The 62,359-nt window shown below is 41.0% G+C and overlaps 1 long non-coding RNA gene and 2 gene segments (V, D, J or C); 2 read left to right on the forward strand and 1 right to left on the reverse strand.

Annotated features, from left to right (window-relative positions):
• The first annotated feature begins 18,872 nt into the window (after positions 1-18,872).
• Positions 18,873-19,923, forward strand: LOC117088458. The segment is given in 3 exon segments: positions 18,873-19,018; positions 19,143-19,422; positions 19,890-19,923. Coding segments are annotated over 3 exon segments (345 nt in total).
• An 11,209-nt stretch (positions 19,924-31,132) lies between these two features.
• On the reverse strand, positions 31,133-47,019 carry LOC117088463. Of its 2 annotated transcripts, XR_004439238.1 has the most exons (3): positions 39,128-39,138; positions 36,140-36,142; positions 31,133-31,263 (listed from the first exon to the last, which is right to left on the reverse strand). It is a non-coding gene; the product is annotated as an uncharacterized LOC117088463 (long non-coding RNA). The 2 variants fall into 2 exon arrangements; XR_004439240.1 differs by lacking the exons at positions 36,140-36,142; positions 39,128-39,138 and adding an exon at positions 47,007-47,019.
• A 1,355-nt stretch (positions 47,020-48,374) lies between these two features.
• Positions 48,375-49,080, forward strand: LOC117088470. The segment is given in 2 exon segments: positions 48,375-48,516; positions 48,686-49,080. Coding segments are annotated over 2 exon segments (444 nt in total).
• Positions 49,081-62,359: the final 13,279 nt, after the last annotated feature.

Raw genomic sequence — 62,359 nt, forward strand, 5'->3', positions numbered from 1 at the left:
AACACACATTTTAAGAACAAATAGTAGACCTAAGAGCAGCCATGCCACTGACATTGACTATAGATGGGCACAGGCTTATTCTCATTATGACCTTAGGGTTTTCAAGCACTGTGAGAGACAGGAAAACTTTGATGTGCGAGCCCTTTCCAACATTCCAATTGTGTCACATCTGCTATATCCTAATGGCCTGAGCAAGACACATAGGCAACACCTGCATCCATTTAGAATGAGGCCAACCAAGCATGAGTGCAGGGAAGGGATTTATTGCGGCTAATTGTGCAAGTAGTTTATTCATAATTTTTATCATTATTTGCTGATAAATACCCTGAGAAAAATAAATCTCTTTAAAAGGCTTAAGGTTTTTAGGTTGTAGCTTAATTCATTGTAGTGTTCTGCTTTATACCCAAGTATAAATAACTGAGAATTCCTTCAAATTATTATTTCCACAATGGTTTATTTTCCCCATATCTTTTTAGGTAATTTTGGTCCTATAATGTGGTAGCCAAGTTTACTGTGCAGAGCTGACCATTTGCAAAATGTGGCTGACACGCCACTGCACCTTGAATGTGGACCTTGACTGCTGGTGATCTATGAGAATCTGCTTCTGCAAAATAATGTATTTTTCACCCCTTTGCTCTTTATCCTATCTGAATCCACACACTTCTCTATTGTTCCATGACTAATTCATATCTTGTCTCTATTAACTCACCCTCGCCAGAAGTGACTAAGAGCACCTAACACATAAATAATAAATACATCCAGTTCTGAAAATTCAAATTAGTTAAAAAGCATGGGGATATTATAGAAAAAAATGTTTGACTATCTTAAGTATAAAGAAAATGAAGTCTTTGTATTTTGCAACGAAACGGCATGAAAGCTGTGTCTGCAGGTTCCAGCACCAGGGTGGGCCCCTGCCTTTCCTGTGACTGAGCACATTGCCTTTCTCACACCTGCAGGCATCCAGGGAAGTGACTGGATGGGCTGAGCTGAGCTGCATTGTTGGGTCACCCTGGGAGATCTTGGTTATATAAGATGCATTTCAGAGGATAACAATAACTGCTAACAGCAATAAATGACAGCAGTTCAGCTTCTTCACTAACAATGGTCTATGTACAATTTCTCCCAAACAACCCACAATGAATAGACTTGAACCCCAGAGTTGATCTGGGAACAAATCTAACAGAGGCTGGGGAATAGGACCCATCTCCCTGACCCACGTAAAGTGATGCCAAATGTTGTCCAACCTTCACATCAAACCAGCTTCCAGATAGGTTAAAGAAGTCACATCAGACCATCCAGTCACAACTGAACCACAGGGTAACTGCAGACACATGAGCGGACTCAGCAGAGATCAGTAGAGCCAGCCCAGAATGGAAGAACCACAGAGCTGACCCTCAGAATTATAAGGAACTGTACAGTTAACCCTCTATCCATGGGGCCTGCACCCATGGATTCAACTAATCCTGGATCAAAAATATTTAGAAAAAATGTCCACAAAATTCCAAAAAGGAAAACTTGACTTTGCCATATGCTAATGAGTCCACAGTGGATTCATATGCTGATGAATCCACTTGGATGAATCCACACAAATTAAATCATGTGTAGACATCGTACTAAGTATTATAAGTAGGCTAGAGGTGGTGTGAAGGGTATGGGGGATATGTGTAGGTTATACACAAATATTGTACATTTTACATAAAGGTTTTGAGTCTCCAAAAATTAGAATATCTGCAGGGTGTCCTGGAAACTATTTCCCATGGATACTGAGGGAGGACTGTAGTGCTCATTTTATGGTATTTTCTTTGGAGCTGGTTTGTTTTCCAAGAAGAGCTAACTAATACAACCTGTTTTTGTGAACAGGAGGCAATAGAGTTAAGTGACAATGTAGTCCTATTTATTCAAAATTTTGTGATTGCAAAGCCTATTTGCTTGTTTTTTTAAAAAAGATAAGAAAACTCATACCTGATTATCATGGACTTTGGATATCTTCCTTATCTCCCCGGCAAATGCAAAATGCAGCTGGGAAAACAATTTCTTCCCTCTATTTCCTCTCATTCTTTCTGACTATGAAGAGCAGCACACTGCTATTCATACTTCTCACTACTCAGAATAATCCATGTTTTACATTCAATGGGTTGTTTTCAGTGTGTATAGATCACGAGTGTTGATTATGTCTTGGAGTTTCTTGCCCATTAACTTTTCATTCATTCATTCATTCATTCATTCAATAAAGTGTTAATTGAGCAACTATGCTGGACCAGGAATATATCTAGGCTGCACCCCTGAGAAAGTCACTGTCTGACTCTCCTTTACCTATATCTTTTCTGGTGAAAAAAAGGCCATGTTTAATTAAAAATAAATCAACAAAAAGATTCTAGAAAAAGTTAAGGGTCATAAAGGAAAAAAATGACAAGGGAAGAGGAAGTGGTTAATGAGGAAATGGAGTCAGTTAGTTGGGGAGGCAGAGGCTACTTTTTCTGAGGAGGTGACTGACCTGGAGGATAAGAACAACTGTCCTGAACAGAAGTTTCTGAAGGGCATAGAAGTTCATGACAATCAAGGCTCTTAGAAGGAACACAGTATGAACATGTGAATGACAAAGAAAAGTACCATGAGGAGAGTGACTTAACCAAGGGAAAAAAGAGAAAGTCTGTGAGGAGGCAGGTCAGAGCCATTTTCTCTCAGTGTCTTAAAGATCACCACATATGACTGGTGTGAAATTGAGGAAGCTTTCATTTTCTGTTTGGGGAGCAAATGCTTTCTAAGCACAGCAGGACATTCTGGGAATTTTTTTAAGCAAAGTACCTCCGTGGTCCTATTTCTTTTTTAACAGAGTAATGACTCTAGTTGGGCTATGAGAAGCAGAAGAGATACTTATCTGGACAAAGTGAATCCTTGCATAAATTAGTCTTGCAGCAGTAAAGAGTACTGGAGACATAAGCAGATGATAACATATTTTTAAATCAATGTCAATTACACTCCTTGCTGTGAGAAGAGTAACATTAGGAGCGACCCAGAAGCTTTAGCCTTAATCTATTAGATAGATTCGGATTTACTGATGTTAAACGTATTAGCAGTCAAGAAAATCGAGATAAAATGAAAGGAGTTTGTTATTTTTGCTTAGTTCTAGATTGAGATGCCAGTGAACATGCAGATTAAGTGGCATGTTTGCAAGTGAGTGGAGTGTGAGCTCAGAGGAAAGAAAATACACATAGGTATTCAGCAGTGCTTACAGGGTAATTAATGGTATTAAACCCTCATGTATGCATATGCATCTGCACATATTTATGCATGTGTATGCACGTATATGAACATATGCATATGAGTGTTTTTCAAAAAAAAAAGGGGTAAAATCAATAATCTCAGCTTCCACCTTATGAAACTACATAAAGACAAGCAATTTAAATCTGAAGTAGAATATGAGGAAAATTAATAAATATTAGGGCAGAAATCCATAAAACTGCAAACAGAAAAAGCGACACTAAACACCAAGCAAACCAAAGACTGGTTCTTTGGAAAGAACAATGTTGTTTAGTTCCCATGTATTTGAAAATTTGGGGGTTACAGTTTCAATATTGATTTCTAGTTTGATCCCTCCATGGTCAGAGCACACATTTACTATGATTTTAATTACTGCAAATGTGTTGAGACATTAAGTGGGCAGAATATGTCCTATCTTGGTATGTGTTCTGTGGGCACGTGGAAGAAAAATATGTGCATTTCTATTGTTATGGATTAGAGTATTCTATAAATGTCAGTTAGATGCCTTGGGTTGGTGATATTGTTGAGTTCTTCTATATCCTTGCCAATTTTTTATGAATTGTCCTATTAAAAATTAAGAGGGAGTTTTGAAGTCTCCAAGTGTAATTGTTTTGTTAGTTTCTGCCACATGCACTACATTGCTCTCTTGTTTGGTGTCTATGCACTTAGAACTGCTCTGTCTTCTTTCCAAAATGACTTTCTTCATTATGTAATGTACTTTTCTGTCCCTGGTAACATCTTTGGCTCTGTAGTCTACTTTATCTGCTATTAGTATTTGCTACTGGTTCTTTCTATTAATATTTGCATAGTATACCATTTTCCTTCCTTTTATATTCAATCTACTTGTACTGTTAGAGCTGATGTGAGTGTCTTATAGACAACATAGAGTTGGGACATTTCTTTTTGATTCATCCATTGTTCTTTTTTAAAATTTCATACTTTACATATTTATTATATTGATAATTATTAAATATTAAGTCTGTACTCTACGTTTTTGCTGTATCTTTTTTTTTTGTTTCTCTTTTTGCTGCCTTCCTTTGGGTTACTTGAACATTTTTACAATTTCATTTTAATTTTACCAAATTTTGTGGTATCTCTTTTTTGTAGTGATTTTTAATTGGTTGTCATGGTATTTCCTTTATATACATAGCTTCCCACAGTATGTTGGCATCAATACATTACCATTTAAAATAAATACAGAATTTTACCTTTTTTATGTCATTTTTCCTCTCCATTATAAATAGATTGTTTTTTAAAGTAATTTCTCTGAACATACTAGGAACAAAACAGTATTATAACTTTGATACACAACTATCACACATGATTTAGCAATGCATTATATCCATCTACCTTCTCATTTTTGTAGCCTTTTGTCCCTACATTATTTAATATCCCCTCTTTATCCTTAGTTTTACCTTTCTGGGGCTTATTTTGGCTATGTTTAAAGTGGATCTACTAGCAGTAAATACTCTTAGTTTTTCTACAACTAAGGACTTCTCAACTTTTTCATTTCTAATAATACTTTTACTGGACGTAGAATTTTAGGGTAGCAGATCTTTTCTTTAAATAGTAGAAAATGTCATAATTGACACCAGATAAGAAGGTGGAAATATTTCCAAGAACAGAGGACAACCATGCTCTCAGTGAGGTGAAAGATGTCTCTTCTCCTTGCATTAGTTTCCAATATTTCTGTTTAAATTGTCACAGTCTTATTGATTTCACATGACATATATGTATTACCCTGTAGTTCTGGAGGTCAGAAGTCTCACAGAGCTAATGTTAAAGTCTCACAGAGCTAATGCAGTAGGGCTGAAATCTTTCACGCATGTCTGTGTGAAGAGACCAAACTGGCTTTGTGTGAGCAATAAAGCTTTTTAATCACCTGGGTGCAGGTGGACTGAGTCCAAAAAAGGAGTCAGCAAAGGGAGATAAGGGTGGGGCAGTTTTGTAGGATTTGGGTACGTAGTGGAAAATTACAGTTAAAGGGCATTATTCTTTTGTGGGCAGGGTTGGGGGTCACAAGGTGTTCAGTGGGGGAGCTTCTGAGATTAATTGTCCAGGAGAAGGAACGTCACAAGGTTAATTGATCAGTTAGGGTGGGGCAGGAACAAACCACAATGGTGAAATATCATCAGTTAAGACAGGACCTGGCTATTTTCACTTCTTTTGTGGTGATTCAGTTGCTTCAGGCCATCTGGATGTACACGTGCAGGTCACAGGGGATATGATGACTTAGCTTGAGCTCAGAGGCCCAACATTTCTGTCTTCTTATATTAATAAGAAAAACAAAACAAAACAGTGGTGAAATGTTGGGGCGGTGAAAATTTTTGGGAGTGGTATGGAAAGATAATAGGTATTGTTTCTCAGGGCTGCTTCAAGTGGGATTAGGGATGGTATGGGAACCTAGAGTGGGAAATATTAAACTGAAGAAAGATTTTGGGGATAGAGTGATATTGTGGGGTTGTTGGAAGGACCATTTGTCATGTAGAATGATTGGTGATGGCCTGGATGTGGTTTTGTATGAATTGAAAAATTAAACAGAAGATACAAGGTCCAAATAAAAGAAGGAGAAAAACAGGTATTAAAGGACTAAGAATTGGGAGGACCCAGGACATCCAATTAGAGAGTGCCCAAGGAGGTTAAGGATAATTATTTGCTTGGTTGGTGAGTTTTGGGGTTCTATCCTTGAGTTTTTTTATGTTGTCATATGCCAGGACAGAATGATTTAGGAAAAAACAACATTCTTCCTTTAAAAATATACAGAGTCCTCCTTTTTCATCAGTGAGTAAGTCGAGGCTTTGGCAGTTTTGGAGGGCAACCACAGCTAAAGAGTCAACCTGGGTCTGAAGGACTGATAAAGTTTGTGATATGTCTGTGATGCTAGCAGAGAAGTTATTAGAGAGGCTACAAAAGGTCGTGATAGAGGTTGAAATGCCTGCTATTCCAGTTCTGAGAGCAATAGTGGAGGCAAAAGTCCTAAACCGATAGGCAAGGGAATTAGTAGAATAACCCTTTTTTGTCATGTTGGTGTCATGAGGGGAACAGGAAGCTGTTTGTTCCCATTTGCAAATTGAATTTTGGGAGTAAGGAAAAGTAGTGTGCATGTGCCAGTCCAATTAGCATGTAGACACATATAGGTAGAGGATCCACAAAGGAAGAAGAGACCTTGTGCAAGGCAAAACTGGAACTGCAAAGTGAAAAGATGAGAAGGAGTACTAAAAGATGTGTCTTGTACCCAGACTCCTAGTGATCCAGCTAGTGTGGCAGCCATCAGAGGTTGTAGTGGGGACTGATGGAGTAACTGCATAGAGGGGAAGGTTCGATTTGCATGGTGTATGAGAAAGTGTCGAGTGTCTATGAGCAATCTTTCACTGTTATTTATGGGGCTGGGTATAAGCAAACAAGAAGAGGTCCTGGGAGGAGTGTCTGAAGAGCAAGAGGAAGGAAGCTAAGGATGGAGTGAAATACAGGGTAAATGTCTTCCTAAGCAATAATTACTGCTAATGTTTTTAAGTTTGTCAGTATTGATAGAGGGTTTATCTGTAACAGGGAGCTGGAAAGCCCCAATTGTTTGAGTGATGTGTGTAGCTGGGCTTTGAAGATGAAGAGTGAAGGAACATCGAGAAGGTGAAAAGTTACCGGGGGAATTCCAGTGGGTATTTGCCGAGAGATGCATAAAGGAGCAGCTACAGGAATAGCAGCTTGTGTTGTGAGGGGTCCAAACATTGGGGGAATAGAGATGATATAAGGAGAAAAGTTTTTTAAGGAAGCTTTTTAAGAAGGGTGGCAGCTTGCTGATGTGGAATGTCTGGGGAGGTCTTGCTATACCTGTCTAGAAAGTAAATAAGTTCTTCAGGAGGGTAAAGGTGAGGGCTGTAAAAGGAAGTTCAGAGGTATTGGGAGACAGGAGATGTTATCCAGTGGGTATGAAAGGCAGGGACAGCTGTATAGGCACAAAAAGAAAGGAAAATGCAAAGCCTGCAATTGCTCGCTAAGGAGGGATTAGAAATGGCTAGGAGAGAATGAGTGAGACTGATAGTGTGGTGGCGATAGCTGGAGAGACGGAGAGGATAGCATAAGAATGGGAAGGAGAATAAGAGTGACTATAAAAGTAAAGAATAGGACTTCATCAGGGTGGAAGCATTAGGTGTGTCCTGCCAGCAAAGATCATCTATCCACTCCAAGAGGGAGTCAAGAGTGGCAGTTTGGCGATAGGACCAGGAGATATCAGCTGTGATGGTTTGGAGAAACAATGTAAATCGATATTGTAAACAAGAGCAGGGCACTTATGAGTAGTTGAGAATGGTGACTAGAAGTATGACTAGACAGAAGATAGTAGGGATGACAAGTTTTTGGGGTGCAGTTCAAGTAGTGGGGTTGACTGTGTAAAGCCCTGTTGCAAAAAGTAGAGTAAGGATGAATAGACCTAATAGAATGAAGGGACATGCTAGGCTCATAAGGGTTATTACTGTTTTTCAGAAATGCGAGTGAGTTTAAGGGAAGTAGGGGAGAGTACTTGTGACTTCCAGGAGAAAAAGGAAAGATCAGGCTTGCTGTCCGATGGACACAGCTTTATTCAGGAATGGTAAACCCAATGGGGAGGGTCTTCAGACAGACAGCAATTGGGGTGCTATAGATGACTAGGTAGGTTCAGTCCATCAAGGCTGTAGAATTTGAGGGGTCAGACTCTTAATAAAACTGATTGTCCATCTAGGGTGTCTTCATATGGCTGGGAATCTGGGGGAGGCAAGAGAAGATTAGCAGCCTGGCAAATTTCCTGTCTAGCTTGCTGGAGGACTGCAAGATAGTTGCCCAGAGGGCTGGTGTCTGGGATGAGGTTGGAGCCAAGCAAGAAAGTGAGTCCATATATAAGTTCAAATGGACTGTACCCTGTAGCATATTCAGAGCAGGCTCTACTTCTGAGAAGGGCAAGTGATAGAAGCATTGTCCAGTCCTTTTTAAGTTGGAAGCTGAGCTTGGTGAGGTGTGTTTTTAAAAGACCATTAGTTCTTTCTACACTTTCCAAAGACTGAGGATGGTAGGGGGTATGAAGTTTCCACTGAATATCAAGAGCCTGAGAGAATGCTTGGGTGATTTGACTAATAAAAGCAGAACCACTATCAGATTGAATAGAAGTAGGGAGACCAAATCAGGGAATTATGTCTGCTAGAATGGAAGAAATGACTGCAGTAGCCTTTTCAGAGATAGTGGGAAAGGCCTTGACCCATTTGGTGAAGCTGTCGATCCAAACTAGGAGATATTTAAATTTACAGACATGGGGCATATGAGTGAAGTCAATCTGCCAATCTTGTGTTGGAGTAAATCCACGAGCCTGATGCATAAGAAAAAGAGGAGGCCTGAGAAAGCCTTGGGGGCTGGTGGCATGGTAGACACAGCATTGAGAGGTGATGGTCTTAAGGATGGATTTCCATGAAGAGAAGGAGATGAGGGGCTGTAGGAGGCAAGCCAGAGCCTTGTATCCCACGTGGAAGTGGTCATGCAGGGAAGAAAGCATGGACTGAGCTTGTGAGGCAGGAAGAATGAATTTTCCATGATTTAAGAGCCACTTGCCCTGAGTTGGAAAAGACTGGTATAGCAAGTTTTCAGAAGAGTAGGTGGGAGTGATAAATGACGAAGCAAAATACTAGCCCTCTGGAGTGGGAGCTGGAATATTAGTGGGTGAGGAGGCATTGGCTATTTCTTTTGCTGTCCTTTTGGCATAGGCATGTCGTTTTGCAATAAGATGTGTAGGTTTCTGGTGTCCTTTACAATGAATGACTCCAGGCTTGGCCAGTAGGAGAGCAGCCTTAAGAAAGGCCTTTATTAGGGAGGCATTGATAATGGAAGGGGTTTGTATGGTAAGGGAGCCTGTCTCAGCCCCGATGGCAGCATGGTTATGGAGGATGTGGAAAGCATATTTGGAGTCAGTATAAATGTTAATGTGCATTCCCTTAGCGAGAGAGAACACACGAGTTAAAGCAATCAGTTTGACTTGTTGGGAAATGATGGAAGGAGGAAGCGCAGCAGCTTCGATAATAGAGGTGTGGAACACGACAGCATATCCAGCTTTGGCTGGTGAAAATTGATTGGGTGGTCTGAATTTTGAATTGGAAGAATAGAAATGTGAGGAAAGGGGGAAGATGCTATGTGTATCAGGGAAATACAGTCTTGTGGTTCAGGACTTGTGTTGGGTACTAAGTGAGAAGCTGGGTTGAAATAGTGCCCATGACCAATAGCTACTGTTGAGGTTTCAATAAAGAATGAATAGGACTGGAGGAGTCGAGGAGCAGACAGTAAGTGTGAAAGGTGTGAGGAGGATATTAACACTTGAAGGATGTGAGAACTGTAGAGGATAATTGGAGCATAGCTTGTGATTTTGAGGGCTTCCAGAAGTATTACAGCAGCAGCTGCCACTGCAAACAAATATGAGGGCCACACCAGAATTGTGAGGTCAGGTTGTTTTGATAGAAAGGTAACAGGCCATGGGCCTGGCTCCTGTGTGAGGACTCCAGCAGCACAGCCTTGTATTTCAGCTGTGTGTAAGGGAAAAGGAAGGGACGAGTTGGGGAGTGCTAGTGTGGGAGCTGTCTCCAGGGCCTTTTTGAGAAAGCAAAAAGAAGAATGGGGAAATGACTTAGGGTCTATGGTATCAGTTAAGTTACCATTTGTGAGCTTGTAAAGTGGTTTGGTGAAGATAGCAAAGCCTGGTATCCAGAGTCGGAAATATCCAACAATGCCTAAGAAGGAAAGGAGTTGTTGTTTGGTGGTGGGGATTGGGGTCTGGGAGATTAACCGAGCATGTTCTGCAGGAAGGGTGTGTGTATGTTGATGGAGTATTATATCGAGATAGGTAACTCTAGGGGGAGAAATTTGTGCCTTGGAGGGGGATACTTGGTATCCCTTTGAATAGAGATGTTAAAGAAGCAGGATAGGGTCCTGTTGGGAAGATTGGTAAAACGAGCTGCAAAGAAGAAGATCATCAAAATATTGAATAAGGTGGGAGGCAGATAGGTGAAAAGAAAGCAGATCATGAGAAAGGGCCTGGCCAAGGTAGTGTGGGCTGTCCCTGAGGCATTGGGGCAGAACAGTCCAGGTGAGTTGTTGGGATTGGTGGGTGTCAGGATCAGTCCAAGTAAAGGCAAAAAGAGGCTAGGAGGAGGGATGCAACGGGATAGTAAAGAAGGTGTCTTTGAGACTGATAACAGAATAGTGAGTTGTGGAAGGGGGTATTGAAGATAGGAGGGTGTACATGTTTGGCACTATGGGGTGGATGGGAAAGACGATTTGATTAATAAGGCAAAGATCCTGAACCAACCTGTAAGATTTGTCCGCTTCCTGGATGGGTAGGATAGGGGAGTTGTAAGGAGAATTTGTAGACTTTAAGAGGCCATGTTGTAACAGGTGGGTGATAACAGGTTCTAGTCTCTCAAAGCCTGTTGTGGGATGGGATACTGGTGTTGAGCAGGGTAACAGTGATTTTAACGGAATGTTAAGGGGTGCATGATCGGTCACCAAAGAAGGAGTAGAGGTATCCCATATTTGTGGATTAAGGCAGGGCGACACAAGGGGAGGATGTGAAGGAGGCTTTGAACTGAGGAAAAGGGTGGCAATGAAATGTGGCTGTAGCCCAGGAATAGTTAGGGAAGTGGATAGTTTTGTTAAAATGTCTCAACCTAATAAGGAAACTAGGCAGGTGAGGATAACTAAAAAGGAGTGCATAAAAGAATGTTGCCCAAGTTCTCATCAGAGTTGGGGAGTTTTAAGAGGTGTAGAAGCCTGGCCATCAATACCACAACAGTTATGGGGGCAAGGGAAACAAGTCCTTGAAAAGAAGGTAATGTGGAGTGGGTAGCCTCCATATTGATTAAGAAGGGGATGGACTTACGCTCTACTGTAAGAGTTAACCAAAGTGTCTGTGATGGTTCAAGAGGCTTCTGAGGTGATTGGGCAGTGTCAGTCTTCAGTCACTAAGCTGAGAAGATGTGGGAAGGAGTCAGTCAGAGAACCTTGGGCCAGAGCTCCAGGAGCTCTGGGAGTGGCTGCCAGGCGAGTTGTACAATCCAAATTCCAGTGGGGTCCTGCATAAATGGGACATGGCTTAGGAGAATCCTGGGCTGTGGGCATTCCTCAGCCCAGTGGCCAGATTTCCAGCACTTGAAGTGAAATCCTGGGGGAGGAGGTCCTGGAGGAACATGGGCTGCTGTGGTTTGGGCATTTTGAAGTTCTTGTATGCTGGAGACGTGACTGGGGTTTCTTTCACAGTGGGGGCAAGTAATTGCAACTCAGAAATACGTTGCCGCTTGGCTGCTGCTTCTCTATCATTGTACACCTGGAAGGCAAGGTTAATTAAGTCCTGTTGTGGCATTTAAGGGCCAGAATCTAATTTTTAGAGCTGCTTCTAATGTCAGGAGTGGGTTGGATAATAAAATGCATACTGAGAATAAGACGACCTTCTGGAGCCTCTGGGTCTAGGCCAGTAAAGCGTCTGACGGTTGTTGCTAAATGGGCCATGAACTGGGCTGGGTTTTTATATTTGATGAAGAAGAGCGTAAACGCTAACTGATTTGGGAGAGGTCGGATAAGGGAAAGGGAGCATTAACCTTGACTACGCCTTCAGCTCCAGCCACCTCTCTAAGAGGAAACTGTTGGGCAGGTGGGGGAGAGCTAGTCACAGAACAAAACTGTAAGCCAGACCAAGTGTGAGGAGGGGAGGTAATAGGAGGGTCATAGGTTGGGGTAGCAGAGATTGAGGAAGAATTGGGACCTGGCTCAGCCTGGTGAGGAGCAGCCTGGGGAGGAGGGGAGAGGTCAGATGGGTCCGTAGAAAAGGAGGATTCAAAGGACTCAGAGGTTGGGTTGGAGGCTGACGGAACAGACAGGAGAGAAAGAAGAAAGATTTGGCATGAGTCACATTGGGAGCAGAGACTAGGGAGGGGCCGATGTGTAAAGAATAAAGTAAAGAATGCCTGGACGTGCAGTACCTCAGACCGTTTGCCCATTTTCCAACAAAAATCATCCAGGTCTTATAAGATGGAGAAATCAAAAGTGCCATTTTCTGGCCATTTGGAACCATTGTCGAGTTTGTATTGGGGCCTAGCAGGATTACAGAAGAAAACAAGGCATTTAGATTTTAGGTCAGGCAGGAGTTGAAAAGGTTTTAAGTTCTTGAGAACACAGGCTAAGGGAGAAGGGGGAATGGAGGTGGAAGATTGCCCATAGTGAAGGAGATAAGTTTAAAGAGAAAGGGAGAGACATGGAGAAGGGGGTGGTAAGCAGCCTTGGGCTGTAATGTGGGTGAGCAGCCAAAGCAGGCATCCCCACAACTGACTTGCCACCAAGGGAATGTGGGTGAATGACCAAGGCAGGCATCCCTACAGTGACCAGACACCAATGGAATGTGGGTGAATGATCAGGGCAAGCATCCTCATGATTATCAGAAACCAAGGGAAAACTGCCTTCCTGAGTCTGTGAATGGTGCCAGGGTTTTGGGCTCACCAACAAAATGTGTCTCCTTTGTGTCTACTACAGAGGAAAAAGAAGGGAAATTGGAAGGACAGGGAGATTGAAGGATAATGAGAGAGACTGAAGAAGAGAGTGAAAAGACCGATTACTTGATTCAAAATTGGTGAGATGTTGCTTGGGCTGGTTCCTACCCGAGGATGTAGATGGATCTCGTGACGAGTGAGGGCAAGGACAGTGGGCCGGTCTCCCTAAAGAGTCCCCCTGTCCTAGGTTTCAGCACCAAATGGTATGCATGTCCATGTGAAGAGACCACCAGACAGACTTTGTGTGAGTAATAAAGCTTTTTAATCACCTGGGTGCAGGTGGGCTGAGTCCAAAAAAGGAGTCAGCAAAGGGAGATAAGGGTAGGGCAGTTTTATAGGATTTGGTAGGTCGTGGAAAATCACAGTTAAAGGAGGTTGTTGTTTTGTGGGCACAGGTGGGGCACAAGAGGTCACAAGGTGCTCGGTGGGGAGCTTCTGAGATTCACTGTCCAGGAGAAGGGATGTCACAAGGTTAATTGATCAGTTAGGGTGGGGCAGGAAGGATCACAACTGTGGAATATCATCAGTTAAGGCAGGAACTGCCTATTTTCACTTCTTTTGTGGTTCTTCGGTTGCTTCCAGGCATCTGGATGTATATGTGCAGGTCACAGGGGATATGATGGCTTAGCTTGGGCTCAGAGGCCTGACATAATCCTTCTGGAGGCTCCAGAGGAGTGAACTGGATCCTCTGCTTCTTATCTTCCAGGCACTCCCACATTTCTGGTTCCATGGCCCCTTCTTTCCTTAAATCACATCCCTCCCCAGTGTCCCACTCCTCTCTGACTGCAAGCCTCCTCTTCTATTTAAAGCCCTTGTGACAATATTGATTTAATCTTCATAACCAGGTTGCTTATTCTCAAACTCCCAGAAAACCAGGGTTCTTGGTCTCATGTCGGTTTGGATAAAATGACACTGACATATGTGGAGTGGTTTTAAGGAGAGAAAAGTTTAATATACAAGAATGAAGGAAGATGAAAACAGCTCCCCTGCACAGAGAAAGAGGGACAGGGGATTGCAACAAAGAGAAATTTCCATGTGGGGCAGAAAAGTAGCTGCTTATATGAGGAAGCTGGAGAAGGTGTTGTCTGATTTGCATAGGGCTAAAGGGACAGGTTTGACCAGGCATGTCATTCACGTAGCCTGTGGAAAACACTGGCCTTCCCATGGTAGTCTTTTTAATATGCAAATGCAGGTTGTCATAATGTTCTACAAACATGGGGATATATGGAGACTGCCATGTTGCGAGAAACACGTGGGAACAAGGAAGAAGTGGGAATCGCCATGTTTGGGTGAATCCAGTTTCTAATGGCTGGCATTTGCATAGGAAACCTTCTCGGCCTGGCTCCAAGAGCCAGGGCTTTCCAGCTAGACAAGAAGCATTTCTAGAGCTGCTTTAAAAGAACAAAACCTTCCCAAGGACCCCTTTTCCTCTCTATCTGCCTAAAATAATTTCTTCATAACTCCTGTATTATTTAGGTTCCAGAGACAGGACACAGACATCTTTTGGGTGGAGACATTATTCATTCCACCAACAATAAACATCTTCCCCAGAATTGTCCTTCTCTAAAGTAAAATTTTAAAAATCGTGAAGTATTTTTATGAATCAAGAGAACTGGACAAAATCTTAGACTCAGGTTCCTCTAATTTGGGAGTTTTATCTGCTGGGGTTTGCTCACTCCACTGTCTCTAATGTAGATTTATTGATATGTAGATAGTTTTTGAGGATTTTTAAATTTTGTGACCCAGTGTAAACAAAACACTATCTGAGACAGGTCTCAATCAATTTACAGGGTTATTTTTCCAAAAATATGGCTTATGGCCTGTGACACAGCCTTAGGAGGTCCTGCAAACATGTGCCCAAAGTGATTGGATTACACATTGGTTTTATGCACTTCAGGGAGCACAGAAATTACTACAAAGACATAAATCAATACATATCAGATATACATTAGTTTGTCCTGGAAGGGTGGGAATTCTTGAAGAAGGGGATTCCAGGTCATAGGTGGAGTCAAAGCTTTCCTTACTGGCTACTGGTTGAAAGAGTTAAGCTCTGCCTAAAGAGTAGAATTCACCATAAAAAAATGCTTGAGTTTAGAAAACGGGGGTTCTTGTCATGCAGATGAATCCTATGGGTAGCAAATAAAGTAGACAGTGAATGTTGCTTATCAGACCTTTAAAAACATGTCAGACTCTTTGGAAAAGACTTAGTAAGGGGAGGAGATTCTCTACAGAATGCAAATTTCCCCCACAACAGACAGCTTAGCAGGGCCACTTCCGAATAGGTCAAAGAAATATTTTTAGGGTAAAATATTTAGAATTTCTTGAGGGCCTATTATCTGTCACGTTGGACTATGATATCTTATTGCTACAAAGTATCTGTTTTGTCAGTCGAAAGATCTCTGTTGTAGTGATAATGCTGGTCAGTTGTGTCTGAACTCCAAAGGGAGGAGAGTATAATGAGGCACATCTAAACCCATGTGCCAGTCATGGCCTAACCTAGTTTTTCAAATTTCTTTGAAGTTGTCTCTGCCAAAAGAGGAGTCCATTCAGCTGATTGGTGGCCTACAACTTAATTTTTGGTTTTAGCACGTAGAAAAACAAAATCACTGCACAAATTCAATCTAAAATAGATTGGTAAAGACAAATTAAGAGCTTCCTGAATATTTCTAGATATCAAAGAAAAAGAAATTATTAGAATTCAGATGAGAAATACCCCTCATACAAAAGATTAATGATTTTTTTTACTATCTTGGTTGGGTCCACCAGCAATGAGGATTCCTGTTTAGGCAGCAAATTTACACTGGAGGGAGGGAGGAGGAAAGTGAGGAAGGGAACAGAAAATGAATGGTAAAAGACACATCAACAACCCACCTGACTCAGGATAACTGAAGATCAACCACTTGTGGAAACATGGACTAAATTCCTCTGGGCTGTTCCACCTGAGAGATGAGGAAGCTGGGGTATGTATACACCTCATCCGTCCTCACTGATTATGAGCTGTCTCTCTTGTTCTCTTTCAAGCTGCGCTATAACAGATTCCTTGTCACTGTGTAATTCATAAGGAGGCACATATTTATTTTCTCGCACGTCTGGAGAATGGGAAATTTAAGATCAAGGCATGGGCAGGTTAAGGTCTGCTTTCTTTGCTTTCAAGATGATACCTGGAGTTTTGGGTCCTTCAAAGGAAGGAAGGTCGTGTCTTAACATCACAGAGGAGCAGCAGAGAGAGAGACAGATCCTAGCCCTATAATCCCTGTTTATAGTAGTATTCATGTATTCCACTAGAGGGCTCCACCCTGATGACCTAAACACATCCCAATAGGCCCCATATGGCAATACCATTACACTGAGAATTAGCTTTACAACAGATGGATTCTGGAGGACACAGTGAAACCACAGAACTTTCCTAATAAGGGAGGAGACCACCCCTCATATCGTCTTATGCCCAATTTCTGCCTCCAAAGAAAGAAGAAGTAAACACTAAAAGGCAGAAATGAAATCCACAGGCAGACAGCCCAGCACGGCACCCTGGCCCTGGTAGTTAAAGATCGATCCCTGACCTAACTGGTTCTGTTATCTCTAGATTACAGACATTGTATGGAAATGCACTGTGAAAATCCCCATCTTGTTTTGTTGCAATCTAATTACCGGTGCATGCAGCCCCCAGTCACATATCCCCTGCTTGCTCAACCAATCACGACCCTCTCACATGCACCCCGCTTAGAGTTGTCAGCCCTTAAAGGGACAAGAATTGCTCACTTGGGGACCTTGGGTCTTGAGACAGAAGTCTTGCTGATGCCCCCGGCCGAATAAACCCCTTCCTTCTTTAACTCAATGTCTGAGGAGTTTTCTCTGCGGCTTGTCCTGCTACATTAAGAGACACCCATTCCAGCCCATTTGTTCTGCAAAGCATGCAGGCAGCATTCTCTGCCCAAGACCATAAAGAACGTAAGACATGTATATTGCCATGGAAGTGAGCAGAGGTACAGCAAAGGGAAAGCCCTAGACTACAGATGGGGACTCCTACATTCATCCTGGTACAGTTAACCCTTGAATAACTTGGGTTTGAAATTTGCAGATCCACTTATATTTTCTTCTGTGTGTGTCACCTATGAGCAAGCACTTAATACATAGAAAATATATTTTCTCATTTTCATAGTTTTCTTAATAACATTTTTTCTTTAGCATACTTTATTGGAATAATAGACTATATGATATAAATAACTTTAAAAAATTGTTTATCAACTGTTTATTTTATCACTATGGCTAGCAATCAAAAGTAAGCTATTAGTACTCAACTTAGAAATGCAAAAGTTCTACACAGGTTTTCAACTACACCTGTGCTCAGTACTCCAACTTCCACATTGTTCAGGGGTCAACTGCCCTTTCAGTCTGTAGCTGTATCTCTCTTGAACAGCATCTTGGCAGGTGGGTTGCAAGTAAAGCAATCCGGTACATAGCATCTCAAACTGTGCTGCATTGGTATGATGATTATGTAAAGCCAAAGGCATTTAGAAAGCAGCAAATGCACTAAACGGCTTTTCCTAAACATCCCTTATCTGCCTAAAAGAAGAATCTCCAGAAGGAAGCGAATTGTCACGAAAATTCTTCCTGAGAATCTTTATATCAGGGAAGATTAATATCAAAGAAGAATCTAAAATAGAAGAGACTGGAAGTTGATGCTTTATCCAGACAAGCTTTTATCTGTTCTTTTGAGGACACACTTCTGTTCTCATCTATTCTCTCCAGGTTGCCTACACTTCACAATTCCCTCTTCCCTAGAAAGAAATATAAACAACTAGATCTCATTGAGTTACCTGGGTAATCACCCTGCTATGATATCCTACTACACTTCAAATGAATTTTGTTTTCCTTTTCTCTTATTAATCTTCCTTTTGTCAGTTTATTTTCAGCAAACATTAAAGGACAAATGGAACTTTCTTGCTTTCTCCCAATATAAGCAAGTTCCCTTAAAATTCAGGCTGCTTACAAAGCAGCAGGAAGGTTTGTGCACAGGCTACAGCACTGTGGTTTGGCTCCCCTAGTCAGGCATCAGTAAAATTTTGTACAGCCTAGGCTGTAGCCCACTGATGCCACTGCTACTGAGCCAGGCTGGGACATTTTGGGCACATTAGAGATGTGAGATATATCAAGTGCAAATCCCTGTCCAATTACCTCTGGATCCAACTGATTTCTCCATGTACATAGGCAATTGCTTGATACAAGATTGGATGTCTCCTTCCTGAAGATGTTATCAAGGAGACTGTTGTCTGGGTCAGGATCATGTCCCCACTCACTGATAAAAAGTAAAAAAGAAAAGTGGTATTAATGGTGCATGGGAGGGACCTGCTTCATTCAGCGGTTACCTTCACTAAGAGAGATGAATTTTGGGAAATAATACTCAATGGCAGAAAAGAAGGTAGACTATGAAGGTGCCCAAAACAAGAATAAGGTGCAGCTCATTTAGTCTATGAGTATTACAGAGACCTGCACCTCTTGATAATGGTGGATCTGTGAGTGCTGCGTGCGTTGAGAAAACATGGTATCATCTCTGCTTCTGTAGTAAATTGTCTGATCTCATACTGGTAAGAACAATGGCATAACATCATTACCTAATACTTACAAATACATGTAGCATCATGTCAAAAAATTTTATTTTTAATTTTTTTACATAGGAACAATATTAAACTCAGAGAAATGTTGCATGTATATGACAAATACCCCCTTCCCTAACCAGAATCATATGAGTCTTTTGAAGACTTGAGAATTGTACCATCTAACATTTTACCATGGGTTTCCTACAAACTACTATATTCTCCTAAATAATCCCCACACACCAATGAAATACACTGCTCCATAGACTCCTGAGGAATATTTCAAATTGTCAAAAATAAACCATAAAATATTTCTCATAACAAAATAGTCCCTAGTAGAAACACATTCTCTGTGGACAAATTTGTGCTACCTGGTCTTACCTGGGACACCTGGGGACACTGAGCTGGTGTTCAGTTACTGACATGAGCCAGCCCTGCAGCTGTGCCCAGACTGCCCCATCCCTGCTCATTTGCATGTTCCCAGTGCACATCCTCCTGCCCTGAAGACTTCTTAATAGGCTGGTCACACTTTGTGCAGGAGTCAGTCCCAGTCAGGACACAGCATGGACATGAGGGTCCCCGCTCAGCTCCTGGGGCTCCTGCTGCTCTGGCTCCCAGGTAAGGAAGGAGACACTAGCAGTTGACTTAGCTCAGTGTGCTCACTACTGCTTTGCTATTCAGGGAAATTCTGTGACAACATGAATAATTGTGTGGACATTTGTTTTTATGTTTCCAATCTCAGGTGCCAGATGTGACATCCAGATGTCTCAGTCTCCATCCTCTCTGTCTGCATCTGTAGGAGACAGAGTCACCATCACTTGCCAGGCAAGTCAGAACATTTATAGTAATTTAGCCTGGTATCAGCAGAAACCAGGGAAAGCCCCTAAGCTCCTGATCTATGCTGCATCCACTTTGGAAAGTGGGGTCCCATCAAGGTTCAGTGGCAGTGGATCTGGCACAGAATTCACTCTCACCATCAGCAGCCTGCAGCCTGAAGATTTTGCAACTTATTACTGTCAACAGTATAGCAGTTACCCTCCCACAGTGTTACACAGCCGAACATAAACCCCCAGGGAAGCAGATGTGTGAGGCTGGGCTGCCCCAGCTGCTCCTCCTGATGCCTCCTTGGGCTGAGACTGTTCCTCAGATGCAGCCACACTCTGATGGTGTTGGTAGAGGAGGATATGAAGTCACCTCTGCACCTGAATTCTTTTCTCTTTCTCAGCCCCAACTACACAGACATAGCAAGGCCTCTGCTGATTTAATAAAGACAGAGATCATGACACCTGAAGAGTCTAGTTTATGGCTTCAGTTGGAATTCATATAACACAGAAGAAGCCACTATAGATATTCTAACCTGAAATTGAAATTGTCTTAATAAAGAGAATTAAACTACTAAAGTCTAAATAAAATGTACAGATAAATCTCTAAATTTAATGTTTTATTTGCAAAGAAATATTTGCCAAGTGGGGCATACAGGAAAACTCAGTGGTCTTTAATGTATTGGAAGAATGAAGAGAAAGTTACCTTTTTATGAAAAAGGGAAAATATTACCTATGGCTCTTGGGGAAAGTTCATTGGCACTAGTAAGGCTTGGGAGCTGGCAAGCTCAGGCTGGTAAGCAGTGGTGGACAAATTGAAACCTAGAATAATAACAAGCTATCTCAGATGTTATGGATCAATTTGATTTCAGGTTACAAGAAGCCAAAGCAGTGAAGCTTGCAGAGAATTTTGTTTCTGAAATACCAGGGATTCGGTATAGATCCTGCTGCTCACCACACAGAAAGTCAATCACTAAGACAACAAGTACCGCCAATGAACAGGCTTTAATCAGGTGCCGCACTCAAGGAGATGGGGCACCATTCGCAAATGTATCTCCCTGACCAACTAAAATTAGGGTTTATATAGCAGGGAAGAAACGTGGGAAAACAGGAATTGGCGAGGGGTAAGGACGATAATTTGGTCAATAGGAAGCAGGAGGTCAGTTAGGTAATCATAATGGGCAAGGGGTCTGATGTCTCACTGTCCCAATTCAGTGATATGTAAGTTTCAGCTCTTTGATAGTATCTGGGAGGCCTGTTCATTGGTTTACTGGCAGAAGAAAAAAAAAAAAAAACCCTCAGGTAAGACAGATGTAATTATCCTGAGTTTTAAGACTGGGGGTGTCAATTTCTATGTTTATTCAAAAAAACATAAACATTAGTTCCATGGGATAAGGGGGCCTATTTTAATTGCATTCTAGAAACAATATTTTGTACCCTGAGTTCCTTTCCCCTCTGGTTTCTTGGCTCTGTTGGGTATGACAAGAATGACCCAATTCCTAAGATTCATTTTCACACTACAACTTTTCAAAGCCAAGGATACAGTAGTCATGAAAGCTGATATTAGAAGCAGGATTCTCTGTTGCTCCCTCAGAAAACAGAATGCATGTGCCCCTGAAGTATGGGCTGTTTAACCATGTGGTCCTCAGTCCTGTCTGAAGCTTAGGGGTGGGGTATTGATGCTCTCAGCTTCCTACAGCATCGTTCCAGGTGTTTCTCCAGTCCTCATCTCTGTCCCTGTGTCTGTCTTAGGTACCAATGGAGAATATTGAGTCATCCTTTTCTGACTTCCAAATCTTATGGGAAGACTTCTTATTGGGCAACTCTATAAGAAACAAGAGAGGCAAAAAGGGATATTTATGTAAGTTAAAATGAGGCCCCTGTGAGGCCTCGTGAGACCAAGGGTTCTTGGTCTCACACTGCTTTAGATAAAACGCCATGGAAATACGTGGAGTGGTTTTAAGGAGAGAAAAGTTTAATACACAAGAAGGAAGGAAGAAGAAAACAGCTAAATAGCTCCCCCATACAGAGACAGAGGGATGGGGATGGAGAAAACTCCATGAGCAGTGGAAAAGTGGCTGCTTATAGGAGGAGGCTGAAGGAGGTGGTGTCTGATTTGCATAGGGCTCAGGGGATTGGTTTAACCAGGCATGTCATTCACGTAACCTGAGAAAAAACTAGCCCTCCCATCCTAGCCATTTAATATGCAAATGTAGGGCACCATAATGTTCTACGCACATGGGGATATGTAGGGGCAGCCATGTTGCCAATCACATGTGGGGGCAAGGAAGAAGAAGGTGGGAATTGCCATGTTTGGGTGAACCTAGTTTCTCATGGCCTTTTTGCACATCAAAGCTTGCCAGCCTGACTCTAAGAGTCAGGACTTTCCTACTAGAAAAGAAATATTTTTGGAGTTGCTTTAAAAGAAACAAAACCTTCCCAAGGACCCCTTTTCCTCTCCATCTGCCTAAGATAATTTCTTTATAACTCTATAGAACTTGGGTTCCAGAGACGAGGACATGGACATCTTTTGGGATGGGGACAGTATTCATTCCACCAAATTATATATATTTTTCAGACCTCTGAATCCAAACTAATCCATCATATCCCCTGTGACCTGCATGTGTACATCCAGATGGCCTGAAGCAACTGAATCACCACAAAAGAAGTGAAAATAGCCTTAACTGATGACATTCCACCACTGTGATTGTTCCTTCCCACCCTAACTGATAGGATATAGTCTCCCCTGCCCTTAAGAAGGTACTTTATAATATTCTCCCCCACCCTTAAGAATGTACTTTATATGGCTATCCCAAACCTGTAAGAACTAATGATAATCCCACCACCCCTGCTGACTCCTTTTTCAGACTCAGCCCACCTGCACCCAGGTGAATAAACAGCTTGTTACTCACACAAAGCTGTTTGGTGGACTCTCTTCACACAGACACATGTGACAATATTCCCCAAAATCGTCCTTATCTGAAGTAAAATTTAAAAAATAACAAAGTATTTTTATGAAACAAGAGAGCCGGACAAAATCTAAGACTTAGTCAACTTGTGAGTCCTCTAACTTGTGAGTTTTAGCTGTTAAGGTGTGCTCACTGCACTGTCTCTACTGTAGACTTTTGGATATGTATATAGTTCAGAGGATTTTTAATTTGATGACCCAGGGTAAACAAAACAGTATCTGAGACAGGTCTCAATTTATAGGTCTATTTGCCAAAGATAAGGCTTATGGCCTGTGACACAACCTTAGGAGGTCCTGCAAACATGTGCCCAAGGTGGTTGAATTAACATTAGTTTTACACATTTTAGGAGATGCAGAAATTACACAAATGCAAAGACACAAATCAATATACATAAGATATACATCAGTTTGTCCTGGAAAGGTGGGATATCTTGAAGCAGGGGCTTCCTGGTCACAGGTGGATTCAAAGTTTCTGATTGGCAACTGACTGAAAGAGTAAGCTCTGCCTAAGAATTGAATTTATCATAAAGAAGTGCTTGAGTTTAGATAAGGGGCGTGGAAGCCAAAGTTCTTGTCATGTAGATGAATCCTATGGGTAGCAGACAAGTAGGAGGAGGGGCTTATCAGACCTTAGAAAAAAAATGTCAGATGCTTTGGGAAACACTTAGTAAGGGGAGGAGATTCTCTGCAGAATGCAAATTTTCCCGACAACAGGCAGCTTTGCAGGGCCACTTCAGACTAGGTCAAAGAAATATTTTTAGGGTAAAATATTTTGATTTTTTTCAGGGCCTATTATCTGTCATGTTGGAGTAAGGTATCTTATTGCTACGAAGAGTCTGTTTTGTCAGTCCAAAGATCTCTGTTGTGATGATAATGCTGGTCAGTTGTGTCTGAACTCCAAAGGGAGGAGAACATAATGAGGCACATCTAAATCTACCTGCCAGTCATGGCATAACCTAGTTTTTCAGATTTCTCTGAAGTTCTCTCTGCCAAAAAAGAAGTCCATTCACCTGGTTTGTGGCTTACAACTTAATTTTTGGTTTCAACACACAGAAAAACAAAATCACTTCACAAATTCAATGAAAAATAGATTGGTAAAAACAAAACAAAACAAACAAGAAATTTAAGCGCTTCCTGAATATTCCTACATGTCAAAAAAAATAAATTATTAGAATTCAGATGAGAAATATCACTCATACAAAAGATTATTATTATTATTATTTTTAGTACTTAGTTTGGCTCCACCAGCAATGAGGATTCCTGTTTAGGCAGCAAATTTACACTGGGAGGAAAGGAGGAAAGTGAGGAAGGGAACAGAAGATGAATGCTAAAAGACACATCAACAACCCACCTGACTCAGGAGAACTGAAGATCAACCACATGTGGAAACATGGACTAAATTCCTCTGGGCTGTTCCACCTGAGAGATGAGGAAGCTGGAGTATGTATACACTTTTCACTCACGTCCATGTGAAGAGACCACCAAACAGGCTTTGTGTAAGCAATAAACCTTTTAATCACCTGGGTGCAGGCTGGCTGAGTCCAAAAAGAGAGCCAGCAAAGAGTGGTGGATTATCATTAGTCTTACAGGTTTTGAGATAGGTGGTCAAATTAGGAACAATGTTTTGTGGGCAAGGGTGGATCTCACAAAGTATACTCTCAAGGGTGGGGAGAATTACAAATAATTTTCTTAGGGTGGAGAGATTACAAAGTACATTGATCAGTTAGGGTGGGGTAGAAACAAATTACAATGGTGGAATGTCATCAGTTAAGGCTATTTTCACTTCTTTTGTGGATCTTCAGTTGCTTCAGGTGATCTCGATATATATGTGCAGGTCACAGGGGATATGATGGCTTAGTTTGGTCAGAGGCCTGACATTCCTGTCTTCTTATATTAATAAGAAAAATAAAACAAAATAGTGGTGAAGTGTTGGGGTGGTGAAAAATTTTGGGGGTGGTATGGAGAGATAATGGGTGATGTTTCTCAGGCTGCTTTGAGCAGGATTAAGGGCAGCGTGGAAACCTAAAATGGAAGAGATTAAGCTGAAGGAAGATTTTGTGGTAAGGGGTGATATTGTGGGATTGTTAGAAGAAACTTTTATCCTACAGAATGGTTGATGATGGGCCGGGCGCGGTGGCTCAAGCCTGTAATCCCAGCACTTTGGGAGGCCGAGGCGGGCGGATCACAAGTTCAGGAGATCGAGACCATCCTGGCTAACATGGTGAAACCCCGTCTCTACTAAAAAGTACAAAAACTAGCCGGGCGAGGTGGCGGGCGCCTGTAGTCCCAGCTACTCGGAGGCTGAGGCAGGAGAATGGCGTAAACCGGGAGGCGGAGATTGCAGTGAGCTGAGATCCGGCCACTGCACTCCAGCTTGGGCGACGCAGCGAGACTCCGTCTCAAAAAAAAAATGGCCTGGATACAGTTTTGGATGAACTGAGAAACTAAACAGAAGATACAAGATCCAAATAAGAGAAGGAGAAAAATAGATATTAAAGGACTAAGAATTGGGAGGACCCAGGACATTCAATTAGAGAGTGCCCAAGGGGTTCAGCATAATTACTGGCTTGGTAGCAAGTTTTGGGGCTCTATCCTTGAGTTTTTTTATTTTGTCATACACCAGACCAGATTGGTTTAGGTAACAACAACACTTCATTTAAGAATATACACAGTCCTCCTTTTTCAGCAGTGAGTAAGTCAAGGCCTCGGCGGTTTTGGAGGACAGCTGCGGTTAAAGAATCAACTTGGGCCTGGAGAACTGATAGAGTTTGTAATATGTCTGTGATGCTAGCAGAGAAGTCATTAGAGAGGCTACAGAAGGTTGTGACAGAGGTTGAAATGCCTGCTATTCCAGTAAGAGCAACAGTGGAGGTAGAAAGTCCTAACCGACAAGCAAAGTAATTTGTGGAATAACCCTTTTTTGTCATGTCAGTCATGAGGGGAACTGGGAGCTCTTTGGTACCATTTGCAAATTGAATTTGGCAGTAAGGAAAACTAATGTGCACGTGCCAGTCCAATTAGCAGGTAGGCACATGTAGGTAGAGGATCCACAGAGGAAGAAGAGACCTTATGTGAGGCAAAACTGGAGATGCAAAGTAAAAAGATGAGAAGGAGTGCTGAAAGGGGTATCTTGTACCCAGACCCCTGGGAATCCAGCTAGCGTGGTAGCCATCAGAGGTTGTAATGGGGACTGATGAGGTAACTGCATAGAGGGGGAGGTTCAATTTTCATGGTGTATGAGAAAACGTTGAGTATCTGCTAGCAAACTTTCACTGTTATTTTCAGGGCTGGGTATAAGTAAACAAGAAGAGGGCCTGGGAGGAGAGTCTGACAAGCAAGGGGATGGTAGCCAAGGATGGAGTGAAATACAGTGAAATACAGGGTAAGTGTCTTCCTAAGCAATAATTACTGCTAATGTTTTTAAGTTTGCCTGTATTGATAGAGGGCTTATCTGTAATATGGAGCTGGAAGGCTCCATTGTTTCAGTGATATGTGTAGATGGGCTTTGGAGAGGAAGAGTAAAGGAACATTGAGAAGGTGAAAGGTAACCCAGGGGAATTCCAGTGGGTCTTTGCCGAGAGATACATAAAGGAGCGCCCACAGGAATAGTAGTTTGTGTTGTGAGAGGTCCAAATATGTGGGGAGTAGAGTTGATAAGGAGAAAGGTTTTTTAAGGTGTGGAGGAGGGTGGCAGCTTGCTGATGTGAAATGTCTGGGGAGGTCTTCCTGGACCTATCTAGAAAGTAAATGAGTTCTTCAGGAGGGTAAAGGTGAGGGCTATTAAAGGAAGTTCGGAGGTGTAAGGAAACAGCAGATGTTGTCCAGTCTGCATGTAAGGCAGGGACAGCTGTGTAGGCACTGGAAGAAAGGGAAATGCAAAGCCAGACTCTGTTTGCTAAGGAGGGATTAGAAACGGCTAGGAGAGAATGGGTAAGGTTGATGGTGTGGTGGAGATAGCTGGGGAGATGTAGAGGGTGGCAAGAGAATGGGAATGAGATTAAGAGTGAATATAAAAGCAAAGAATAGAACTTCATCAGGGTGAAAGTATTGGAGGATCCCCTGCCAGCAAAGATCATCTATCCACTCTAAAAGGGAGTTAAGGGTGGCACTTTGGGGATAGCACCAAGAGATATCAGCTGTGATGGCTTGAAGGAACACTGTAAACGGCAGTGTAAACAAGAGTAGGGCATTTGTAGGTAGTTGAGAATGGAGAATAGGAGTATGACTAGACAGAAGATAGTAGGGATGACTAGTTTTTGTGGCTCAGTCCAAGTAGTGTGGATGACTTCGTAAAACTTGTTGCAAAAACTAGGGTAAGGACAAACAGACCTAACAGAATGAAGGGAGGTATTAGGCTCATAAGGGTTATTACTGTTCTTCAGAAATATGAGTGAGTTTGAGGGAAGTAGCGGACACTACTTGAGACTTCCAGGAGGAAGAGGAGGGATTAGGCTGGCTGTCCAATGGACACAGCTTTGTTCTGGAACTTAGGAACTACGCATCAATATTTATACTGACCCCATATCCTGGACCAGCATGCTGTTTTATGGGCTGAAAGGTTCCTCCCTATGCAAAGGTCCTCCATCATTAATGCCTCTTTAATAAAAAAACCCTTCTCAAGGCTGCTTTACTTCCAAAGGAAGCTGGAGTCATCACTGCAAGGTCCATAAAAAAGCATCAGATCCCATCGCTCAGAGCAGCGCTTGTACTGGTAAGGTAGCTAAAGAAGCAGCTAGCATTCCAACTTCTGTCCCTCACGGCCAGTTTTTCCTTCTCGTCGGTCACTCCCACCTACTCTCCCACTGAAACTTCCACCTATCAATCTCTCCCACACAAGGCAAGTGGTTCCTGGACCAAGGAAAATATCTCCTTCCACTCTCACAGGCCCATTCTAGTCTATCGCCATTTCATAGCCTCTTCCATATAGGTTACAGCCACTACCCGCCTCTTAAAACCTCTCATCTCCTTTCCATCGTGGAAATCTATCCTTAAGGAAATCACTTCTCAGTGTGCCATCTGTTATTCTACTACTTCTCAGGGATTGTTCAGGCCCCCTCCCTTCCCTACACATCAAGCTTGAGATTTGCCCCCGCCCAGGACTGGCAAATTGAGTTTATTCCCAGGACTGGCAAATTGAGTTTACTCACATGCCTCGAGTCAGGAAACTAAAATACCTCTTGGTCGAGGTAGACACTTTCACTGGATGGGTAGAGGCCTTTCCCACAGGGTCTGAGAAGGTCACCGTGGTCATTTCTTCCCTTTTGTCAGACATACTTCCTCAGTTTGGCCTTATCACCTCTATACAGTTCGATAACAGACCAGCCTTTACTAGTCAAATCACCCAAGCAGTTTTTCAGGCTCTTAGTATTCAGTGGAAGCTTCATATCCCTTACCATCCTCATTCTTCAGGAAAGGTGGAACGGACTAATGGTCTTTTAAGACACACCTCACCAAGCTCAGCGTCCAACTTGAAAAGGATTGGACTTTTACCTCTTGCAATCACCTGGGCACAGGCGGGCTGAGTCCGAAAAGAGAGTCAGCAAGGGTGGTGGATTATCATTAGTTCTTATAGGTTTTGGGATAGGTGGTCGAGTGAAGAGCAATGTTTTGGGGGCAGCGAGTGGATCTCACAAAGTACATTCTCAAGGGTGGGGAGAATTATAAAGAACCTTCTTAAGGGTGGAGAGATTACAAAGTACATTGATCTGTTAGGGTGGGGCAGAAACAAATTACAATAGTGGAATGTCATCAGTTAAGGCTATTTTCACTTCTTTTGTGGATCTTCAGTTGCTTCAGGTGATCTGGATGTATACGTGCAGGTCACAGGGTATATGATGGCTTAGCTTGGGCTGAGAGGCCTGACATACACTGATCCTGTCCTCACTGATTATGAGCTCTCTCTCTTGTTCTTTTTCAAGCTGCTCTAACAGATTCTTTGTCACTGTGTAATTCATAAAAAAACAGAAATTATTTTCTCACACTTCTAGAGAATGAGAAATGTAAGATCAAGGCATGGGCAGGTTAATGTCAGCTTTCTCTGCTTTCAAGAAGATGCCTGAATTCTTGAGTTCTTAAAAGGAGGGAAGGCCATGTCTTAACATGACAGACAAGAAGAAGAGAGAGTGAGATCCTAGACCCATAATCCCTGTTTATACTGGCATTAATGTATTCCACTAGAGGGCTCCACCCTCCTGACCTAAACACATCCCAATAGGCCCCAACAGGCAATACATTTACACTAGAATTATCTTTACCACAGATGGATTCTGGAGGACACAGTGAAACCACAGAACTTTCCTAAGAGATAAACATTCCAGGCCAGCAATGCATGCAGGCTGAGTTCTCTGCCCAAGATCATAAAGAACATAAGATATATGTGTGTGTATATATATATATATGGCCATTGGAAGTGAGCAGAGGTACAGCAAGGGCAAAGCCCTAGATTACAGAAGGGGACTGCTACATTCATGCTGGTACAGTTAACCCTTGCATAACTTCAGCTTGAAATTTGCAGATCCACTTAGATTTTCTTCTGTGTGTGTCACCTGTGAGCAAGCACTTAATAAGTAATAAATACATTTTCTATTTTTACGATCTTATTGATAACATTTTTTCTTTAGTATACTTTATTAGAAGAGTAGAGCATATAATATATCAACTATTTATTCATCACTAAGGCTTTAGTCAAAAGTAAGCTACTAATACTTAAGTTAGGGATGCAAAAGTTATACACAGGTTTTCAACTGGTCAACTCACTCACTTCACCAGGTCAGTGCACAACCTCCACATTGTTCAGGGGTCAACTACTCTATCAGTCTGTACCTGCATCTCTGGAAGGATTCTGGCAGGTGGATTGCAAGTAAAGGAATCCAGAAAATACATCTCAAACTGTGCTGCGTTGGTATTATGATTATGTGAAAACAAAGGCATTTAGAAAGCAGCAAATGCACAAAAGACTTTTCCTAAATATCCCTTATCTGCTTAAAAGCAGATTCTCCAGAAGGAAATCAATGATCAAGAAAATTCTTCCTGGGAAATTTTATATCAGGGAAGATTAACACAAAACAGGAATCAAAAATAGAAGAGTTTGGAAGTTGATGCTTTACCCAGACAGGCTATTACCTATTCTTTTGAGGATGCGCTTCCATTCTCGTCTTCTCTCCACGTTGTCTACACTTTCCAATTCCCTCTTCACTAGAGAGGAAATATGAACAACTGGATCTCATTGAGTTATCTGGGTAATCACCCTGCTATGATATCCCACTGCACTTTAAGTAAATTTTGTTTGCCTTTTCTCTTATTAATCTTTCTTTTGTCAGTTCATTTTCAGCAAACATTTAGAGGACAATTGAACTTTCTTCCTTTCTCCAGTATCAGTAAGTTCCCTTAAAATTCAGGCTGCTTACAAAGCAGCAGGAAGGTTTGTGCACAGGCTACAGCACTGTGATTTGGCTCCCCTAGTCAGGCGTCAGTAAAATTTTGTACAGCCTTAGGCTGCAGCCACTAAAGCTGATATAGTTGTATCCACTGCACCTGCTGCTGAGCCACGCTGGGACGTTTGGGGCATATTAGAGATGTGAGATATAATGAGTGCGAATCCCTGTCCAGTTCATATGAATCCAACTGATTTCTCCATGTACATAGGCAATTGCTTGATAAGGGATTCAGGATCTCTTTTCTAAAAATGTTAACAGGGTCGCTGGCACCTGGTTCAGGATGATGTCCCCAGTCACTGATGAAATGTAAAAGAGGAACGTGTCATTGATAGTCCATGGCAGGGACATGCTCCATGCCGTGGCCACCCTCACTAAGAAAGATGAACGTTGGGAAATAATACTCAATGGCAGAAAAGAAGGTAGACTATGAAGGTGCCAAAATGAGAATAAGGTGCAGTTCATTTAGTCTCTGGGTACTATAGAGACCTGTAGGTCTTGATAATGGTGGATCTGTGAGTGCTGCGTGCATTGAGAAAACATGGATCATCTCTGTATATCTGTAGTAAATTGCTTGATCTTATAGTGGTAAGAACAATGGCATAACACCATTACCTAATACTTAGAAATACATATAGAGCATCATGTCAATAAATTTTATTTTTCATTTTTTTAGAAAAGAATAATATTAAAATCACAGAAATGTTGCAATGATAGGAAAAAGTACCTACTTCCCTAATGAGAATCATATGACAGTCTTTTGAAGACCTGAGAATCCTACCATTTAACATTTTACTATGTATTTGCTACAAACAAGAATATTCTCCTAAACAATCCCCATACACCCATGAAATACATTACTACATCGATCACTGAGGAATATTTCAAATTGTCCAAAAAAAAAAAAATACCTAAAAAATGCTTCTTATAACAAACTAGTCCCAGTAGAAACGCATTTGTTACAGACAAATTTGTGCTACCCTGGTCTACCCGGGACACCAGGGACACTGAGCTGGTGCTCAGTTACTGACATGAGCCAGTTCTGCAGTTGTGCCAGCCTGTCCCGTCCCCTCCTCATTTGCATGTTCTTAGAGCACATCGTCCTGACCTGCAGACTTATTAATAGGCTGGACAGACTTCATGCAGGAGTCAGACCCAGTCAGAACACAGCATGGACATGAGGGTCCCTGCTCAGCTCCTGGGGCTCCTGCTGCTCTGGCTCCCAGGTAAGGAAGGAGACACTAGCAGTTTACTCAGCCCAGTGTGCTCACTACTGCTTTACTATTCAGGGAAATTCTCTAACAACATGATTAATTGTGTGGACATTTGTTTTATGTTTCCAATTTCAGGTGCCAGATGTGACATTCAGATGACCCAGTCTCCATCCTCCTGTCTGCTTCTGTAGGAGACAGGGTCACCATTACTTGCCGAGCCAGTCAGGGCATTAGCAATTATTAGCCTGGTATCAGCAGAAACCAGGGAAAGTCCCTAAACTCCTGATCTATGCTGCATCCACTTTGCAAAGTGGGGTCCCATCAAGGTTCAGTGGCAGCGGATCTGGGACAGAATTCATTCTCACCATCAGCAGCCTGCAGCCTGAAGATTTTGCAGCTTATTACTATCAACAGCATAATAGTCACCCTCCCACAGTGTTACACACCAGAATATAAACCCCCAGGGAAGCAGATGTGTGAGGCTGGGCTGCCCCAGTTGCTCTCCTTATGCCTCCATGGGCTGAGAATGTTCCTCAGATGCAGCCACACTCTGATGGTGTGGTAGAGGAGGATATGAAGTCACCTCTGCATCCCAATTTTTTTTTTTTTCTCAGTCCCAGCTGGACAGACATAACAATGCTGACTTTAATTAAGCAATGCCTGATTAATAAATACAAAGATCATGACACCTGAAGAGTCTAGTTTATGACTTCAGTTGGAAATCATATAGCAGAGAAGAAGGCACTATAAATCTTCTAAGCAGAAATTGTCTTAATACATAGAATTACAGTCTAAAGTACTGAAGTCTAAATAAAATGTAGAGATAAATCTCCAAAATTAATGTTTTATTTGCTAAGAAATATTTGCCAAATGGGGCATACAGGAAAACTCAATGGTCTTCAATATGTTGGAAGAACAAAGAGAAGGTAGAGATTTTCGAAAAAGGGGAAATTATTACCTATTGTTTTTTGAGAAATTTTATTGACTCCAGTAAGGGTGGGAGCTGGCAAGCTCAGACTGGCAAGCAGTGTGGACGAATTGAATCTAGAATTATATTATCTCAGAAGCTGGGGTAAATTTTGATTTCAGGTTACATAAGCCAAAGCAGTGAAGCTTGTAGAGAATTTTGTTACTGAATGCAGGGATTCAGTGAAGATCCTGCTGCTCAGCACACAGAAAGCCAATCACTAAGACAATATAGTATTGCCAAGGAACAGGCGTTAATCAGGTGCTGCAGCCAAGGAGATGGGACACCATTTGCAAATGTATCCCTGAACTACTAAAATTAGGGTTTATATAGCAGGGAAGAAATGTGGGAAAACAGGAATTAAGGGGGGGTAAGGAAATTAATTTGGTCAACAGGAAGCAGGAGGTCAGTTAGGCAATCATGAGGGTAAAGGTGTCTGATGTCTCACTGTCCCAATTCAGTGATATATAACTTTCAGCTCCTTGATTGTATCTAGAGGCCTGATGGTTACTTTCCCGAAAAGGGAACTCAGATTAAAATGTAACTATCTTGAGTTTTAAGACTGGGGGAGTCAATTTCTATGTTTATTCAAAAAATCATAAATATTAGTACCATGGGATAATACGGGCTATTTAAATTGCATTCTAGAACAGTATTTTGTACCTGAGTGCCTTTCCTCCCTGGTTTCTTGGCTCTGTTGGATATGACAAGAATGATCGAATCCTATGATTAACTTTTATGCTACAACCTTTTAAAACCAAAGACGTAGTAGTCAGGAAGGTTGTTAGTAGAAGCAGGATTCTTTGGTGCTCCCTCAGAAAATAGAATGCGTCTGCCCCTGAAGTATGGACTATTAATCACGTGGTCCTCCGTCCTGTCTGAAAGCTTAAGGATCGGGGTGCTGCTGCTCTCAGCTTCCTACAGCGCTTTCTAGGTTTTACTCCAGTCCTCACTTCTGATCTTGTGTCTGTCTTAGGTAATCAATGGAGAGTATTGAGTCTTCCTTTTTTGACTTCCAAATCTCATGGGAGGGCTTCTTATTGGACAACTCTATCGGAAACAAGAGAGGCAAAAAGGGATATTATGATAGTTAAAATGATTTTCCCCTATGAGGCCACTTAAATAAATTATATTTAAAGCACATGTTGAAAACATGTTCAGCTTTATTATTTTCTATTAATGCAAATTACATTTGCAAACATTTTCAGTATGATAAAGGTTGAAAACGTAATTATTTGTCCATGGAATCATAAAACACCTCTATAATTAAATGGGGTAAACATTTCTAAAAAATTGTACTCACTGAAATAAAGGAATATATTTAAAACATGTGAACCTATGTTAGAAATTATTGGACTTAATTCACTGTGCAGTTTGGTATGGATGTTGTTCACTCCTGTGAACTGCCACAAGAATCTTGAGTCATGTGTAGTCACTGCTGTTCAGCAGTTGTCTTCAGACAATTGATATCTGTAGGCTGAAGATGAGTTCAGTGCCGTGCAGAGAAATCACTCAGCTGAGCCCTTCCTTGATCAGCCAGATGATTGTGAACATGAGCATCCATGAACATGAAAACAAATGTTTACTGTTATCAGCCACTGAGTGTGTATTTAACCAGTTTCAATCATTAATGCATGAAAGCCTACTGATACAGTATTTACACCTCTACCTGTATATACACACACACGTATTTTTTCTTAAATTGGTGGTGTAAAGGTGAATATTTAGTAATCAATTATAAAGTTATTAAGAGAAAATTAATGACAAAATTAAAACTAGTATTCAATAAAAAGTTAAAATTTACTTCATTTGTAAAAAATGTGCATACACATAAGATACATAAAACTGAATGTATATTTATTTGATAAAATTGGCTACAAATATATACGGTATTCATATTTAAGTGCCTTTATTCTATTATATATGCAATATATGCCTGTTTATAAAATTATTATCTAAATTGAATACATTTAAATAATTTTTGTTACATTCCATAAAAATTATATTCTGGTCCACAATAGTTCATACTCTTGCTACAGAATATTTATTTGTGCCTTTATTTTTAAAACTCTACCAAATGATTGTCCTAACATAAAATATTTTTCCAACCCAGTAGAGCTGCAAGGGTATAACTAGAGCAAATTTTGAGCAATGTTGAATATAACCATTACATCCTATGAAAGTCTTCGTTATGTTCATGCCCACAATGATGAATGCCAACTAGAGTTCTCACGTCAATGGATGCTGGATGGAGTCATATCAGTGCCATTGTCAAGGAAGTCCTGGAAATGTAAAAATCATAACAGTGGGTAATCTGCAAGGATTACATCGGATATCACATTGCAAAGAGAAGAGCATTTTACTTATGTGGCTTTTGGTTTTTGACAGACCATCAGGCCTTAAAGAATGCAACAGGATGATTGCATACAAAGCCATTCTGGAAGAGCTATGACTAGATGCTTCAAAAATGAGCCATAATAAAAGAAAATGCTTCCCAAGTGAATATTATAGAAATGCCATTAATGAGCAAGGGGATTTTAATAATGAGGACTATTCAAACATGAACTTCAGTCACCTTTCCTCACTTTCCCAGAGAGACTCATAAATCAAGTTATGGAGGTCCCTGTGGGGACTCAATAATATGATTTCAAGTAACTGAGATTTACAGGGCAACTGGTTCTTCTGAACACCTAATTTGCCAAGAAGAATGACCCCCCTAACATAGTACCACACATCAGGGCTCAGACTAACAATGGAGTCAGGTGATTCTAGTGTCACTGGGGCACCAGACTCAGATTTTGGACAGAAAAGTTTCCTGAAGCAGCCAACAGTTGTGCCTCTTTTTAATAGCAACTCCTTTTTGTTGTAGGAAACTGATAGGAGCTGAGTATCTCAGAGCTAGAGCACCAGGCGTGATGCTGCTACCTTAACTAACCATTCTCACTTTGGTGCCTACAAACACAATCGATAAAACTGGACAGGCCCAACAGATCCAAATTATTAAATGGAATGGTACAGTCAGAATCAGCCCTAACCAGGATCCCATAGGATCCATGTGCCCCATGAAGAAATGGTAAGCTTTCTAGAAGGGAACAAATGACCCACAGGGAACTATTTAGCTCTCCTTTGGCCACATAGAGTCAAAGATTCAGAGACATGCATGTAGACACTATCCAGCCAGGGGATGGGTCTTTTGACTGACACTGAACAAGGACATTCTGCCAATGGGACAAACTATATGGAATGATAGTAGCCTTATAGGCTGCCCCAACACTATATTTTGCTCCATTTCCACTAAATCATGGGCCATTGTCTACAAACCAGCCACCTGGTCAGGAAAATAGCAACTGAGTGACTAAACTATTAAAGGATCCCCTGTATAGGAAAAAGGACTACGGCAACAGTTTGCTTCCTGGACAGCTAAATATATGTCACTCAATAGATGTTGGGGCTACCATGGCCACCCTTGAGAGGACTCTATGTCATGTTTTTGGATATTCATGAGATTTCACTCTGACCAAGAAACACCCTCAGTGCTAACATGACACGGGCACACATGTCCAACATGACAATAGGCACACTCTCATGGAACACAATAGACGTTCTATGCAATTACCAACACCCTCCACTGTCTGCTGTACCAGGATAAACACCTCACGTATCTTAGAAATACAATTAGAGGTGATCATAAAGCAGGCTCACTGGTTGTAAACAACGGGGCATCTGAAAGATTCTCCTTCCACCTATTTAACATCATAGTCACTACTTTGTGGAGTCTTATCCTCCTGCCAGTGGTAGTAGCTTTCCTTGGCCAATGAACTGCACTCTTACTATGGCTTAATAACCTACACTGAGATTGGGTAAGTCAAGGTGCTTCATCAATCTGTAAAGATAAATCTCCACCTCCAGTTCAGGGAAGTTGGTGGGCATATGCAATATGCTAGCTTTGCTAAGGGGGATGTCTAGGTGGTGGGGTACCTGCAAGACAGTTCTCCAATGACCTGACTGACTTAGTTCTCTCCACTTTCTTGCTTATTTTAAGAGTTCTCAAGAATAATTGTAGAATGTGCTGGAATTGTAATATCCTGAGATAGAGAGGAACTGACTGAACAGACTACCTGTGCTCTATATCATTTTCCCATAGAATAGAATGCCCTTTAACCTGTGTGTCTTGTTAACCCAGGATATAAAACCCAGAGTGGCTGCTTTCCCAGGTTCCTGAGCTGTAGTGAAAGGGGGGGACACATAGTCGACTCCATCAGCTCCACATGGCTTTCCTGTGCCTTGGGGAACTGACCCATAGTGTTCTCTTGCTGCTTCTCTGTAAATGATAAACCCACTTCATGTAACTCGCTGTTGGGGGTTCTGTTCCCCAAGCTAAGTACGTTGGTAACCAGTACACAGTGAACCTGCTTCAAAGATGTCACTGACATAGAGAGAACTGAAAGGAGGTTATTGGGGGTAGGGATAGAGGAATGGTGGGGGAGTATTGTTTAAGTGGGATAGATATCAATTTTTAGAAGATGAGTTCTGGAGTTAGTATCAGTAATAATAGCAGAACAAAATGAATATACTTAATGCCATTTCACTGCACTCTTAATAATGGCTTAGACAATTTTATGTTCTCTGTATTTACTATAGTTAAAAAATTAACATCTTGATTATATATTGTTGGCTCAGAAGACGTTGCTTTATTTTTCTAATTTCTCACCAAATGTTCATATATAATTACTTTTGATTCATTGTTCACATTTAACAAATTGTGTGTGTGTGTGTGTGTGTATTTTGTAGACATGTGGTCTCCCTCTCTTGCCCAGGCTGGCATCAAATTCTTGGCCTTATGTGATTCTTCCTCCTCACTTTCTCAAAGAGCTGAGATAACAGGTCTGAGCCCGAGCACTTGGCCACAAGAAACAATTTATCAGAATATTTCATAGGAGACCTCTTCAAAACGTATATTCTATTGCAGTCACCTCCAAAGCCAGTCTTCTAAGCCATGTTTCTGTACACAAGAGCACTTCTCCCTCTATGATGTGACATCCCCTCAGCATGAAGTCACACAGACACATAAGAGAATGAGGCAAGGAGTTAATCCATCTTTATGAGTGGAAATCACTGCAAAGATCTGGCATTAATAGGGTTTAGGTGTTGCACCACTTCTCCACTAGTGAAACACCCTCTGATTTCTCTTCCTGGATTGTTTTCTCCAAGGTTTTCTAATATTTAATGCTAGAGTTGACATTAGAAGCTTTTTATCCTGAGTCTAATTGAATGCTATTTCACTCAAAATGTATTGCCTTAAGAAGTATGATTAAAAATATTGAATAATGCCTGTTACTACTACCTACAGTCCCTTTAGATTTCCTGTTATCATCCTAATATCATGACTTAGGAAAAGCTTTGAAAGAGGTTTAGACAATATTGATTCTGATCTCAATACACTGATATATGTCAAGCACCCACAAAAGTCAAGAAAATTGTAAGAAAAACATGACTTAATGATCATTAGCCATTCTGGTCACTGTTGAGTGAAGATTAAGAAAAAGTCTTAAAAACAAGTAGCTGAAACATTGAGAACTCTCATGAATTCTGAGTAGAGATGTAAAATGGTACAACTACTTTGAAAAACAGTTTGGCAGAGTATTAAACACTCACTGTAAGACCCAGTAACTGCACTCTTAGGTATTTGCCCAAAAGAAGTAAAGAAATATTCATGCAAAGCCTTGTATAATAATGTTCATGGTAGTTTTATCCATAATAGCCCAAAGTGGAAACAACCCACATGGCCATCAGCAGGTGGTGGGATACACCGTGAAATTACTAAACAGCTAAATAGTATTCAAAAGTAAAGAGGAACACCTCATGAGGACACAGGATGACATGAATGAGCCTCAGAAACAACTATGCTGCACAAAGATCACCAGCCAAAAAAGAACATGTGTTATAATCCATTTATGTGAAATTCTTAAAAACAAGTGGTAACTATACTAACAATAAGCGGACCAAGGATTTTCTGTTCTATGAGTTGGAAAGCAAGTTGATTTCTGAAGAGCAGGACAAAATGTTTTGGAATTATAGAAATGTTCTGTGTATTGATTTTGGAGGTGCTTATAAGAATGCATATATTTATAAAAGTTTGTTCAATAGTACATTTAAAATCAGTGTATTTGATTGGAAATTTTTTTTACTGGTTAACAGTAAATAGTAATTACAAATCCAATTAAGTAACATTATCTTCACATCTTTTATTCTTGCAGTGTACTGGAAGCTACGTGAGCCGAAAGTTCTTCTGGTAGATAATCTCAGCTTGACACTAAAGAACTATCTATCTTCTGGCAAGATCTCTCTTTTCTAGGTATTTTTGGAATTTTATTCTATAAAATGTAAATATATTTCACAGATTAAATTGAAACAGTAGGCTTTTAATACACATTTTTTATTTATTTTATCCCCTGATATATATGTTTGGTTTGCAGTTTTGGCATTGGCTTCCTGCTAATTATGTTTGTGCAATGATTTAAGGCAGAACACTTGGTTCTAAGAATTTTCCTGTTCTGTCAACCTTAGGAAGTCAGAGTCACATTGTTCTATGGCCCAAACCAGGCCTTTGAGGCTCACTGTTGGCCACCCCACTGAGGTTCCAGGATTTTCTGCATTGGTCAGCCCCTGGATATTCCAGGGTTCCCTGGCATTTGGTGTGGGGACACTCCTAGGCTGATACTCGGGTACTCTGGGTTTTCAGCATTTGGTATTGTTGGCCGCTCCCTGGATGCTCCAGGGTTTCCAGCATTAACATTCCTCCTAGGATTGTGGATTGGAGCCTCACCCTACACCCTACTGGAACCTTGGTTTGCCTTCTCTTGTTCTCTGCCCTAAGGTTACCATTTTCTGTAATGGTATTTTGTTTTCTTGTTGTCACATTATTTATACCTTTTCTTCTACATTTTACTTAATAAAAATACTGCTTTAAAGCCAGGCACAGTGGCTTATTCCTGTAATCCCAAAAGTTTGGGAGGCTGAGGTTAGCAGATCATTTGAGGTCAGGAGTTCAAGATGAGCCGGGCCAACACGGTGAAACCTGTCTCTACTAAAAATACAAAAAGTGAGCCAGATGTGGTGGTGCCTGCATGTAATTCCAGCTACTTGGAGGCTGAGGCATGAGAATCGCTTGAACCCAGGAGGAGAAGGTTGCAGTGAGCCGAGTTCCCACCACTGTACTCAATCCTGGGTGACAGATTGACACACTGTCTCAAAAAATAATAATAATAAATAAAATAATAAAAATACTGCTTTAGTCATATTTTGTTTACTAACAATTGCTTACAATCCACTTTCATAATGTCTTGCTACCTCTACTTACATCTTCTATACAGGAAGTGGAAATCTGAGACAAGAGTAATGATGGCATTGTCACTTTCCCTCTTGTTGGACTTAGAAAACTTTATGTGTCCAGTAGAAATCCTTGTTAGATGAGGGGACAATGGCGAGCATCACAGAGGACTTGCCACTAGGGTATCTATTTTGGCAATTGGAGCAAATTCAAATTCAACTTAAAGAAAAAGAAACTCATTTTCTATCACAACTCTGCTTAGGTTCAACACAAATTAGAAAACCAACAGACTTGTCTTAAACATGGTTCCATACATTATAATGCTATTTTACAATTAGACTTATTCTGTAAAAAAAGAAAAAAAATGGTCCCTTGTGTACATGCTTTTATGGCCCTTTACTCCCTCCTGTTATTTCCAGACACCAGGAAACCACACGTTGAGGATCTGCTCCAAGCTGCTCTCCCTAGATGGCCTACATGGCCTCCCCAGAGTCTCCTCAGTCGCCCAGGTCTGAGGGAGGTCCCACCAGTTCTCTAATCTATGATTTTAACCTAAGGCCATCAAGCACCCCTTCCCCTTATCCAGCTAGCACCTGCCTAAACTGCTTGCTATGAGACCTTAAACTCGTAAGAATCACTCTTAAACACGGCCTTTAAGTTTTCAACAACAGGGACAGGACCAAAGAGGTGGAGATAAAAAAAAAAAAAAGAAAAAGAAATAGCCAAAAGCACAATTATTAGCAGCTGCTTTAAAATCCTGCCACCTCAGGGCTCCCCATCCCAAGAAAGTGTTATAAGATCAGTGTCTAGGATGCCCACATGAGAGTCTCCAATGTATCAGCCTTTCAGCCAGAATCAGTGTGCCTACTATTAATATAAACAAAAGGGACATTAACAATAAGAATGTCTTAAGTGTCCCTGGTGGGAGAGGAAATGGCTCCCCGTCAATACTAGAACTAACCTTCTTTCACTAGCCCCAAATAGCTGCCTTGCTCTAGCAAAATTGATACAGTTCCGATGATTGGAGGAACATCAGTGTCCTTAGCCTCACGCCAATTTAGATAAAACAACACCGACACATGTAGAGTGGTTTTAAAGAGTGGAGAGTTTAATAGGTAAGAAAGAAGGAAGAAGCTCCCTTACTCAGAGATGGAGGGAGGGTGGCTCCAAGCAGAGACAGAAAACCCAAAGCGTGGCTGAAAACAGCCAGTAACATGAGGAGGCTGGAGGAGGCGGTGTCTGATGTGCATAGGACCCAGGGGATTGTTTTGACCAGGTATGTCATTTGCATAGCTGCAAAAAGCTGGCCCTCCCACCCTAGCCTTTTAATATGCAAAGGCAGGACACAGTGATGTTCTACACTCATGGGGATATATGGGGGTGGCCATGTTGCCAGTCATACGCGGGGACAAGAAGACTGCAGGAATTGCCATGTTTGGGTGGACCCAGTTTCTGACGGTCTGTATTTGCATATCAAAGCTTGCCAGCCTGGCTCTAAGAGCTGGGGCTTTCCTTCTAGAAAAGAAACATTTCTGGAGCTGCTTTAAAAAAAAACAAAAATGTCCCAAGAACCCCCTTTCCTCTTTATCTGCCTAAAATAATTTCTTAATAATTCCTCTAACAAAATTACCAGGAGTCCCAGACCCTTAACCTGATGGACAGCTTTTTTACTGGTGGAAAAGTGGACATTGGAACATCTTTCTGGTGTCTCCATTGCTGAGTGAGCTCTCTAGTGGCTCATGAACTCTGGGGTCTCCCTTTGAGCAACGTGGTGCACCCCCTTGTTTCCTTATTTCATGTTTTGCTATCCCCTTCCCTACCTCTTCCTCTATTGTGGCAAACAAAGTTTAGCCAGGTTGACAGGTCTTGGTTTTGTAAATAACTTGGATTCAGCTGTTTTGTATAAGTCACTTAGTTTGTGAGGTATGTTTTGTGTCTACCGTGCTATCAAATTGACTTATAAATAAAAGACCACTCATAGTCTATACCTGTTAGTTTGAAAAGAATGCTGTCTTTTCTAAAATTTAACATTAAGATTTGTACTAAGGCAAGCCACTAATGTCGGTAGGCTTTAAAATGGTTAAAATGACTTTAACTAGTGAGCTTTTTGTATAGCTAAAATCATAAAAATTGTAGAATGGTTTTCATCTATAGAATGCCAATGAAGCAGCCTCCTTGTCTGGGGTAAATACCAAGGTTCTTGCTCTCACAGCCAAGGAGATCGAGGTCACACTCACACACACACACACACACTCACAGAGTGAGTTTGGAGCAAGAGTTTAATAGCAAAAAGACAAGAATAGCCCTCCATCACAGAGAGGGGTCTCGAGCAGGCTGCCAAGTCATAGTAAAAATGTCAGGGTTGTATGAATAGGCTAGTGAGGAGGAGTGTCTTATCTTCCCAAGGCCTGAAGATTTAGTTGGGACCAGTTGTTCTATCTGTATAGGGCAGAGTTGTCTATTAGCTTTTACTCTTAGCCTATGTTTCTTTGTTTTGCTTATCTGGGAGGGCAAGTTTCTGTGTCTGTTTCCAGACATCTTGCAGCTCTAGGCATTACCCCAGTCTGCTTTTAGCTTCCCTATCTTAGTGTGCCTAGAGGGAAAGGAATATGCTTATTAGGTGCCCTGTTTTACAGGGGCTCATTGTATAAGTGTGAAGCTTGGTGATTACCCAGGAGACTCCCCCTACTTCCCTTCTGTGCCCCAGCTGTCTAATCTGTGTTTTACAGTCTGAACTTTCAGGCTACCTTTTGTTGGAAAAGAAACTATTTCTTTGAGCTGCATGACATTAGAAAGGGGGTTATTTTTGAGCTGCGTTCCATTAGAAGGAAAGTTTTCTGCTGGGGCTCGCTTTACCCTCACTGTCCACCTGAATAATTTCTTTCTGCCTCCTACAACACCAATGTCTAGTGGGCAGCTTATCATTTCTTGCTCCCTAGGTATATGTCAAATGTGTCAAACAAATGCAATATTTACTGGGAAAATAATTTTTGTCTAATTTGGAAGTTATTAAAAGAGAGGTTCAAAATATGAGAAAACCAGTAAATAAAGTGAGATATGAGGAGAGTTATAGGTGGAAGATGTATGTTTTTTCAGGGAAGGATGTAAAGGAAGAGTAACTTTGTGTGAAAAAGGATCTTGTATGATAAATTCTTATCCTAGAGTAAAATGACTAAGTTTCTAGGAAAGGTATCGTATAGGTGAAGTTAGAAAGTGTATGTTAGAAAGCATGTTATAAGGAGTCTGTGTAAGTCAAGGTAAGGTTTGTGAACAGAAATTTATGAAAGAAATTTTGTGTATGATTAAGCCTGCTATAATTGAAAAATTGTGTGTGGTAGACTTTCTAGAAAATGGTCTGCATATTGAAACTGGGTTTCTTTGTTATTAATTTGCTAAATTACATAAAATTTTGTTTTTGAAGCTGGGTGCAGTGGCTTGTTCCTGTAGTCCCAGTACTTTAGGAGGCCAAGGTGGTTTGATCGCTTGAGGTCAGGAGTTCAAGACCAGCCTGGTCCATGGTAAAACCCCGTCTCTACTAAAAATACAAAAATTAGCCAGAAGCAATGGTACATACCTGTAATCCCAGCTACTTGGGAGGCTGAGGCAGGAGAATGACTGGAATCCAGGAGGCAGAGGTTGCGGTCAGTCAAGATCGCGTCACTGCACTCCAGCCTAGGTGACAGAGTGAGACTCCATCTCAAAAAAAAAAAAAAAGACAGAAACTTTTGATTTTGATACAATAGCGAGTTTCTTTTAAAACTTCTGAGATTTGTGTCTTAGAGATTCAACTGTTGTGTTTGTTACTTTGAGCTTGTTCTCCCTTTTAAAGGGCCTGGAATCATTGCTGTCTCCTTTAGCTTCTTCATCAGCTCCTGTGACTTTTTCACCTCCAGTTCTGACTGTTGTTGTGGTTCTGATGCTAAAGTGTTTTGTCTTAGAGGTCTGTGGAAGCAATGTTTTCCCCCACTATAGCATTATTCTATGTACTTAATTTTTCTTAACACATATAACCTTATTTGGGGCTTTATTTTTTTATTTTTATACTGTTGTCAGGGATGTGTGTTCTCTGGAAGCTCTAATTTCTTGCCTCATCCAGCTCTGGTGGCTGCCAGCATTTGTTGGCTTGTTGCTGCATCACCTAATCTCTGCCACTGTGGTCACATTGCTTTCTGCTCTTCTGTCTGTATCAAGTTTTCCTCTTTCTTATAAAAGCAGTAGCATTTCAGGCCCAACCAGGTAATTCAGGATAATCTCCATTTCAAGATGCTTAATTTAATATGGTCTGCCAAAATATTTTTTCCATGTGACATTCACAGGTTCTAGGAATTAAGATGTGGGTATCTTCTGGGAGCTATAGTTCAGCCTACCACAAACTTCGTTGCATTATATATTTAACAACTTTTAGTAAGAAATCATCAAAATCATTTTAAATAATAAAATAAATATCCTCCTCAACCCCTCAGTCTCTCTGATTCCTTATCAATCCTGCTACAATACTGCTTTAAAATATTTTTTTTTTTTTTCTTTGAGATGGAGTCTTGCTCTGTCACCCAGGCTAAAGTGCAGTGAGGGTGATCTCGGCTCCCTGCAACCTCTGCCTCCTGGGTTCAAGTGATTCTCCTGCCTCAGCCTCCCAAGAAACTGGGACTACGGGTGTCTGCCACACATCTGGATAATTTTTTATATTCGTAGTAGAGACAGGGTTTCAGCATGTAAGCCAGAATGGTCTAGATCTCCTGACCTCATGATCTGCCCACTTAAGGGCTAATGAGTGCCTGCCCACCTCCATTCTGTCTGGCCTAGGATATTTAATTGGCTATAAATTTTTTGATTCCAAGCCTTTTGTCCAAAGGAACTACCAAAGAAATCTTAAGAAATCTAATTCAGGCCATGGTGGGAAACAGGGAGTCAGACACACCTCTTTCTACCCCTATTTGAAATGTAGGCCAGATTCAAAAGGCCTTTTAAAATTTTGAAAATAAAATAGTGCCCTTTTCCACAAAAGAAAATAATAGCTTCTTTGTTCAGCCAGAAGACTTACTCTTACTAAAAACTTAAAAAGAAGAAACTGGCTGGGTGCGGTGGCTCACACCTGTAACCTCAACATTTTGGGAGGCTGAGGTGGGTGGATGACTTGAGGCCAGGAGTTCAAAACCACCCTTGCCAACATAGGGAAACCACACCTCTGCTAAAATTACAAAAAATTAGCCTCACATCATGGTACATACCTGTAATCCAAGCTACTCAGGAGGGTGCGGCATGAAAATAGCTTGAAACTGGGAGTCAGAGGTTGCAGTGAGCCCAGCCGGGATTGTGCCACTGCACTCCAGCCTGGGAAACAGAGTGAGACTCTGTCTCAAAAAACAACAACAAAAAGGATCCCCCAAGAATCAATAATAACCAAAATAAGGGGGCCCTTATCAGATATTCTTAATTACTCCAAATACTGCTAGGCTTCAGGAAGTCACTAGTTGGGTACAGCTATCCAGGATTAAACATGTTTCTTACGAGGTCCTGCAGGCACAAAAGGTGGACACCACAACCTCCATTTATAAAACCTAGAAAACTTAAGGCTGTTGTTTTGCAAACACATAGATTAATAATGTGGTTCTGTGGTTGAGCATAGGAGCATTAAATTTTCTCTCTCTTCCAATTATAATTTTCTTGCTTAATCTTCTAGCAAAGTTTATATCTTCTAAATTTCATGTAAAGATGATATGGTCTGTCACAAGGCTTCCAATCCATTCTGTCTTCTCACCCCATAAATGAAAGCATCCTGCCATTGGGCCCCTTCGTTCAGGTATCAAAGATTATTACTCCTCAAATGGCAGGGAAGGTCTGCACCCATAAAGTCAGCAGGAAGCACTTACAGAAAATGGTCTCTGCACTTCTGCAGTCCCCTTAAGTTTAAGGAGGAGTATCTAATTTCTGAGGGCAATGAGATAGGAGGTAGGTGGAACTCAACCCTGGAAGACTGGCTAAAACAAGAAAGAGGCACTGGAAGCACCTGTCCATAAGACACGCCCACCAGTGTCATATCAGTTTACCATTGCCATGGCAACATCTGAAAGTTACTGCTCCACAAGAGCAGTCACAGAGCTGTAACCGCCACCTCAGTAAAGCCGTTTCCTTCCACCACCTGCTTACGCTGCGCTCCTTCCTGAGGGAGACCAAGAACTTGCCCTGCACCACTTTTGTCAAGTTAGTTGACACAAAATTACTCATAATGTCCTCTCTTAAATTTTTACTTTTATAGACTGTGTAATGACTTTCTCCTTTCTATTTATAATATTGTGTTTTGTGTCCTTTTTCTTTCCTCCTTCTTTGTACAGCCTTCATCAAGCAGTCACAGGCTTCAATTCAATTATTTCCTGGTGGTAATATGACTCATGAGAAATGCTGATTCTTCTGGGTATGAGGCCATTCACCCATTTTTTTTGAGACGGAGTCTCACTCTCTCACCAGGCTGGAGTGCAGTGGCATGATCTTGGCTCCCTGCAAGCTCGACCTCCCGGTCTCAAGCGATTCTCCTGCCTCAGTCTCCCAAGTAGCTGGAACTATAGACATGCACCACAACGCCCAGCTAATTTTTGTATTTTTATTACAGACGGGATTTCACCATGTTGGCCAGGATGGTCTTGATCTCTTGACCTCGTCCCACCCACCTAACCTCCCAAAGTGCTGGAATTACAGGGGTGAGCCACCACACTTGGCCCACTCACCATTTTGTTAATTAATACAGTGGAAAATATTGTGACATAAGTCTCTGCTTCACAAACTGATCACTGTCAAACATCATTTACCAACCAATACAGAGTTTTTCTGTTCCTCACTGGTATAATTCACATACGAGTAGAAATCTCAAGTTTAAACTGTGGATTTGCACTTTACCACTTGGTATATTAAAGAAGGTGAATAATATTAATACATCATCAGTAAGGCTGAGCACAGTGCCTCCCACCTGTAATCCCAGCACTTTGGGAGGCCGAGGCAGGCAGATCACCTGAAGTCAGGAGTTTGAGACCAGCCTGGCCAACATAATGAAACCCCATCTCTACTAAAAATACAAAAATTAGCCAGGTGTGGTGGCAACACCTGTAATCCTAGCTACTTGGGAAAAAATAGACTATTCCTAATGAAACTACTTGGAAGACTGAGGCAGGAAAAGTCCTTGAATCAGGGAGACAGAGATTGTGGTGAGCCAAGATCGCACCACTATACTCCAGCTTGGGTGACAGGGCGAGTCTGTCTCAAAAAAAAAAAGAAAATTGTAATGTTGAATTTAAACATTTATTTGACAAGAAGTTCATAGTTCCTTCTCTCTAAAATAATGTAATGATTCAGGAATGAGCCTGGTTTGATGCCTCTCTCCCCAATATGATACAAGTGTGGCATAAATCTATGAAAAATTCCATTTCCCTGTGCCTACAACAACTACCTGGGATTGAAAACTTCTTCTCTTACTGTAGTCCTTTCATCTACACCCAGTTCCACCTAATCTGTGACTCAAAACAATACTTGTCAGAAAAGACCTTGGAAAGAGCAAAAAAGACTTCCGTAGAGGTGTCAGAGATTCCTGCACCACCATCTGTCCATCTCTAGAAGCGGTTATGAGTCTGAGGAAGAGCAGAGCTTGTAAATCTACCTGCTTTCACTCCTACTGTATTTCCTAACAACAACAACCACAACAACAGCCGTAACATCACAGGACAAACCTCTACTACTTCCAAGGCTTTTATCTCAGTAAATCTCTCCCTCTATCTCAGGCAGCTGGAAGATTTGATACTCATACAAATAGTGCTGTAGCTTTCTGTTCATAATTGGAAAAGCAGACAAGACCCAATGTAATACAGGCATTCCTTAAGCCAGTTACCATTCAGTTTTGGATCATCACTGCACACATATACCCAGCATAGGTCTAATATATATGTAAAAATCCATGAAGCAAGAGTTACAATATCTTGTGTTTTCTATTGTATTGTATTTTTCCTCTTATATCGTCTTCTCCTATTTGTCACTAAAAAAAAAAATCTGTTCAAATCAGTCTAAATTAAATATTGGATCATAGGTAGATAAAATATTTTATTTCATAACACATTGACCAAATGAATAAGTTTCTTTGCAAGACACAGTCCACATTTCCAAGATAACAAGCCTGAAAAAATTATACTTGAGTGAGCCCATAAGTAATGATGGTAGCTTGTCCTTATTGTCAGTCCTGGGACAAGAATAACACAAAAGATAACAAGGTAGAATCAAGATTACGTAAGAAAGAAGAACAACAACAGGACATGGCAACCTTTCATGGGGTAACATTTTGATAATGGATGATAAGAAGTAATGCATTAGACAGGGATGGATGGGAATGATTGAAGTTCTGAGTACTTTAGCACAGATTAAGACCAAATCATTAGGATTTTAAGAGTTGTGTACAGTTACTGAAAAAAAAGCCCTAGAATTTAATATGACTGCAGATAAAGCATTCTTGGATTAGATTTAAGACTATTTTCCATGCTAAGTGTAAGTATATTTATGATAATGATGACTGTAGTGCTGAATACTCAATCAATAAAAACAAAATTAATTGCCCCATAATGTCCTGAATACTATCGTAAGTGTTTCATCTTATTTTCTTTAAACTGTCTACAGCACTGTAAGGTAAGTACCACTATTGTCACAGTTACACAGACATGGAAACTGAGACACAAGGAAGTGAAGCTACTTGGTCAATTTCAAGCAATCGGCAAGCCATAGAGCATCTATGTCAGGGCCTGCCAGGACATGGGACCGTAAACAGAAGTTTTTCACTTTTAACTCAAAGAGGGTATGTGTCTGGGTTAATGGAAAGCTTCATGACCCTCAGAAAACATTATTAACAAGCAAATGAAAGGTGTATCTGGAAGATTAAGTTCTAACTGACTCTTCACTTCAGTAGAACCAATAATGCACTTAGGGAGATGACTGGGCATATTGAAGACAGGAAGAGAGAAATGAAAGCACAGCCTTTTATATTGTTCTTAGCAGTCTTGTGCCAAACATCATCTGGCTGAATTTAGGTGACTGAGGAGAAGAAAGACACAGGGATGAAATTCTGTGATCACAAGGGAGAAGTTCTACACTCAGACTGAACCAACAGACTTTTCTGACCTGACAACCAGGGAGGCGCAGGATGCTCAATTCAGAGAGGAAGAAGCAGGTCTCTGCAGCCAGAAGCCCAGCTCCCATCCCAGCTGCTTTGCATGTCCCTCCCAGCTGCCCTACCTTCCAGAGCTCATATCAATGCCTGGGTCAGAGCTCTGGGGAGGAATTGCTCAGTTAGGACTCAGAGGGAACCATGGAAGCCCCAGTGCAGCTTCTCTTCCTCCTGCTACTGTGGCTCCCAGGTGAGGGGAACATGAGGTGGTTTTGCACATCACTGAAAACTCCTACCACCTCTGCTCTGCAAGAAATATAATTAAAATTCAATATAGATCAACAAATTTGCCTTTACTCAAAGACAGTGGTCTTGATCTAGATTATATGAGTGCATTTCTGTTTTCTTTCCAATTTCAGATACCACCGGAGAAATTGTGATGACACAGTCTCCAGCCACCCTGTCTTTGTCTCCAGGGGAAACAACCACCCTCTCCTGCAGGACCAGTCAGAGTGTCGGCAGCAAGTTAGCCTGGTACCAGCAGAAACCTGGGCAGGCTCCCAGACTCCTCATCTATGGGGCATCCAGCAGGGCCACTGGCATCCCAGCCAGGTTCAGTGGCAGTGGGTCTGGGATAGACTTCACTCTCACCATCAGCAGCCTGGAACCTGAAGATTTTGCAGTTTATTACTGTCAGGAGACTAGTAACTTATCTCCCACAGTGATTCAACATGAAACAAAAACCTCAACAAGACCATCAGTGTTTACTAGATTTACCAGCTGCTTCCTTTATAGACAGCTAGTGTGGTTTTAGCATCTCTGTTCTATTTGGACATTTTTGTGGTTCTAAAAAAAAAAAAAACCTTGAACAATTTGCACTCTGATTCTTGGACTCTTTTCAACTGAGGCAGCAGAATCCCAGGTTTCCAGAAATAATGTCTCACTGTATGAATCCTTAAATAGCCTCAGTGGTTCTTCACTTTATCAGTAAAAGTAGGTCAGTGCATACTACACCGCTCCATTTGAATTCTGCAACATTCTAAATAGTAGAAAATTCTATTTGTTTATCCAAATAGTTGACTTGGTAAAAGCGATTCATGTGAAGATACTACCATGGCTGAATAAATCCCATTCTTTTTCTTTCTTCAGGCTGTCAACATTTCAGTGGCAAATAGTTATTATAGAACCATTTGCCATTTAAAAGTGAACTAAATTATTTATTCAATTTTCTCTATGATGCAGTAGACTGTAAAAGGATTGAAGTCTGTAAAAATAAAGTACATATTAGGAAAGGAAGAAATAGACTATTCCTAATGACGTCTGCAAATGACCAAGTAGAAGGAGTGACAGAAGCAGTTGTTTTCTGATCTTAGTTATTTCTTGCCTTCTGCTAACTTTCAAATATGTTTGCTCTTGCTTCTCAAATTCTTGTAACTGTGATGTTAGGGTGTCAATTTTAGCTCTTTCCTGCTTTCTCTTGTGGGCATTTAGTGCTATAAATTTCCCTCTACACACGGCTTTAAATGTGTCCCAGAGATTCTGGTATGTTGTATCTTTGTTGTCATTGGTTTCAAAGAACATCTTTATTTCTGCTTTCATTTTGTTATGTACCCAGTAGTCATCGAGGAGCAGGATTGTTCAGTTTCCATGTAGTTGAGCAGTTTTGATTGAGTTTCTTAGTCCTGAGTTCTACTTTGATTGCACTGTGATCTGAGAGACAGTTTGTTATAATTTCTCTTGTTTTACATTTGCTGAGAAGTGCTTTACTTCCAACTATGTGGTCAATTTTGGAATAATTGTGATGTGGTGCTGAGAAGAATGTATATTCTGTTGATTTGGGGTGGAAAGTTCTGTAGATGTCTATTAGGTCCTCTTGGTGCAGAGTTGAGTTCAATTCTTGGATATCTTTGTTGACTTTCTGTCTCATTTATCTGTCTAATATTGACAATGGGATGTTAAAGTCTTCCATTATTATTGTATGGGAGTCTAAGTCTCTTTGTAAGTCTCTAAGGACTTGCTTTATGAATCTGGGTGCTCCTGTATTGGGTGCATATGTTTTTAGGATAGTTAGCTCTTCCTGAAGAATTGATCCCTTTACCATTATGTAATGGCCTTCTTTGTCTCTTTTAATCTTTGATGGTTTAAAGTCTGTTTTATCAGAGAGTAGGATTGCAACCCCTGCTTTTTTTTGTTCTCCATTTGCTTGGTAGATCTTCCTCCATCCCTTTATTTTGAGTCTATGTGTGTCTCTGCATGTGAGATGGGTCTGCTGAATACAGCAAACTGATGGGTCTTGACTCTTTATCCAATTTGCCAGTCTGTGTCTTTTAATTGGAGCATTTAGTCCATTTACATTTAAAGTTAATATTATTATGTGTGAACTTGATCCTGTCATTATGATATTAGCTGGTTATTTTGCTCGTTAGTTGATACAGTTTCTTCCTAGCATCAATGGACTGTACATTTTGGCATGTTTTTGTAAAGGCTGGCACTGGTTGTTCCTTTCGATGTTTACCGCTTCCTTCAGGATCTCTTGTAGGGTAGGTCTGTTGGTAACAAAATCTCTAAGCATTTGCTTGTCTGTAAAGGATTTTATTTCTCCTTCACTTATGAAACTTATTTTGGCTGGATATTAAATTCTGGGTTGAAAATTATTTTCTTTAAGAATGTTGAATATTGGCCCCCGCTCTCTTCTGGCTTGTAGAGTTTCTGCCGAGAGATCCGCTGTTAGCCTGATGGGCTTCCCTTTGTGGGTAACCCGACCTTTCTCTTAGGCTACCCTTAACACTTTTTCCTTCATTTCAACTTTGGTCAAAGATCAGAGCAGAACTGAAGGAGACAGAGACACAAAAACCCCTCCAAAAAATCAATGAATTCAGGAGCTGGTTTTTTGAAAAGATCAACAATGTTGATAGACCACTAGCAAGACTAATAAAGAAGAAAAGAGAGAAGAATCAAATAGACACAATAAAAAATGATAAAGGGGATATCACCACCGATCCCACAGAAATACAAACTACCATCAGAGAATACTATAAACACCTCTACACAAATAAACTAGAAAACCTAGAAGAAATGGATAATTTCCTGGACATTTACACTATCCCAAGACTAAACCAGGAAGAAGTTGAATCCCTGAATAGACCAATAGCAGGCTCTGAAATTAAGGCAATAATTAGTAACTTGCCTACCAAAAACAGTCCAGGACCAGATGGATTCACAGCCGAATTCTACCAGAGGTACAAGGAGGAGCTGGTACCATTCTTTCTGAAACTATTCCAATCAACAGAAAAGGAGGGAATCCTCCCTAACTCATTTTATGAGGCCAACATCATCCTGATACCAAAGCCTGGCAGAGATACAACAACAAAGGAGAATTTTAGACCAATATCCCTGATGAACATCGATGCAAAAATCCTCAACAAAATACTGGCAAACTGAATCCAGCAGCACATCAAAAAGCTTATCCACCATGATCAAGTGGGCTTCATCCCTGAGATGCAAGGCTGGTTCAACATATGCAAATCAATAAATATAATCCAGCATATAAACAGAACCAAAGACAAAAACCACATGATTATCTCAATAGATGCAGAAAAGGCCTTTGACAAAATTCAACAGCCCTTCATGCTAAAAACACTCAATAATTTGGTATTGATGGAACGTACCTCAAAATAATAAGAGCTATTTATGACAAACCCACAGCTAATATCATACTGAATGGGCAGAAACTGGAAAAATTCCCTTTGAAAACTGGCACAAGACAGGGATGCCCTCTCTCACCACTCCTATTCAACATAGTGTTGGAAGTTCTGGCTAGGGCAATCAGGCAAGAGAAAGAAATCAAGGGTATTCAGTTAGGAAAAGAAGAAGTCGAATTGTCCCTGTTTTCAGATGACATGATTGTATATTTAGAAAACCCCATCGTCTCAGCCCAAAATCTCCTTAAGCTGATAAGCAACTTCAGCAAAGTCTCAGGATACAAAATTAATGTGCAAAAATCACAAGCATTCTTATACACCAGTAACAGACAAGCAGAGAGCCAAATCATGAATGAACTTCCATTCACAATTGCTTCAAAGAGAATAAAATACCTAGGAATCCAACTTACAAGGGATGTCAAGGACCTCTTCAAGGAGAACTACAAACCACTGCTCAGTGAAATAAAAGAGGACACAAACAAATGGAAGAACATACCATGCTCATGGATAGGAAGAATCAATATTGTGAAAATGGCCATACTGCTAAAGGTAATTTATAGATTCAATGCCATTCCCATTAAGCAATCAATTACTTTCTTCACGGAATTGGAGAAAACTACTTTAAAGTTCATATGGAACCAAAAAAGAGCCCACAATGCCAAGACAATCCTAAGCCAAAAGAACAAAGCCGGAGGCATCACGCTACCTGACTTCATACTATACTACAAGGCTACAGTAACCAAAACAGCATGGAACAGATACCAAAACAGAGATATAGACCAATGGAACAGAATGGAGTCCTCAGAAATAATACCACACATCTACAGCCATCTGATCTTTGACAAACCTGAAAAAACAAGAAATGGGGAAAGGATTCCCTATTTAATAAATGGTGCTGGGAAAATTGGCTAGCCATAAGTAGAAAGCTGAAACTGGATCCTTTCCTTACTCCTTATACAAAAATTAATTCAAGATGGATTAGAGACTTAAATGTTACACCTAAAACCATAAAAACCCTAGAAGAAAGCCTAGGTAATGTCATTCAGGACATAGGCATGGGCAAGGACTTCATGTCTAAAACACCAAAAGCAATGGCAGCAAAAGCCAAAATTGACAAATGGGATCTAATTAAACTAAAGAGCTTCTGCACAGCAAAAGAAACTACCATCAGAGTGAAGAGGCAACCTACAGAATGGGAGAACATTTTTGCCATCTACTCATCTGACAAAGGGCTAATATCCAGAATCTACAAAGAATTCAAACAAATATACAAGAAAAAAACAAACAACCCCATCAAAAAGTGGGCAAAGGATATGAACAGACATTTCTCAAAAGAAGACATGCATACAGCCAACAGACACATGAAAAAATGCTTGTCTTCACCAACCATCAGAGAAATGCAAACCAAAACCACAATGAGATACCATCTCACACCAGTTAGAATGGCAATCATTAAAAAGTCAGGAAACAACAGGTGCTGGAGGGGATGTGTAGAAATAGGAACACTTTTACACTGTTGGTGGGATTGTAAACTAGTTCAACCATTATGGAAAACAGTATGGCAATTCCTCAAGGCCCTAGAACTAGAAGTATCATACGACCCAGCCATCCCATTACTGAGTGTATACCCAAAGGATTACAAATCATGCTGCTATAAAGACACATGCACACATATGTTTATTGTGGCACTATTCACAATAGCAAAGACTTGGAATCAACCCAAATGTCCATCTGTGACAGACTGGATTAAGAAAATATGGCACATATACACCATAGAATATTATGCAGCCATAAAAAAGGATGAATTTGCGGCCTTTGTAGGGACATGGATGCAGCTGGAAACCATCATTCTTAGCAAACTATCACAAGAACAGAAAACCAAACACTGCATGTTCTCACTCATAGGTGGGAACTGAGCAATGAGATCACTTGGATTCGAGAAGGGAAACATCACACACTGGGGCCTATCATGGGGAGGGGGGAGGGGGGAGGGGGGAGGGATTGCATTGGGAGTTATACCTGATATAAATGATGAATTGATGGGTGCTGACGAGTTGATGGGTGCAGCACACCAACATGGCACAAGTATACATATGTAACAAACCTGCACGTTATGCACATGTACCCTAGAACTTAAAGTATAATAATAAAAATAAAAAAACTAAGAAGTAAAGGCTTAAAATGTTTAGGTTGTAGTTTCATTCATTGTAGTGTTCTGCTTTATATCCAAGTATAAATAACTGAGAACTCTTTCAAATTATTATTATTTCCATGATGGTTTATTTTCCCCTATCTTTACAGGTAATTTTGGTCCTGCAATGTGCTAGCCAAGGTTACTCTCCAGAGCTGACCATTTGCACAATGTGGCTGACACACCATTGCACTTTGAATGTGAACCTTGACTGGGGGTGATCTATGAGAATCTGCTTCTGCAAAAGAATATATTTGTCATCCCTTTGATCTTTATCCTATCTGAATCCACACACTTCTCTATTGTTGCATGACTAATCCATATCTTGTCTCTATTAATTCACTCTTGCCATAAGTTACTAAGAGCACTTAAGGCATAAATAATAAATACATCCAGTTGTGAAAATTCAAATTAGTTAAAAAGCATGGGTACATTATAGAAAAAATTGTATAACTATCTTAAGTACAAAGAAAATGAAGTCTTTCTATTTTGTAATGAAACAGTATGAAAGCTGTGTCATACAGTTTTCAGCACCAGGGTGGGCCCCTGCCTTTCCTGTAACTGAGCGCATTGTCTTTCTCACACCTGCAGGCATCCAGGGAAGTGACTGGATGGGCTGAGCTGAGCTGCACTGTTGGGCCACCCTGGGGAGATCTTGGTTATATAAGATGCATTTCAGAGGATAACAATAACTGCTAACAGCAATAAATGACAGCAGTTCAGCTTCTTCACTAACCACTGTCTTTGTAGAATTTCTCCCAAACAACCCACAATGAATAGACTTGAATCCCAGAGTTGATCTGGGAACAAATCTAATGGAAGTTGGGGAATCTCCCTGATCCATGTAAACCAAATGTTGTCCAACCTGCACATCAAACCAGCTTCCAGATAGGTTAAAGAAGTCACATGGGAGGCCGAGACGGGCGGATCACGAGGTCAGGAGATCGAGACCATCCTGGCTAACACAGTGAAACCCCGTCTCTACTAAAAAAAATACAAAAAACTAGCCGGGCGAGGTGGCGGGTGCCTGTAGTCCCAGCTACTCGGGAGGCTGAGGCAGGAGAATGGCGTAAACCGGGAGGTGGAGCTTGCAGTGAGCTGAGATCCGGCCACTGCACTCCAGCCTGGGCGACAGAGCGAGACTCCGTCTCAAAAAAAAAAAAAAAAAAGAAGTCACATCAGACCATCCAGTCACAACTGAACCACAGAGTAACTGCAGACACATAAGTGGGCTCAGCAGAGATCAGTACAGTCAGCCCAGAATGGAAGAACCACAGAGGTGATCCTCAGAATTATAAGCAGCTGTACAGTCAGCCCTCTATCCATGGGGCCTGCACCCATGGATTCAACTAATCCTGGATCAAAAATATTTAGAAAACAAATCCACAAAATTCCAAAAAGCAAAACTTGACTTCTCCGTGTGCTGAGTACCACTTGGATGAATCCACACAAGGTAAGTCATATGTAGACATCGTATTATGTATTATAAGCAGGCTAGAGATGATGTGAAGGGTGCAGGAGGAAATGTGTAGGTTCTACACAAATACTGTACATTTTATATAAATGTTTTGAGTCTCCATAAATTGGAATATCTGCAGGTTGTCCTGGAAACTATTTCCCATGGATACTGAGGGAGGACTGTACATGCTCATTTTATGGCATTTTGTTTGGAGCTAGTTTGTTTTCCAAGAAGAGTTAAATAATAAAACCACTTTTTGTGAAAAGGAGGCAATAGAGTTAAGTGACAGAGTAGTCTCATTGATTGCAAATTTGTGATTGCAAAGTCTATTTGCTTGTTTCTTAAAAAGATAAGAATCCTCATACCTGATTATCATGGACTTTGGATGTCTTTCTTATCTCCCTGGCAAATGCAAAATGCATCTGAGACAACAATTTCTTCCCTCTATTTTCTCTCCTTCTTTCTGACTATGAAGAGCAGCACACTGCTGTTCAAACTTCTCCTTACTCAGAATAATTCATGTTTTACATTCAGTGGGTTGTTTTCAATGAGTATAGGTCACAAGTGTTGATTATGTCTTGGAGAGTTTCTTGCTCATTCACTTTTCATTCATTCTTCACTCAATAAAAGTTTCTTGCTCATTAACTTTTCATTCATTCATTCATTCATTCATTCTTCATTCAATAAAGTGTTAATTGAGCAACTATGCTGGACCAGGAATATATCTAGGCTGCACCTCAGAGAAAGTCAGTGTCTGACTCTCATTTACCTGTAACTTTTCTGGTGAAAAAAAAAAGCCATATTTAATTAAACACAAATCAACAAAAACATTCTAGAAAATGTTAAGGGTCATAAAGGAAAAAAGTGGCAAGGGGAGAGGAAGTGGTTAATGAGGAAATATAGTCAGTTAGTTGGGGAGGCAGAGGCTACTTTTTCTGAGGAGGTAACTGACCTGGATGAGGAGAACAACTGACCTGAAGAGAAGTTTCTGAAGGGCTTCGAGGTTCACGACGATCACAGCTCTTAGAAGGAACACAGTACGAACACGTGAAGGACAGAGAAAGGCACTATGAGGAGAGTGACTTAACCAACGGAAAAAAGAGAAAGTCTGTGAGGAGGCAGGTCAGAGCCATTTTCTCTCAGTGTCTTAAAGATCACCACATATGACTAGTGTGAAATTAAGAAGGCCTTCATTTTTTATTTGGGGAGCAAATGCTTTCTAAGTATAGGAGGACATTCTGGGAATATTTTTTAAGCAATGTACCCCCATGGTCATATTTATTTTTTAGCAGAGTAATGAATCTAGTTGGACTGTGAGAAGCAGAAGAGATACTTACCTGGGCAAAGTGAATCCTGGCATAAGCTAGTCTTGGGGCAGTGAAGAGTATTGGAGACATAAGCAGATGACACCATATTTTTAAATCAATGTCAATTACACTCCTTGGTGTGAGAAGAGTCATATTAGGAGTGGCCTGGCAGCTTTGGCCTTAATCTATTAGATAGGTTCTGACTTACTGATGTTAAATGTATTAGCAGTCAAGAAAATTGAGATAAAATGAAAGTAGTTTGTTATTTTTGCTCAATTTTAGATTGAGATGACAGTGAACATGCAGATTAAGTGGCCAGGTTTGCAAGTGAGTGGAGTTTGAGCTCAGAGGAAAGAAAATAAACACAGGTATTCAGCAGTGCTTACAGGGTAATTTATGGTATTAAAACCACATGTATGCATATGCATCTGCACATATTTATGCATGTGTATGCACGTAGATAAACATATGCATATGAGCATTTTTCAAAAAATAAAAGGCATGAAATCAGTAACCTCAGCTTCCACCTTATGAAGCTATGTAAAGAGGAGCAATTTAAATCTGAAGTAGAACATGAGCAAAATAAATAATAAATATTAGAGTAGAAATCAATAAAACTGCAAACAGAAAAAGTGACACTGAACACCAGGCAAACCAAAGCCTGGTTCCTTGGAAAGAACAATCTTGTATAGTTCCCATGTATTTGAAAATTTGGGGGTTACATTTTCAATATGGATTTCTAGTTTGATCCCTCTGTGGTCAGAGAACATATTCACTATTTTAATTATTGCAGATGTGTTGAGAGGTTACATGGGCAGAATATGTCCCATCTTGGTATATGTCCTGTGGTCACTTGGAAGAAAAAAATGTGAACTTCTATTGTTATGGGTTGGAGTGTTCTATCAATGTCAGTTAGATCCCGTGGTTGATGACATGGTTGAGTGCTTCTCTCTCTTTGCTGATTTTCTGTTGAGTTGTCCTATCGAACATTAACAAGGGGTTTTTAAGTCTTCACGTGTAATAGTTTTATTAGCTTCTACCACATGCACTATATTGCTCTGTTGCTTAGTGTCTACGCACTTAGAACTGCTCTTCTTTCCAAAATGACTTTCTTCATTATGTAATGTACCTTTCTGTCCCTGGTAACATTCTTTTGCTCTGTGGTCTACTTTATCTGATATTAGTATTTGCTAGTGATTCTTTTGAGTAATGTTTGCATAGTATACTATTTTCCTTCCTATTATATTCAATCTACTTATACTGTATATTTGATGGGAGTGTCTTATAGACAACATTCAGTTGGGACATTTCTTTTTGACTAATCAATTGTTGTCTTTTTTAAAATTTCATAATTTACATATCTAATATATGATATTGATATATTAAAATTTAAGTCTGCACTCTACTTTTTTGTTGTATCTTTTTTTGCTTCTCTGTTTCCTTTTTGCAGTCTTTCTTTGGGTTACTTGAACATTTTTACAATTTCATTTTAATTTTGTCTAATTTTGGGGTATCTCTTTTTATAGTGATTTTTAAATTGGTTGTCGTGGTATTTCCTTTATATGCATAGCTTCTCACAGTGTTGGTGTCGATATATTACCATTTAAAATAAATATAGGATTTTACCTTTTTTATGTCACTTTTCCTCCCCCGTTGTAAATAGATTGTTTTTTAAAAGTAATTTCTCTGCATATATTAGGAATAAAGCAGTGTTACAACTTTGATACAACTATCACACATGATAGCAATGCATTATGTCCATCTGTCTTCTCATTTTTGTAGCCTTTTGTCCAGAATGGTATTTAATATCCCCTCTTTATCTTTAGTTTTACCTTCCTAGGGCTCATTTTGGCTATGTTTAAAGTGGATCCACTAGCAGGAATTACTCTTAGTTTTTCTACAACTGAGGACTTCTCAATTTGTCCTTCATTTCTAAATAATACTTTTACTGGATATAGAATTTTAGGGTAGCAGATCTTTTCTTTAAATACTAGAAAATATGACATAATTGACACCAGATAAGAAGGTGGAAATATTTCCAAGAACAGAGGACAACCATGTTCTCAGTGAGGTGAAAGACATCTCTTCCCCTTGCGTTAGTTTCCAATGCTGCTGTTTAAATCACCACAGTCTTGTTGGCTTCACACAACATAAATGTATTACCCTGTAGTTCTGGAGGTCAGAAGTCTCACAGAGCTAATGTTAAGGTGTCATTAGGGCTGTAATCTGTCACACGCATCTGTGTGAAGAGACCACCAAACAGGCTTTGTGTGAGCAGTATACCTCTTTAATCACCTGGGTGCAGGTGGACTGAGTGAAAAAAAGGAGTCAGCAAAGGGGGATAGGGGTGAGGCAGTTTTATAGGATATGGGTAGTTAGTGGAAAACTACAGTTACAAGTCATTGTTCTCTTGTGGGCAGGTTCAGGGGTCACAAAATGCTCGGTGGGGGAGCTCCTGAGATTCATTGTACAGGAGAAGGAATGTCGCAAGGTTAATTGATCAGTTAGGGTGGGGCAGGAACAAATCACAATGGTGGACTCTCATCAGTTAAGGCAGGAATTGATTATTTTCACTTCTTTTGTGGTTCTTCAGTTGCTTCAGGTCATCTGGATGTATGAATGCAGTCACAGGGGATATGATGGCTTAGCTTGGCTCAGAGGCCTGACATTCCTGTCTTCTTATGTTAACATGAAAAACAAAACAAAATAGTGGTGAAGTGTTGGGGCAGCAAACATTTTTGGGTTGGTATGGAGAGATAATGGGTGTTGTTTCTCAGGGCTGCTTAGATCGGGATTAGGGGCAGCGTGGGAACTAGAGTGGGAGATATTAAACTGAAGAAAGATTTGGGGTAATGGGTGATATTGTGGGGTTGTTAGAAGGAGCATTTGTCATATAGAATGACTGGTGATGGCCTGGATGTGGTTTTGTATGAATTGAGAAATTCATACAATTGTGAAAGTGTTTGAGTGTGCCCTGCCAGCAAAGATCATCCATCTATCCACTCTAAGAGGGAGCCAAGAGTGGCGGTTTGGTGATAGGACCAGGAGATATCAGCTGTGATGGTTTGGAGAAACAGTTAAACTAGCAGTATAAATGAGAGCAGGGCATTTATGAGTAGTTGATAATGGTGAATAGGAGTGTGACTAGACAGAAGATAATAGGGATGACAAGTTTTTGGGGCACAGTTCAAGTAATGGGGATGACTGTGTAAAGCCCTGTTGCAAAAAGTAGGGAGCAGACAGTTAAGTGTGAAAGGTGTAAGGAGGATATTAATGCTTGAAGGTTATGAGAACTGTAGAGGGTAAGTGGAGCATAGCTTGTGATTTTGAGGGCTTCCAGAAGTATTATAGCAGCAGCTGCCGCCACACACAAATATGAGAGCCACGCCAGAATTGTGAAGTCAAGTTGTTTTGATAGAAAGACAACAGGCTGTGGGCCTGGCTCCTGTGTGAGGGCTCCAGGACCACAGCCTTGTATTTCAGCTGTGTGTAAGGAAAAAGGAAGGGACGAGTCGGGGAGTGCTAGTGTGGAAGCGGTCTCCAGGGACTTTTTGAGAGAGCAAAAAGAAGAATGAGGGAAAGACTTAGGGTCTATGGGATCAATTAAGTTACCTTTTGTGAGCTTGTAAAGTGGTTTGGTTAGGATAGCAAAGCCTGGTATCCAGAGTCGAAAATATCCAACAACGCCTAAGAAGGAAAGGAGTTGTTGTTTGGTGGTGGGGATTGGGGTCTGGGAGATTAACTGAACACAGTCTGCAGGAAGGGTGTGTGTACGTTGATGGGGGATTATACCGAGATAGGTAACACTAGGGGAAGAAATTTGTGCCTTGGAGGGGGATACTCGGTACCCCTTTGAACGGAGATGTTGAAGAAGCAGGATAGTGTCCCGCTGGGAAGAACAAGATCGTCAAAATGTTAAATAAGGTGAGAGACAGACAGGTTAAAAGAAAGCAGATCATGAGAAAGGGCCTCACCAAAGTAGTGTGGGCTGTCCCTGGAGCCTTGGGGCAGAACAGTCCAGGTGAGTTGTTGGGATTGGTGGGTGTTAGGGTCAGTCCAAGTAAAGGCAAAAAGAGGCTAGGAGGAGGGATGCAAGGGGATAGTAAAGAAGGTGTCTTTGAGGTCAATAACAGAATAGTGAGTTGTGGAAGTGGGTATTGAAGATAGGAGGGTGTACATGTTTGGCACTATAGGGTGGATGGGAAAGAAGATTTGATTAATAAGGCAAATATCCTGAACCAACCTGTAAGATTTGTCTGGTTCCTGGATGGGTAGGATAGGGGAGTTGTAAGGAGAATTTGTAGGCTTTAAGAGGCCATGTTGTAACAGGTGGGTGATAAGAGGCCCTAGCGGTAACAGTGATTAGGTTTTAATGGGATGGTAAGGGATGCATGATAGGTCGCCAAGGAGGGAGTGGAGGTATCCCATACTTGTGGATTAAGGCAGGGAGACACAAGGGGAGGATGTGAAGAAAGCTTTGAAGTGAGGAAAAGGGTGGCAATGAGGTGTGCCTATAGCCCAGGAATAGTAAGGGAAGTAGATAGTTTTGTTAAAACATCTTGACCTAATAAGGAAACTGGGCAGGTGAGGATAACTAAAATGGAGTGCATAAAAGAATATGATCCAAATTCACAGCAGAGTTGGGGAGTTTTAAGAGGTTTAGAAGCCTGGTCATCAATGCCCACAACAGTTATGGGGGCTAGGGAAAGAGGTCCTTGAAAAGAAGGTAATGAGGAGTGGGTATTCTCCACATTGATTAAGAAGGGGACTTACCCTCCACCACAAGAGTTACTCAAAGTGTCTGTGATGGCCCAGGAGGCTTCTGAGGTGATTGGGCAGTGTCAGTCTTCAGGGACTAAGCTGAGAAGATCTGGGAAGGAGTCAGTCAGAGAGTCTTGGGCCAGACTTCCAGGGGTTCTGGGAGTGGCTGCTGAGTGAGTTGGACAGTCCAGTTTCCAGTGGGGTCCTGCACAGATGGGACATGGCTTAGGAGGAATCCAAGACTGTGGGCATTCCTTGGCCCATTGGCCAGATTTCCATCACTTGAAGTAAGATCCGGAGGGAGGAGGTCTTGGAGGAATGCCAGGATGCTGCCGTTTGGCATTTTGAAGTTCTTGTGTGCTGGAGACGTGGGTGGGATTTCTTTCACAGTGGAGGCAAGTAATTGCAATTCACAAATACATTGCTGCTTGGCTGCCTCTTCTCTATTATTGTACACCTTGAAGGCATGGTTAATTAAGCCCCGTTGTGGCATTTGAGGGCCAGAATCTAATTTTTGGAGATTTTTCTAATGTCGGGAGCAGATTGGGTAATAAAATGCATGTTGAGAATAAGACAGCCTTCTGGCCCCTCTGGGTCTAGGGCAGTAAAGTGTCTGATGGTTGTTGCTATATGGGCCATGAACTGGGCTGGGTTTCTATATTTGATTAAGAAGA

Source organism: Trachypithecus francoisi, unplaced genomic scaffold, assembly GCF_009764315.1.
Source record: "Trachypithecus francoisi isolate TF-2019V2 unplaced genomic scaffold, Tfra_2.0 Contig00761, whole genome shotgun sequence".
NCBI classification, from domain to species: domain Eukaryota; kingdom Metazoa; phylum Chordata; class Mammalia; order Primates; family Cercopithecidae; genus Trachypithecus; species Trachypithecus francoisi.